Raw genomic sequence first — 72,089 nt, 5'->3', positions numbered from 1 at the left:
CACCATTTTCTACATTAGAAAATGCCTGTACCAAGTCAGGAATATGACAGTTGTTATCCATTCGTTTGATGTGTTTGGACTTTTGATTTTGCCTTTTGATTTTGGACATTCCGTTTTGAATTTCCCTCGGAGTTCAGTATTTTTGTGTTTTTACTTTTTATGAGATTTCAAATATTAAATAGGAATTTCTCGGTCTTAAATGTCCTTCTGTTAACTATTTTTTTGTCCCAAGGTTGTTTTGAAATATGCAAGGAACACATCTGTTAAAGTTTTAAAAACTCATATTGACGCGAAATATCCATTATGATGAAGACTTTTAACGCTAAAATACCCGAAAAGAAATAAGGGTCTTTAACAACAGCTGTCATTTATAAAGCATGTCAACAAGTATTCCACTACAAGCCATAGACATATCCCTTTGGATAAATAAATATGGAAGATAAAATTACTTACACTCAATTTCTTAAACGACAAGGTATGGGAATATGTAGTTGGTCTAGGCTAGCTGTTTAAATTGCAATAAATAGTATACTCATTGGAGTTTCATGCTTTATGCGTTTTGATACCTAAAAATTCTGTATTGTCAATTAGAGAGATCAGACTGAAATTACTAAATAATGCAATATTTCTAAATGAATTTTTGTAATAAACTTTCCTGTATATTATAATATAAAAGTGTTCTAGAAATTGTATATACCAACCTATGAGAAAGCATATCACAAACAACATTGCCATCACGATCCCAAACATTATAAAATATTGTTTTCCTACAACATAAAAAATAATGGAAAAAGGATTTTGGGTAAATGCTAACGAAACAACATCCACATATGATACGAAGATTCACACAAAAAAGGTCAATGTTTAGCTTTTGATCTACCAAAACTGATCGCTTCTCATTAAAGTTGATCTATATTGAAATATTGTTTTATAAAAGTCATTATTATTTGTTTCTGATATATACAAACAAATCTTGTTTAGGGCAATAGCTCCACCCAATTCAGAGGTAAGGTCAAAGTATATGTTCTTCAGAATATTTACATATATCTACATAAAGCGGAATGTTAGCATTCATATCGGTAATTGAAGAGAAAGTATGAAATTATCTTCTCATAGGTTTGATGTTTTTTTTTCTCCATTATTTAGGAAACTATATGTTTGTAAAGTGCAATTTTGGATGTTGCATCCGATTAATTTTATACGAGGAATACCACAGACCACACTAAAGTATCTGCATTGCGACACATAGGAATCATAAGAGACGGATTTGAAGGACCTATATCAAAGATATGTTTTCAAATATTATATAAATGAACTTTTGTTTTGTGTCCAGCCACAATATTGATATGTTCATAAAGAGCTTGTTGATATATCATTCAAGGCATCCAACCTTGTCTATTATTAGAGTTTCACACATGTACGAAGTCATGCATAACGATTTGAGAATTTAATTACATCGTCAGTTCGTAACATCAAATCCTTTTGTCTCAAAAGATCAAAAAGAAAAAAAATATATCCTTGGCCTATATCACAACTGCCATAGATAAAGGTATGAGATAATTTAACTGGCTGTGAGATGTCACATAATGACCTTGTTTGTTCAATGCAAGGCATTTACAAGATATATAGTGCTTGACATTGCCTAACATAAGTTTTATTTTAGCAAACCTGTACAGTTTTGTTCATCTATTCCACTAATGTAGGGTAACAGGAAAACAACAGAACACAACAACAAAATTATCATTGACTTTGCACGATCTGAAATGAAAATTAAGTAAGTAAAATGAATAAAACTAAAGCTTATACAAAATGCGATGATTACTTTCCATTTCTATGTAGTAACATTCCAGCAGCGCCTGCATACCGGGTATATATCTCCCAATTGATACGATATTCCCGAGCTTGTATTTCCTATCATGATCTCCTTGATAGAGGGTTGCTGCTCACAAGGAAGCTATTTCCAAATTGTGAAGTTGAAATCATTCCTTCGTAAATTTTACGGACGACATCACGAGTTGGTTGACCGTAATGTAATAATCGTTTCACAGATGATATCGGATATGTTCCGTATTTCGTAACTAAAATCCTGTTCCCTTTTCACAAATGTGACCTACCGAATTGGACTAATTACCGGAATTGTAATAACATGAGCTATACGACGGGTGCCACATGTGGAGCAGGATCTGCGTACCCTTCCGGAGCATCTGACATCACCACCAGTTTGTGGTGGGGTTCGTGTTGCTTAGTCTTTAGTTTTCTATGTTGTGTCTTATGTACTATTATTTGTCTGCTTGTGTTTTTCTTTTTCAGCCATGGCGTTGTCAGTTTATTTTCTATCTATGAGTTTGAATGTCACTCTTGTATCTTTCGCCCCTCTTTTACTACCATTTGATCGTGATATCACCATGTTTTCCCTTTTCATACTGATACACTAATTCTATCAAAGTATATCATCCAGTTACATTGGGAATTTCTAATGTGTTTGCCTCACTTTGGTGTGGATGTTTTAACTGCATCTATTAGATTTGAACATCAGTGAACTACAATTGCCTCTTCTTTATATTGGTTTATACTTATAATGATACATCGATATCTTAGAATTATCTTTCAAAAAATTGCCATAATAATACCCACTCTTTAAATAAACATTCGGTTTTCAAAAAAGGCTTATACATGTTAATTAATTTGTGCAACAATTGGTGGCTATTTTGTCTCTGAGTGTATATTCCCCTCAGGAGTCAGTACCTCTCTATTAACGTACATATTATTGATTTTGAAATTTCTAGCAAGTGCATATTCATAAAAAAAAACTGTTGGAAAACTAAGATATGTACTTGCTTTATATGATTTTACATACTATGACATACTATTTGCAATAATTATCTTTTTTAAATGTCTTTAACATAAAATATAGTTTTGTATTTCCTTTGTAATTTTGATAGTTGAAAATGTGCATCTGATATACCCCATGAGGTGTTCAGTACCATCATTAATATTAATATGATTTACTACATACAACGACTACCTCACATATGATAGCATACCATATGAGTATTTATATTTAATCGTTATAGATTTTCTTTTAACTATCTTTTCTCTACAGGAACGTTCAGCACCTAAAATGTTAAAAGTAGTTGATATTACGGCAGAAATGATAAAACTGTACTTGACATATTATTATCATTAAGTAGTGTATCATGAAAATCGATGAGGCTCTTGATTATTTAAATTATTTTAAGTAAACAGTGTAATTATCTTAAACCATTATGTTTTATATTTTTTTTTGGTTTAAATGTCCTTCATAGTATTGTCATCATTCACTGTTTTATTTATTTACTTCTTTCGTTTGTGTGCTTGTTTTTTTCTCTCTTTACAAATAGATTTATATAATAACCAGAACTCATAATCTATTTGAAGTCAAATTAAAATATTTAGGAAATACGAAATTCTCCTAACCTCTATTCTGTTTTTTCGCTCTTTCACTACTCATTTCGTTCAAACTGTCTGTATATATGTCTGTATGTATGTATGTATGTGTGTGTGTGTGTGTGTGTGTGTATGTATGTATGTATGTATGTGTGTGTGTATATGTGTGTGTAGGTATGTAGGTAGGTAGGTAGGTAGGTAGGTAGGTAGGTAGGTAGGTAGGTAGGTAGGTAGGTAGGTAGGTAGGTAGGTAGGTAGGTAGGTAGGTAGGTAAGTAGGTAGGTAGGTAGGTAGGTAGGTAGGTATATGTAGGTATGAATGTATACAGGAGTATATGCATATATATATTTATTGTTGTAGAAGGGTCTAACACAGCACAAACAACATTTTCCAAAAGACCAAAAAAGTGAAAAAGTATATTTAAACAAAACGCATTTGACTAACAGGTCGAACAACTGATGTTCTTTAACCCTGCTGACTGCCATTGGCGATTGCCAAATAAAATTGATCACAAGATGTAACAAAATGGATCTTAATATAAATTTAATACTAAACAGAAAAAATTTAACATGTGGCCACGATGTTATGCCACAAACATACGGTGTCAATATTTTTTTATTACAGATCCGGATTTCGACAATAAATGTCTCTTCAGTGATGTTGGGGATCAAAACGGTATTTGAAAGGCCATATAAAAAGTACCCTCATTTTTAGAACGACTCTTGAATTTTAAGAGTCAATATAGGATGAACGGATCATATAAACCGGAGGGAAAATATGATACAAGCCCAAACGAAAAAATATAAACGAGTCTAAATTGAAAACTACGTTCAAACCTATGTTTGCGTTGGATAAAAATTGTATATACAAATATATGTAAGCACATACATTTATTCCAGATATAAAGGATAACACAGAATATGAATATGCAAGATGCACCAATTGCTGTCCATTCTAAAAATTCATCTGAACAGTTATCTGAAATATGAGAAAGTAATTATGAAACATCAAATGAATTCAAATGTATGATTATAACTTCACATTAGATCATTTTTCCTGGTAAAAAAACTATTTTTTTGCAAACTGACTAACACCTGAGTAAAACTGGTCAAAATACATGTTTTTTTCTATTTTTACGTATTTATATTGTCGTTATTGTTCTTTTGTTTATTTAAGCTGATAGTATGCTTGATTTTCTCTAAGATTTTCAACGCACCGTTTGAACGTTGTTCACTACCGAACTTTCACAGATTTATATTTAATATTGTCTAAACCAAATGAGGAATAAGTTGTCCAATTAACTACAATATAGCACACTACCATGGTAGGTATAATGTCTGGCTGAGATCGTGTTTTTTCCGGCTGAATTGGGACTCTTTTTTCGAGTGTAGATCAGGTTTTGTCGAATGATATTACATGAGATTAGATTGATTTACTGCTATTTCGCGAGTATAATAGTTTTTGTCGTGACGGTTTATCTTATTCTGAATGCTATACATGTTTTGAACACTAACGACGCACAATTATTTTAGAGTTCATTAACAATTCAGTGTTTTATAGGTTGCATTTCTGTAAATATTGACAATGCAATTTCCCATAGGAACTCCTTTTACGGCTAAAACTTTACCACTTTTACTATGACGTTTTGAAAAAAATCTTATCCTAGAATTGAAAGTTCATATGCACCACAATTTTTTCAAAGGTCAAAATATAGAGCTGTGCGGCATATTTTCAACGTTTATATGCCCTGAACTTTTCAGAGTGTAAACTTACACTAATTTTCTTAACTACCCCTACCTCGAATGAAAGGTTACCACAGATTTCAATGTAAACAATATGCACGTGTTTATTTACTGGTAACATTCCCAAGTTCTGTCTCTGCGATATGGAACACAGAGAGCATAACTGGGAACCAGTATGTAAACAAAATTAATTTTCTATGAATATTCAATTACTTCCCAAAAGAGGCGTGTTTTGAGAAACAGCTGTATTTACAAAGTGCAACCTATAGTGTTTTTCGAGAGCAACATTTAAAACTACGGGGTTTTTCAACAAATGGTCCGTGCTTATTGAAAAAAATATGAATAAGAAAGCAGTAAACAGTTTATAAAGGTTTGTTGTAAATCATGTCAGTTACGAATTACTGACTACTGAGTTGATGATAAACGCGGGACTTGTCCAATACAATTAATAAACAACGAAATAAATAATCTGTAAGCTTAATACGATTCTTTAGAAATAATTAAAAAAACCCGAAATGTGTATTTAATATGTGTACACCTTACATATATACGTTTTCAGTTTTTATTCTTTTAATTTCTGATGAACATTAAGCTATGATGGTGCTTTATTTCTATGTGACCAAGCAAACCATATGCTTGATCAGACTCCTATTCACATTTGAACATTGTTCTGTATTTCAATTTCTAGAACGATAAGACATTTAACCATCAAGAAAAATAGTAAATGGATTATTTAGAATATATTTTCTGTTAAAAAAACACATGTACCCGTTTACACACTATGTGTACGTAAGTCGCAATCAAACATTTCATAGCTCACATAGAGATTGTTAACATCGCAATATTTACTGTATGAAATCAATATCGGTACACTAGCATGACGAATTTTGAAAACATATGAAAGATGCCTTTTTTGTGAAATGTACGTGCTAATACAGCATTATCTAACTGGTTTAATTCATGCTTAAAAAAAAACTTGTTTTGAACCGTTTTATTGTTTTTTTAAACGTTAATGCACCGATATATTATATTCAAAGTCGTAATAGTTTTGTTCTTTTTCACTCGATAAAACAAGGACGGACTCGAAAAAAAAGGACTGCTCTCGAAAAAAATGAGTACATATAAAACTGAATTTACTTTTAAAATGTTATTTACAATGCAAAAACAAGAATGTTTGTAAAGAGTCTGTATATCCAAGTATATACAGATTGCATTGGTATGTGTATAAAAATGGCTTTTATCTATATTTTTACCAAAAGCATTGTAAGGCTAAATTAAACTTTTTTTAAACAAAATAATGTAGGGTTCATACTAGCTATTTCATCACAAATATCAGTTTACCTTCTATGATCTTGTTAATTATGTTCGAACATCTGTTATTTACGTCTTACCAGAAAGGAAAGATGTTTGTTTACATTTTTAACATACATGTATACACCCAATAAAACATGGTAACACTCGAAAAAAACACGATCCTAGCCGGGTACTATACTCACTGTAATTACTACAATTTATTCAATTAACGTCGAAGTTAACATAAAGAACATTTCCAATGCATCGCAATCAATTATTTTCTTAGAACACTTTATAATTTCCAATAATCAAACGTTCGACTGAAAATATAGTTCGAAATTAGAGGTTTAACTAATCGAGTGTATCCGAGAAAGGATGTTTCACTGTTTATTTCCGATGTAATGACCCTATGAGTGAATCAATATAACTACCAAAACATGCAATCCTTAATGACCTGAAAACAGGATCGTAACCATATCCTTTCCGAATAAGTCTGTTTAAAGGTTTGGTTAGCTTTTAGGTGAATGCTGTCATTTTTGTGCTTTGTAAAGAATATTACCATAAAATATTTCATGTAAAATACCTGAACGTATAAGATGTCTGATTGTTGATTTATATTTACGAATGATGTCCTTGTACCGATGATAAGATTTAGTAAATTTTATGACTAGTTTGTGATATGGAAAACCCTGGTGTAATATTTTTTTAGTAATACAGAGATTGCTTTTGAAATGTATATATTTTACAATAACAGAAGGCAAAACGTACCGAATTTGAGTATCTCCTTTTGTGACACTACAAAAAAGAAATAATATTCAAATTTTCTATATGCATAACGTGTTTTCATATCTGACACAAAATCTGAAAGGCCAGATTTTTATACATTATAAAGTTTAATCGTGAATATTATGAAAGATTCAACTCAAAAGTAATTGCACTTTAAAAAAAAAAACACGATTCAATTTCTACCATATTATTCATCTGTTATATTAAATTACGGCAAATTCATGTCAGAACAACATTGTGTTTTCAATTTGTAATTTGACAATCATACCATAGTCACGGAGCTTCGTTTATTAATTATTTAAGTCATCAATTGGCACGATTTACCTTGTTTTAATACGGTTATATTGACGATTGCCTCATCTCTCTTTGTTCCATGAAGACATTTCCATTGTCCATTTAGACTGTCATCAATATGCCTTTGAAGGATAAGAAATGTAGTATTTGTCCTGAGATCTTGCATCATTGTGTTATTGTGCATTGGATGACATGACGTCGTAGGAATTGGCATCGAGCAATAGCCTTCTTCATCCTGTGTCGGATTGTAGAATTCCACATTCCAAGACAAGTGATTCACTTTACATTGGAAGGTTATGTTTTCTCTTTCAATGTTCCAAGTCAAGCATATATTTATGTTACATGAACCAGTAACTGAGAGAAAAATTAAATTAAAAAAATAAGATAATAATATGTCATTAGGAGTTTAACCATGAAAACAAGAACCTTTTGTAAATTGTTTTCAGATGAAACCAATTCAATGTTTCCTGTTCAGTCGGTACTGGGAGTATTTTAAGTAGCAAAAGTATATGTCTTTGTGAATAAGATTTAAAAACATAAAAGCTATATTGATATGCATGTGGAAATTTTGTGTATAAAATATAGAATGAATACAAAAATGAAAAAAAATACTTCTTTTCTATCTTGAGAAATGAGGTGCGGATTCAAAACGAAACGATGTATTTCTTGCTGTTTGAAGATAACCCCTGATTGTATACTCACTGTAGCAAAACGCAAATCACAAGGAGCTAAGAGAAAAATCTGAATGTGATAAGATTTAATGGTAATATGAATATTACTGTAAATACAGTGCACACTAACATTGCTTTAATTTTTTGAATTGGTTGCAAGGAAAATTTACTACTGTAACTTTGATTTATTTTATTCCTTTATAAATCAACAAATTTTGATATACATGTAGTACTAACCTGATAAATGCTTTATGATAATAATAATCACAATAGCCTGTGTAAAAACACCGAAAACTGCCATTTTGTTCGGTCGTTGGAGTAAAATTGATCATTACAATGATCATTTTATTAGATAATAAAAACTGATAAAAAGATAAATCTTACATTGAATAAATATATGCTAAGTTTATCTACACCATATGTAAATAATAACAATCGAACTGGCGTGTTTGCGTTATAATCATTTTTTTTTCTACAATGAAAGAGTTACTTTATATATCAATCTTCATACAAGAGGTAAGACAAGTTTCTGAAGTATGTTATATATCGTTTATCTTAAATGTGCTTCCAACTAAAATTTAACATATTCTATGTCTTCGAAACAATAGAGGGATATATACAACGTAAATGTTACTGTCTTAAAATTGAGTGAGTAATTGTATGTCTGGCTTTGACAACATATGGTCTTTATAGGGAAATGGACTGATTTTTGACCGTGTAGAAATGGTTCAACCCTACAGCAATATGTGCTCATACAAAATATGACTATCTGGGCTATGTGTTGTTCGTTGATTGTGTGTCTGTTTTCACCTACGTCTTGTCAGTTGAGTCGGATATATATAGTTATGATATACTGTCTACTGATTTTGGTAATTTATGTCATCATTTCGAAATATTCAAAACAAAAACAGGTAACGAAAATGATCATCGAATTGATTTGACATATAAAAAAACCCACATCCGATCAGGCAACTATAATAATTAGGTAAGGATTGAATTGAGCATCACCACGTGTTGCCAATGCGATACGGTTATTCTAATATGTGATGTGTATTTTGTTTTAAATCTCTGTCCACCACGTGGGACAAATTTTCTTTGAAATTCTAAGTTGCAATATTGACCTGAGTTTGAACATAATCAATATATTTTATTAACGGATTTGAATATCAATTGACTTGTAAACACGTCTACAAGTAGACGGTACATGCACATATTGTCATAAGATAATTTGCCGTTTTGGTCTATAAAAATAACAAGATGTGGTATGTGTGCGAATAAGACAACTTGCCAACAGAGAACAAATGATGTAGAAGTAAGCGAATATATGGTCTTCAACAATGAGCAAATCACATACCGCAAAACGATCTTTAAAATGACAAAGGTTAAACAAGAAACTAACGGCCTTATGTACAAAACAATAGATGAATCACAAAAATGATATACAGTAACACCCGATAACCACTGGAATACAGAATATAGCGGAATTAAACATTTAAACAACAACAAAAACACAAAAGACAAAAAGAACAGGCCTGAGAGTTCTCGCAGGTATCGTTCAACGCGGAAAGCACCATATTTTCTTAAAGCGCACATACAACATATCAACATGATAAATATATATATTATCATGATTATGAGGTTTTCAGTTTACTTGTACTCTTTTTCCACTTCAATTCCATGACTACATTTTGATAGTAGAAAAGTTCTTTTTACACTTTATCAATCAATATAAATTTTGAAAAAGCACCAAAACTGTTTTTATTTTACCAACATTTTTTTTTAAACTTTTGCAATATAATTTGTTTAAACAGATTGTGTTAGCAAATAGAACTAATTTGAAATGTGATAATTTCGGAAGATAAAACAAATATCAACACACATGCTATCAGTTCCATAACAAGTGTATAATAGATAATGTTGTGTACCTATGATAGATAAAATAACAGTTGGCGACAGATATGAAATAACTGTCCTTTTAACATATTATAAGTTTTTAAGAACACTAGGTCGATACCAATGTTAGTGGACATTTCGTGTCCGAGGGAAGCATACGTTAAGTAGTTAGCACTTTTGTGTTGACATATCATTGACATTTACATACATGTTGAACTTGGTGGATTAACATTTAAGCAGACAGTCGGTATTCAAATGGGTACCAATTGTGTACAACTACAGATCGAATTATTTTTATACTCGTATAAAGCATAATTCAAACAGAACCTTCTAACGGGTAAAGACAGGCATCTTGCAAAACTTCACTTTCAGATATATTGATGACGTTCTGTCATTCAATAAACCACATTTTAATACGTGCTTGCATCTCATATATCCTAGTTAACTTAATATCAAGACAAAAAAATGTCTGCTCCATATTTTGATATTTTGATCGATATTGACAAAGATGGACGACGTCAAATAAAGTTATATGAGAATTTCAACATTCAATTTCAATTATAAACGTCCTATTTACAAGCAGTAACATACCTTCTGCTCTATTGAATGACGTTTACATATCTCAGTAAATACATTACGCTCGTATTTGCACACTGTAATGACTCCTTAACAAGTTTGTGCTTTTTACACAAAAACTGTTCCAACAAAGTAATGAAAAAAAAAACGACTGAAATCGACACTTCATAAGTTTTACGGTCACGATCACGATTAGTTGAACGAAACAAAGGTGTCTGCGTCTCAACTAACCAGTGAAATGATTTGGTGGTCTTAAATCATGAGATACCGATTGTTACATTACATATTGACTGATTATGAATTCACTTGGCTTGTGATGTTTGCATTGTAGGAGACGCTATCGAAGCATCCGGCCTAGTTCTTTGTTAAAAAGTCTTCAACATTTTGCAAATTCCTAGTCCTATCTTTCATGGAAAGATATATCAAACTTAAAAAAATAGCTCAGACCAACAATCAGGAAAGACAAGATAAGTCATAAGAATATGTCAAATGTTAAGAGTCAGTTTTTTTTTTCAAATACAACTTTCAAAGTGCCAATTTTAACCATTTTTCACAGCTTCAAAAGTTTGATAGTTTAAAGAAATTTAGTCTGATTGCCTGCTTTAATGAATTTGTATGGTGTATTTCCTTTAGAACACAACCAAAGTTATTTCTTTATATGAAGATGTTTTTGGACCAGATACAAATCCTTACAAAAAAACTCATGGTGGCTCTTGCATGTGGCAATTGTCGTTTGAAGAAAGATCTATTGAAATTTAGCCAAAAAGTTTTTTTGATAAGAGTGCACAATTATGAAATCATAATGACATCATTAGTGTTCTTATGCGTAAGAATCTGTTGATTGTTTTTTTGTCTGGTAGTTTTATGTATTTTGTAATGTTAACCCTTCGTAAATATACTCCTTTAACTGTTACCAAGAGCTAACAAGTCAATTTTTATTAGCGTTTTACCTGCAATTCCAACAAATATATCCTGATTTAAAAAAATAAATACGTATAATTTGGAGACATTTTTGGCGAAGTATACAGGATATCAAACAAATTTCCAATTTTCCCAACTAAGGAGGCTCGAGGGTATAACATTGAAATTACAGTTTATCCTTATAATTTGTTGATTGAAATTTCTTTATATATCGATTAAAAAACGTGCAATAGGAATAAGGGGTCACCGACCATCTAAGCAAGTTACTGACTGCTAAAAAATTGGGTTTTCCTCATAATTCGTACACTTTTTACAAAGACTAATAGGGAAAATTGAGCCTGCGTTACTTTTATACTAAACAATTAAGAGAACAAAATGACAGATTTCCATTAAACATTTTGTTCGAGGAAAATTATACGCGAAGTTCAGAAAAAATTAAAAACATAGTTGGGGTTCGACCTTTTGAGAGAGATAAATCACTAAAAGTGTGAACCAAAGTTTACAGATTTACTTTTACATTATGTAAAACAAGTGGTGGATTGAGGTGGATCTTATTGATAACATATATCATTTGTCAAAGTTGTTAAAATAGTGAAACTTGGATTGCAGGGAACATTCTAGATCATATGAACACAGAATACAAAATATTTAGAGGGAACAGTACCAAAATTTAACTTTTATAGATTATGACCCACTCGTTAAAATGCTTCTAAATATACCTAATGTCAATAAGGACCAGTTATTAAAAGATGTACTAGTCTACTACATATAGATGATTAGATAGTTAAAAAAATGACCCCCCCCCCCCCCACTTCTCCTTTAAGTCTAATATGAGAAACCTCAAACATTAACTCCAAAGAAAAATAAAAAAGGTGCATAAGGGCTTTTGGAATTATGATTCCCCGATGACTTCATGACTATTGTCACACTTTCTTGATGTTTGTTCAATAGTTAAAGATTTAGATTAATAAGTAGTCTGTGCCTGTCCAGATTCAGGAGCCTTTAATTCAGTGGTCGTCGTTTGTTGCGTATAAAATGAATATATGAGATAGTTGAACATGAAACACTAGCCATTTAAAAACACTATTCACAACAACACCACTACTGTGGCTTTCAACAATGGAAGCACCCAAACCATGCATGTAGTAAACATCATTTGTACACATCATTCTGTCAATTTATTCATTTTATGTTTTTGAAATAACATAAGGCTCAATGGTGTTTTAGATTTGTATTTAACAAGAAAATGTGTTTTTAATACACAGGATGCCCGCCGTTAAATGTATGTCACACGTTTAATGTTTAATCCTTTGGACATTAATGTGGACCAATTTGAAAACCGTGCCCAAAATCAAAAAACTATATTTGATGAAATCAAACAACTATATTTGATGAAATCAAACAAAGTTTAATTTTGGAACCTTTGGATCTCAATGTGAACCAATTTAAAAACGGGGCTCCAAATCCAAGGTACACGGTTAAATTCAAGACTGAATTAAACCCCATTGAAATTGTTCAAGAAATAAGTAATTTATACAAAGATCTAAAAATTCTGCTGTCATATAAATACAAGTAGCATGGTTAGATTTGCATCAAGCCAACTTTACAGGCTTATTCCATTCATATAACCCTATAACTTTTTATAGTACACCAATGTTTTTTACCCTGTTCTGCATATATCCCCCCTCCTTTTACACAGTTTTTAACATTATACTCATAATTAATGTTTATCAAAAACAATAATTTAAAAATACAATTTATTTTGTTAAATACAACTAGTTAGACAGTAGGAAAAGTGTATTTGTCCTAGCTGCCTACTTTATTTGCCTAAGAAACATAATTGGAAACGAATGGATCATTCTTACACCCACCAGAAATAGTGGTACTTTTTTGCAATGCATCTGGTTAAAATTGATTTGAAAAAAAAAAGAACCAGCAGATACAATGTCCAATATTTTCCAATGGGTTGCTATGTTAGCTTTGACCTTCACTAATGGTAAAAAGCTTGTATTTTGTACAAGTTTCAGTAATTTTGAGAATTTAAAGGACAACAGCTTTAATTTGACTCAATCAAACAATTATATTTCTCATCAAATCTTTTCACTGCATTCAATACTGTCGATACAGATGTCTGTTAATTTTGGGTGAAATTAGGGAAAGAGTTTTAAGGCCAACATGTTCTTTTTTTTTATTTTGTGAAAAACAAAGTCTGCATTAGCATACATGTATATTATACTTATTGTATCATGATAAATATGTGTTATTCCCTAAATCACCCAAAATGATTTTCAATCATACATGGCCCAAGAACAATTTTATACTCATGTGGTATGATCAGGGTTTCCGCTGGCGGTCGCCATTTTCGACATTTGCAAACAAATAATAATTGTGGCGATAAAAATTTGTCATTTGCGAAAGAATTTGACGAAAGAAATATATATAGCGATTTATTTTCCTCCATCTTGTTTATTTACTTTTTTTTTCGAATTCTCGGACTTTACCCGATCAGACAATACTCGGAATTCACCTTGACCTCATTAAGATTTGGACAGAAAATCAATAATCGGCTGATTGCGTTTATAGCTATCGACAACACAGGACTAATTAATAAAGGTGTTGATTGAATTGTTTGACAAAATGATAAGGTTAAATGGCTTCCGCTAAATGTCATACAGAATTTATTCACCACTTTGCGACGCACGTGTTTGAAGCAAACTTTTGACGTCTCTTTTCTTTTTAAAGATAGCTGCTGTTGTGACGAAAAATGTTCAAGAGCAAGAAAAATCTCCGATTTAAAACTTTAATTATCCTTTGAATTTAATATAGGTAAGTTATTAAGGAGACTACTTTAAAGTCGTTTGAGTGACACACGTCTTTCAAGCATAGTTTTACGTCTCAACTTTTTCATTTACGATGGCCAAGAAAAGAAAACTGTCGTTATGAAGAAATCTATCCAAAAGCTTGGGAACAACCCCACGAATGAGAGTAACTCAAAGTGGCACCTCAGTATTTTTCTTTTAAAGAAACTTTCCCTACGAACTATACTGGTATTATATGATCAAAACATGTCCATTAATTTTGTTATATTCCAGGACTAATATCTCTATATTATTAAAAGTATAGTGGTCCCCTCATTTAGAAAAGTTGTTTAAAGTACAATGAATATTTTTCCCTTCTAAGTTAAAATATTTTTTTTGGTTTTAAAGTGATTAGTGTTTACTCATTAAAATGGAGACTCTAAAATAAGTTTGAGAGAATAATCATAGACACAACGGGACAAAATCATCTTATTTAAGGGAGGAGGGGGGTGGGGGGGGGTAGAAAAAAGGTAAATTTTAAACGAAAAATATATATTTATGTTACTTGGCGAAAAAAATAATTGACGCAGAGGAAACCCTGGGTATGATACTTATAATTTTGTTTTCCATTTAAAGTACATTAAATGTATGTGGAAGAATTATTCAAACTGAAAAACCTTAAAAAAATTAATTGGTAGGAAATTTTACATTTAAATGTAAAGCCACCTTCATTTGAAAACCTCTTATATCATAATAAAACTTGAATGATTGTTTAAATACATGCTACATTATATATAAGGGCATGTAAATATAGAAAATGGTTGCAATGTTTAATTGTTTTTATCCCATATCTTGATAGTTGAAATTATTAGATTTATGTCAAAATTAATAATGCATAGTGCATTTCTTTTAGACAATAAATGAAAAAAATCACAATTTTAATTTGATTTTAACAGTATAGTGTAGTGTACTCTATGTACTTTAAGAAAACGACTTTATCAAAATTTTAGAATTGTCTACCAGCTCTTATCTCAAAATATTGACAATATGATGTTAAGGGGGTTTATAATTCAATTAAAAATTTCCATACATACTAAATTTTGCTTTTTTCTAACTGGACCAAAATCACTACTTTATCTCAAAATATGACCCAAATTGTTTTACATATTATTTGATCCCTCTAATTATTATGATTTAAACCAGGGTTCTCACTAATGCGAGTCCATGAGTCATGGTTTCATAAACATTTGCCTCGACTAATTATGTTAAAGATGCATCAAGATTGTAAATTAAATGTCACAAATACATGTACATATATATTATCATTTTATACCACAATAAAGATAACACAATCTAAATTTGATGTCATTTCCTTGATCTATTTGATCATATGAACTCAAATTTTATAGTAATTAAATTTCATCTTTCTACTGTTGGACTTTTGGTTTTAAATATAAGTACCCTGTTGAAACACCAATCTATCAAAATAGAAAGTTATGTGGTAAACAATACTGCTTGCATTTGATTTATGAGTTACACAAGGACCCTATATCATTATTATGCAGAATCATTGTATAATGGCATTTAAAATGTAGAAATAGGGAAAGATCACAAACTTTTACTACCCATATGTTTGTACATGTATGTACAAATTTATTTTAAACATGTTTATGAAATCTGTATAATGGCCTGGTTTATTGACTGGTTCACTACATATTCTCTTTGTTGTTTCATGTTCAAATTGGCTGTTTTTAATGTTCAATTATAGTATAGTAATTTAAATGTATATGCATATATATTAAAAATGTAAAAAGTAAAATAACAAAAATACCGAACTCCAAGGAAAATTCAAATCGTAAAGTCCCTTATAAAATAGCAAAATCAAAAGCTCAAACAATGATCCGAGCACATATGATATCATTGTACAACATCAAATTTAAACCCGCGAGCCCCCTTAAAGCCCGAGTGTTTCCATTTGTATGTGCACACTCTTCCGACTCTATTATTCATGAACAAGACAGCAGTTAACAAAACTAAATATATGTCAATGATAGTTTTAAATGGGAATATTAATACTCTATGTGTATTTATTCTGATGTTGTTTAACTAAGACATGGAGTACCAGAGTTTGTGGTACCTGCTTTACTGAACTTGCTTTAACACACCTGTTGTCTTGTCTACAAATGCTACGTCACTCGAAGTTGAACTTTACACAGATATGGGAAGTGTACGGAGAAAACTAAAACAAGGCGTTTCAGCAGATCCCTGTAGCACACCAATCAACACCAATAATTGAAACTTACTGCAAAGGATGATAACAACCATAATATCACCTTGACATATGATATAACCATATTTATGCCATGTAAGGACCTGTTGTCTACTAGTTAAGCAACTTGCGCTGCTGAGCTGAATCTGGACAGTTTCAAGTTTGTTATTTACGAGTTTCAGACTCCAAATATGTAAACCTACTTTAGTTGCTTGAATAAGAGTCTGTCAAACATGTCATTAGCATTTGGGCATCGAACGCCTATAATCCTACATTTAGCTGGAGCCATTGAATAATATGGCAGAGCCTATAAGAGACAATCGGAACACAGCTAAGTGGATATAAGTCATAGCTAACGATGATAGAAACCGGTCTCTTGCCTAGTCTGAATTCTTTAGTATGTTTACCGAAAATGAAGAATCGAAAAACTACGCTCAGACTTTTCAGATGATGTTAAGATCAAAATGACCGTTCTAGACTAAAAGGTGTTTACAAGTGCTCGGACAACTGAAAAATTTAATAGCCAAAAATATGAAATCGGGTTTGATGATACTGGAAGAAACACCCAATTGATTCCTATTTAAATCAATACAAAGAAATCTAATATCCTGCTATCGAAGCCGGAACAATTTCTCGTCTCAAAACGGTAAAGAGCTTTCGATGACGAAAATTAACTCGTTTGTCTAGGTAACGACCGAGAAAACATTCAAATTGTCAATGTTGCAACCACGCCTGCAATACCACAGTGTAACGGTATCGGAACTGATAGATTGATATGGAGAGTTTTTCAAATGCCGAAAATTTTATTCTATTCGGGGGAATACACAATCTGAAGTCTACTTGAACAAAAAATTGTATTCGCAGATTGTAACCTATTCCTAAGCAAAATCCGATAGTCAACTTCAAACAGTTTTGGAAAAGCAAGGACTACTCCGAGTAGAAGTCCGTATCGTAAAATTTGACTTGGGTCCTAATGAAAAAGAATCGGGGATCTTTTCTGGACGGCATCATATAGCAACAAAGTAAGTAAGATATTATCATGAAAAGATAAAACATCAAGGTAACACCTTCAAAGAGAAAGCAAATAGATTCGTATGATGTTTACAACGAAACGCAAATTTCGTCTGGTTTTACCGCAAACTCAAAAAAAATACCTATCACTAAATCTCGTTTAATTAATCAGAAGATCATCTTGGAATGTCATATCTGTTTTATCAACGTTGGAGGACGTATATCCTGCAGTCATTATAACAGTGCTGGAAATGAACCAAGGAGTACATGATTGTGCTAAATAACAAGAAGCCGTGTTGTTCCCAATGTCCATTTTTGATTCATCGCGAATTAATATAAGATGAACATGAATCATGTACACATTTTAGAGTGTAAAGTGAGACTATGGATCAACATAGCGATTTATAAACCGTATATCGCTTTTTTTCGAGTAGGCCTTTTTTTCGCGATTTGATGACAAAGAAAAGGGCGGGTTGAATTTTCAGTGTATCAATTTTGCTGAATGGGAAAATACACGGGAAAAATAACTGTATCGGATTGTTAAAGATGTAAACAACATAAACTTGATTGACTGACAGGAATACGATTACAAATAAATAGGAGTACGGCAAATTAGAACACATATAACTAGGAGATCTTTCAATGAACATAATTTATGTACAATGCGGCTTGCTAAAATTAATCTGATTAAAAATCATACCTATATTATCTCTCGTGCTCGTACATATAATGGTGATAACGAAATAATCTTAATAAGATTTGCTAATATTCCAAGGCTTTATCATTTGTGTAATGATATAACAAATCTAAATATCCTTGTAAATATGATTTATTTTATTTCATTTTTACATTATGCAAAATATCCGGGTTATGACACCAATCAATAGATTGTCGCTTAATATCATTTGTTTATGTGTCACTGATTGCTGTGTTGTCAAAATGTGTCACTTATATTACAAGCTTATTTCATTATTATGAAAACAGAGATCTTAATTAAGTATGCTCATTCCTACGATCTGTGCAAAAGACTGATTTTATATATAACATTGTATAATGTTATTTCACCTTTAGGGTGAAGAGATTTCAAATCAATTTTGTGTATACTCGATAATAAATAGTATAATGTATGAACATTTGAGGCAGTGATTAATCTATGAATATGCAGGAAAATTTACGTGGAGTAAAATTTTTGCGTTTTTTTAGCTGCCGTGAAAAAAGCGAAGAGTAAATACACGCAAAAAAACCTCCGATATACAGTATTTTATATTAACATGTAATTTATCAGATAGTTCTCCATATATATTGGTTGGTTTGATTGTTGACAGGTAGGTTAATTTATTGGCTGAAAGTTTGCATAATATTATATTTGACAAATTTCGCATTTATTAATCGATTGAATGGTTTTGGTTCGTTTGCTAGATTTTTTGGATTTATCGATAATTTAATCACGTAAATAGACGAACATTTCATATGCATTATTTGATTCAATGAGTGGAACTGTCACGTTCATTGACAAATGTTTATTGTCCATTCTTTACTCATGGAATGCACACTCCTCCAAAAAAAGGCAGGCCGAGGACAAGTTCTTCGATTAACAAAATACACGGGATTAGGTTTCTAGGAACTAGAAAAAAAAGGTAGGGCCAGGATCCCTTAAATACAGATTTTCGGGTCATTACAACATATTGATCTAACTAATGGTATTTCTAGGAATATGCACGGATTTAATACTACTTTTCCTTTCCCTTTCAAAAATATATCGTTGCATTGTCTTTCATAAATTTCAACGGGAACATGTAAAGATTAAAAACCCTCCTAAAAGTACCATTGAATATTCTTTTTGGCCAAGGATTCTCGAATTTAATGTTTTATCTATTTGCTGTGTGTGCAATATTTTATATTGTATTTTGATTTGGAATTGATTCTAAACTTTTGATTTTGTTGTTTGACTTGTCAAAATCACTCGTATTTTCTTTTTTCGGATGTTCTAAGTGAATTGTTCCTGTGCATTTAGTCGAGGAAGTGATCCTTATCATGTTTCTCTTTTTAAAAAGGGAGGCAGTTAACCTGCTTCCTTGAGTAAATAATATTCGATAAATGTCTGTCACTTGAATTCACACAAACATTTAATCAATTTGATAGTCAATATCGAATATGCGTCCTTCACGTAATGCAAACTGTCTATAAATCAACCAATAAATCATTCGATTAATTAATAAAAAAACATTCCATCAATTAATTAACCAAGCAACCAATCCACCAATACATCAATCAACCAACAGGCCCATCGATACGAAGAACTTGGCACTTGATATTACGAAAGCATTTTTTCAACCAACTAGCCAAAACATCATGTTTAACCTAGAATTATTGAATGGCTTTCATTAACAATTGCTTGTTAAAACAGCTATTTGCTAATTTATTTATATTTATTGGCAGAAATCAGGTTTAAAGGCTATTTGTTTACCGAGTAAAATGAAATGTATACTTTTGAAATGATTCCTTATTTAGAATGTATCAACTTTAGACTCTCGACTCTTAATTGTCGATTATAAATATTTCTGACATGTCTAATTTGTTTCAGAAATTCGTGACTAACCCTAGCGTGAGTAATATTTGATATATCTTAGTTCATGCTTTTACCATTGTTACAACTTATATTCACTATGCAGTTTATCAATACGTTTAACGACCGTGTTTTTTTTTTTAATTTTTACTGACCATGCAGCAACATTCATTTTGTAACGTTGCATTCGATGCTTTCATCCTGCCTTTGATATATGTGAAGTGTCTAACAATGTTTAGTGTGACTTTGTAAATTTAAGGAGATGTGATATGAATGCCAATGAGACACTTTTCCACCAAGGTTCAAATGAAGTGGATGTAAGAAATTATAGGTACTCCTTAACACTTAACTTTTGTATATTGGTTAAGTCATGATCAATTGTTATATTTCGGACTGCACCATTGCTCTATCACAGATGACTTGTTTAAGTTAATATTATTTGACATGTTGTAAAATTGTATTTGAATGAATTCTACAGGTTTTCACGATATTAATTGGTAATAAAAAAAAGTCAGCTCCTGATTGTTTTATTTTGAAGAAAACCCAATCACTTGTTTGAACTTTCTGGTCGACACAGCCTACATAAGTTTATTGATAAAAGTTTCGCATGAATAATTTTAAAGTTCCTTTATCATTATGTCTATGGAAGCACTGAATTAACAGAACACATTATTTGTGTTGAAAAATAAACTGTGCGTTAACGACGCTTGATGATAATTCAGTCCAATAAATGGAGAAAATGAGTGTGTCTGCTAATACAGGATATTCAAGATAGACAACTGAACAGCAAACCCCATATTGGAAGCAACACATGAATACTATATGCATAAAAAGTGTTAACAAACTGAATTCGGCCTTAAGACCAGGAAATAATGTTCTTACACAGGTCATTATTATTTTGAAAATTGGTACCGTTAAGAATATTTTCTTCGAAACTGAGGCAAAAGGTAACCATAGGGATATTCAAACTTATAAGTCGAAAATAAACTGACAACACCATGGCTAAGAAAGAAAATGACCAACAGACAGACACAATAATTCACAAAACACAACACAGAAAACTAAAGACTGAGCAACACGAACCCCACCAAAACTGGTGGTGATCTGAGGTGCTCCGGAATGGTAAGCAGATCCTGCTCAACATGTGACACCCGTCGTGATGCTCATGTTAGTTCAAACCCAGTAATAAGTCTAATTCGGTAGGTCATATTCTGGAAAAGGGGACGGGATTGTAGTTACGACATTAGGAACATATCCGCTATCATCTATGAAACGGATATTACATAACGGTCAACCAAACTGGTGATGGCGTCCGTAAAACATGAAAAGGGATGCTTTTAACTTCACCACTTGGAACAATTGGTTTTATAGCTTCCTTGTGAGCAGCAATCCTCTACAAATGAAATTATGATAAGAAAATACAAGCCCGCAAATATTATATCAACTGGTAAATATATATTCCGTATGCTGGCGCTGCTTGAATGTTGCTTCATAGAAATGGAAAGTTCACAATTTGATAGTTAAAATCATCTTTTTGTCGTAAAGTTTTGTTTTCAACGAACCCTCATTGTCAATTTCTAAATGTAAGTCAAGATATGAGGCAGACTTAATTGCATCTGTTGTATCCTTTATCTCTAGTTCGATGGAAAAGATGAGTTCAACACAGTCACTAAATTTTGAATTAAATAGTGAGAGAATAACATCTATATAGCGGAAAGTAGAGTTAAAGGACACTTCCTTAAAAGTTCCTGTATGAAGTCGGCCTCATATGAATGCAGAACTTGTCGACAAGAAGACGGCCCAGTTTGTTTCCATCGGAAGGCCAATTGTTTGTTGAAAAACACATCCTATAAACGAAACAAATATGTTGTCGATCAAGAAATCAGGCATCTTGTTAATGTCAGTTTCAAAGAATGTTTTGTTTGAATCAGAGTGAATTTTTACAAAGTAGTATTTATCGCTCCCTAAGACAAGATACATCTTTTTAATTAAACAAATAAGTACCAACTCTTTCAATTTGTCTTTTAATTTGGAATGGGGAATATTTGTGTAAAGTGTAGAAAGTCAAATGTTTTAATACTTTTGCAAGATGAAAGAGTTTCAGATTATATGTAAAGATCTTTGAAATTTTTTAGTATCCACATCTGATTCACGCCACCTCTGAGAATAGGTAGTTTCACAATAACTTTGAAGCCTGGCTTTGAATGCCGATAAAATGTATGTTAATAATTTAAAAAAGAGGTTTCGTGGAGGACTTGGAAGACCCTGCAGTATATCATTGTCTGTAAGTACACTTATGTAGTTTCGGTATCCAATACAGTGATAGAAGATCCAGTTTGTCATCCTTGGTTAAAATTCCAAAAGAAACATAGAACAGATCTATGATAATTTGGGATTTCCTCTTTAGTAAGTGTCGTGTCAAACGATAGAGCTATCGTGCAGAAAGGAAATAAACCTATAAAGGTATGATGCCTAGCATATTACAAGAACAAAGAGGTTTACCAATGATCGCATTACCTTTTTTAAATTCATCAATAGTAATTAAATTGAAACGGTTTCATTTCAAATAAAACATTCAAGTTTTACTTATTATATCATGTATATTTTTTCCTTCTTCAGATCAACATATTTCGCTTGCACACAAAGATTTTCCTTATGATTGTTTGTTTATTGGAGTGTAGTGGTGAGTGAAAATTTATAATATCTTTTCTTAAACAGAATTACAACTACAAATGTTCATGTTTTTGAATAAAAATCTGACATTTTATACTCAAAATATATTAAAATGTTTGAATTAGTTATCTGTAAATATTCTTCTACAGTTATCATATATCATTTGTACTATCTTCTCGGCCATGCGCATTTTTGGTTGTGAATATTTCAAAATACAATTAATGCACTATTGATTTCGCATACATGTATATTTAATCCGGTTTATTAAGCCAATGAATTGAGACTTAAATGGGGATTTTTGTTTATTCTATGGTTTATTTTTACAGTTACTTTATTCACGCGGTAACTACAGTGATACTTAGACAATTTTGCACTAGTATTAAATCTGCTGTCAATACGACATGTACAAAGCAGTTGCTTGCTGAATAAGTTTGCAGTAGTTATATGTATACCTTGCCTTCAGCATTGCGTAGCGTTTTTATCCTTTATTGAGTATCTACATTCAGTGTAGTCTTGGATAACATATAAGGGGGAAAAATTGAAAACATATTGTTAAATCTTTTGAAAATGTTGAAAGTGCAGAAAATGTAAAAGCAACTTACAGCACACTGTTTTAGTCCACTTCTCAACATTCATTTCTTTTCAACTGACTTTATAGTGTACAATGATGGTATTGCATCGTCCGTCCTTTATATAACGACATGCCACATCCACATGTATGGTAGCATGCGTTTTTATAATTTTAGGGTCCATACCCGATATAGATTTTCAAGGAACTAAATATATTAACAATGGTGCTGTGATTTTCCAATTCAAATGCACATCAAACATCGGTTTCAAGGGTTGTACCGTTGAAGGAATTCTTGACAACAAAACTCACGACAATATAAGATATGTTGACAATGAATGCTTCCATAAATACGGGAAGTGCAATTTAGAATGGTGTGAATGTTCCAGTGACTGTAAAGTTTTTACATGGAACGTCACAATTCAAGAAAATACAGTAAACAATACTTTTGGCTGTCAATCCAGAATTCAGGCAGACGGTATCACATACAAGGCAATGGTATTTGTAAGACATAACTCCAATGGTTAGTATTATATATGCTAATACAAGTAAATTAATTCCAGTCTAAAACGGTTATTTTGATCTGAACATCATCTGAAAATCTGAACAATGAACTTTTCAATCCTGTTCGTATTTTTAGTCAATTTTCAGACTGATTCACTTAATAAATTAGGTACTATACAGAAAATTAGTTTGAGGTGAATTGAGTACTGTTCAGAATCTTTTCAGACAATTCAGTGTGAAATTGATTTGTACAAGTATTAAACAACTACTTAACAGTATAAACATAGCTTTAACATATCTTAATTGACTGCGAGTCAATTGTTTGAAGAGTGCTGATTCTACCCCAGTGGATAAGTATGACAATTGACTGAACGACTGAAAGACCTTACATAGTATTTAAGACTTGTGATAGCTGTTCTAACAAAAATTCGATTCCTAGTGTTAATACGTTTGATGCATTACATATTGAGGTAATTATATTGTCTTTTTTATAATTTTGAGATATGATTTTGATTAGAGATAAGATCTTTGAAAAAATCATGACTGAACAAGGTTGCAGTTGTATTTTCCTTATCGATAAAATCGAGGTTAGAAAGTTGGTAGTGTTGCTGACAACGTCAATATGTAAAAAATAGCATTGTTTAATTTATTGCCAAAGATGTTTCAAATTCTAGACCAAAGCCCGATGAAATCATATTAAAACATATAGAAATATTGTTTCATCGGAAAACCTTTTATAATTTGCTGACCATTATTATAACATTTTACAATTAAATTAACGGTACCAATTTTCTTGCACCAGATGCGCATTTCGACAATACATGTCTCTTCAGTGATGCTCGTGGCCAAAATATTTGAAATCCAAAGCTTATATACAGTGTCTTAATCATTTTACACTGTTTTACTAATATTATTGGTTTGGTGGACTTCAATGGTGTCTTTAACATCGATGAAGAGAAAAGTAAAAAATAAAATGACGTTCTCATAAAGAGAACACTCAGGTTAAAACGGGATAATTGACTATCAAGTCGCCTTAGCAATTATCTTACATTTAACCGAATCTCTTAATCTGTAACACAAAATAACATGTGTTTCTAATCACACTTTGTCAAGGTGCTTGTTGATATTTCTATATGTTTGTTAAGATTGTGAATTTTGGTGTACAATTTTTATTTTCATTTTAACTCTATGTTGACTGTCCGTCTTTGCTTTACCGAATATTATGTTCATTCATTAGGTTAAACCAATATGTTAACTGTTAAGAACAAACTACAGTGATGTCGTTTTCGGTAAGGAAAACAGATATGCCGAATTGAGTTTTCAGTAGGCACATTTTTACATACTTACCTAATTTCACTTATTTTATTTTCAGTAAACGCATAACATATGAGAGATAAAAATTGCAATCATGATGTGAATAAATACATGTTAACAATTTATTATTCTGGATTCAGTTCATTTACGTGCAATACCGCCGTTTGTCGCTGTCATCTATATATAAAATGACTGAATAATAGCAAACGATAAATCTAACGGGGTGATGGATCATAAAATTATGATACAGTACACTACAAAATATAATATATAACAAGTCTAAAAGAGTACAACATCACCAAAAAATAATAAAATCATCAACAATTTTTTAGAAATTTCGGATAACTAATATCCTTCATCAGTAAGATGTAAATTGAATCTTATCTTGGAATGTGGTGGTCAGTTTATATATATATATATATATATTTCTAATTGTTGTGTTTAAAGATAGATGTGTATAATTGAGCTTTATACATTATTTGAAGGTTTTTTAATGTTGAACAAAACCATGGTTCCCATTACTGGTAAGGGATACCAACCGAAAATAACAAACAGACCAACAATATCAGACGTACCCTCTGGAAATAAAGGTATCATAAATAAATGTTGAAGGGCTTATCGGAGTGTTGAAGATATGTTTCAAATTCCGATAATGCATATGGACAAAATTAGACCACATGCGTACATGTGTAAACATACAATACTCGAAAAAAAAAAATAAACATATATACATGAAAAGAAAAAAAAAAAGAATATTGTTTCATAATCAAAAAAATGAACACACCTTATTGCATGAAACTCTTTAAATTACTTGCTTGTCATTATAACATATTGAACGTTGAACTTAACTCAATTTTTCTTATTATTTTTTTTCCTGTTTTTTCCCATATTTTACATATTTTACTGCTGGAATGTTGACATTTAGCTTCATTGGTCCTACTAAATTAATTCGTACGGGCTGAAGATGAATAAGATGAGTCATATAGTAACGTGTATGTCTTTTTCGAAGAAAAAAATCTTGATTCCCACTCTTCCAATATCTGTGTAGTGTTTTGTTATTGACATTTTTTACCTCGTCGTCTTTTTTGTTTGACAAATCGTTGTTTAATTTTATGCAGTTTATGACGTATTTGCCTGTAGATATCTTTAATTCCTACTTTTAGTATAACGATTGCATCGTTTCGCGTCAAGAAATATTATGTTTGAAAAATTAAAAGTTCATAGTGCTAATCATGCAATTTGTATAAACGGTTTAAACGCATTTCACAAATTATCAAGATAGGTCACTTTGTTTTAGTTATTTCATTATCAACTGTTCAATATTATAGTAGGGTTTCAAAGTAAAGACTAACTGATTGTTTTCCAATAAACTAAATTCAGAAAAAAGAGAAAATATCATTTTTTTGCAAATTTATAAATTAAAACCGATTACATACGCATTCACTTGAGAATATATTCAAAGTGTTCAATTTTGAATGTATTTAAGAAATAATTCATGGAAGCCATGTGTAAATTTCCAACAAATCGATGGCTTCCATTTCGATTCTAATAGGAAAGATACGGTAATTAAAAAACTTAAGCGAGGGTGGGTATGCTGTGTGTGAGACTGTTCTATTTTACCCCCTGTTAGATAAAGCTAAAAATTTCCAATAAATCTATCATAAAAATAGTCTATAGCTTGTATGAACTATTTCTTAATAAACCGTTAGAAAAAATGTGTTTAATTCTTTTAAATTTTCAACCCTAACATTTGCAAGTTTAATTTACTTTTTTTCTCGTAAGCTACCGTAAAATACACAGTTGACTAAGGAGCCGCCATGGTAATTGATGAAATCAGTAAATGTGCGGATAATGCAATAGAATAGTAAATAAAACAAAACTTACCTCAAAACTCCATTTCAAAGCAATATTATCAGAATTTAGAGGGATCACGTAACGGAAAAACTTTCAGCTTTAGCACTTTCATTCGTATGACGTAATGTTTTGAAATGACTTTAATGAGCCAAAAGAATTAATGGAATTTCGCGGAATTCTATTGTATTTTGATATTGTACATTTGACTGAGCTCCAATCCATTTTTTGTTGTTGTTATGCATCAGAAAAAGAATAAAGGTTTCGTTTTATTTTCAACTGCAATTTTAAACACAGCGAAATCGACACAGCGTTTGCACATAGGTTTACGATACATGTGGATTAACGTTGAAGGTATTTTGTAACAACCGTTATTAAATACATCTCTGAGTCTGCGCTAAGTATAGATGTACCGCTAATTTTATCACGGTGTTGTTTACGAAGTGAAATGAACGAATTAAAAAGTCAACACAATATTTCAATGTATTTTGCAGGATGGAAAATATCGACCCTTATCACATCACCTCTTTTACTTGTTGTGTCTTTTATATTAGTTATATTAGTTATCCAGCGATGTCGATTGTCGATGAGGAAACAAAGGAAAACCGGTAAGATTACATATTTGTTCGAATTATTTTCAGTTGCAGAACGGAATAGTTTTATTGACAATGTGTACTACGGAAACACTTATGTCGTTCACGCAAATTACAATATTATGAAAGCACTTTTATTCATGGGGTACACATTTTCGTCGTTTTCGAAGATGGCTTTTTCCATGAATTTTAGTGTCCGACAAAATGTAACAACTGTTGTGAAAATCAAGTCGGGGAAAGATTCCCATCATGTTTGACTACATGGATACGGGCATATAATCTAGAGAATACGAACGCAAAGATGAACTATATTATACAATTTCGGGGTGGATTTTACCCATTTAATCTTTAAAAAATCTAAACTCTACGACTTTTAACCTTTTGAATCTCATAAAATTAGTTTCACAAAAAATAATTTCATATTTGACTGGCCTTTTAAAGAATTAATTGTACAATTCAAAGTACATTTATAGAATTTGTTAATGGAACCGTTTTCTTTAAGCGACATGTTTATGGCCCAATCAACAATTTTGATCATATTGATTGTTTAATAAATAATTCCTTCATGTCATGCTCTATGCTCATTTTAACATGGGTAGGCATTATATTTGTCGATATTTTACACTGAGCGTTAGCGAGGTGTAAAATGTGGTCAAATATAATGCCTACCCATGTTAAAATGAGCATAGAGCATGACATGAAGGAATTATTTCGATTATAATAGGACAAATATAGTATTGTTATAGGTCGAAGCGTACGAAATTACGGTAAAAATGTTTGGCTGTTCCCGTTTCCTCCTGTGCATTGCATTCATATTTGATAAGTTTAAAAACTACGAGCAGGGTAAATATATGTTGTTTCATAAAAATATATAATAAAAGTTTATGTTAGTTGCCTAAATGTATATATTTTAAAGGATAACGATGGAAAATAACGTTAATGTAAACAGTAAGTTTGTGCGCATGTGTCAAACATATTTTGTGCTCATTAGAACACGGCTTTGTTTACAAAGCGTAATAAGGACGTCATATTAGAATGTTTATTTGTTGATCTTTGGTTAATTGGTGTCATCACTTCTGAGTGCAATTAAAATGTTTACTTTGCAATTTCCTTCAATCGATTCAATTTGTAAGCACAGATGAATCATCTTGAAAGGAATTATTTTATTACAAATTTGTTGAATGTTGTCAGTAATGAAAGACAGGCAAAATGAATGATTTATTTTGCAATGACCACAAATCATTATAAAACAATATATGATTATTTTAAAGCAAAACTTATACCCACGAAGAAAAGTCCTTTCACATTAATCATTTACTCTCTCTTTTGCTCACTATTGCATCAATTAAACTGACAGTTGCACAGGTTAAATTCGACAAGTAACTAGTCTGGCATCGCCCGATCGGTATAGCCGATAGCCCCAACACGCGTCGATGTATAATACATGGAACGGTGATTTAAATTAACCATGTAATATTCTATTTCGTTTTAAAAGACTTTTTTTGCGCTTCCAGATTTCACTTTATTTCCAGATAATAGTCTCATCTGGTCTTCTCAAACTTTTAACAAATACTAATACTATATGTATTTCTTGTATGCGAATGTTTTTATTGTACCTTAATATCATAAAATTATAGAGATCGTTTTGAAAAAGAAATCAAACAATTGGGTCATAAAAACTCGAAAGATGATAAGTAAAAAAAAATACTACCCATCATGTCATCAACAATATATCAATTAGATATGATCATTGTGTGTGTTTTCTAAATTATCAAAGTAAAGCAAACAAAATAGAGAGAAAAAAGAAAAACAATTTACATTTACTTTCCTAGCATGAGGAAGATATGACGATTTGTTCAAATAAGAAATATGACTTTTCGACGGTGAACAAATCTTCATTTCGCCCTAAGCAAAGAAAGATTTATGTTTTATTATACTGCCTTTACTTTTTATACTTATGAACATAGACTAATATTGTCCATACAATTTTTTATATCTGCTTTTTATGACTATTCACAACATAAACATTAATAAACAATACCATTCAAAAATTTATACTATGACAGTTTCATTTTTTTCTCTATTTTGTTATTACGTCTGAAGAAGTTTTGAACACAATGATAACTATACTATCGCTGCTTTAAAAAAACAACTTCAAAATGTGTTGTACATTTATTCCGCCTAACGTCACACGGGATTGTGACGACATTAAAGAGGGGAATATGCTATTCAGAGGGGAATATGAAGTTTTGTTCAAATTTACGTTGGATAGTCTCAACCAATCAAATATTAATTTCGCTAATGATATTTACATACAGTAGAATAATATTTTTATAGCATCAGGACTCAGGATAAGGTTGAACGACTATAAAACAGCAGCTTACAGTTAAGTAGACCCATTATGGTCGAAATCGACAGTTACTTCGTTAACACTCACGTTCAGTTGCCTATTAAGAAAACATGAGAATTGGTTAACTATTTTATGACTCTTTTTTTAAATGTATATGGCGAAAACTTTCTTATCATTAAGATGAATTAAGAAATTACAATCTGAAACCACTTAAAATATAATTCATGAGTTTTTGCTAATTGTTTTTTTACTGTTCAATGCTCTGATCAAACGTCTAATTTATAAGTTAAAAAACTGTGTGAATGGTCGAACAAAGTCCGTTTTTATAGTTGTGAAATGTCTATCATCTCTTCACGATAAATAGGTTGTTGTTCCTGCGGACAAAGCTTTAAATACTATTTTTTTTGTATGTTAATCGTACTACTACGAGTGTCACCACTAAGTTATTCCCACATAAAAAAATATATCATTTGACAATAATTAGATTTTGGCGAATCATAAGTCCTTCATGGTTATTTTCGCGGAGTGTAAAGTTTCGCTTATTTCCGCGGATAGAACAAAATCGCCAAAATAAATTCCGCTAAATTGAAAGTGTTCATGCAAAGGTATTGATAAAAGTTTTGGATACGCCAAAATAATAACCGCAAAAATATTTCGTATACCTTATTCAAAGAAAATCGCGAAATTTTACACCCGCGAAAATAACCCGCTATACGGTTCATTGCCAGTCATTTGTTCTACAAAGGAATTGTCCATCAGATTGACAAAAAATTCTGTCCGCAGTAAATGTGGGTCTTCAGAAATACTTTGAAACTATTTACTCATGTAGTGTTATTAATCATAAGTGGATTCTAAAAAACTCTTAAGAACTTCTGGAAAATTTTGAATATCGATCTTTCTCTAATTCTTTCAAAACTTTTGATTTTTCAATCCTGTATACCAGCACTCCCCATGTGAAATTGAAAAATCGTCTAAAAGAAATAATCCACAATGATTTTCAATATAAAAATGGTAGCATACGATTTCAATTTATTTTGGGATACCATACGGCATATTTTGTTAATAGTGAACAAAAAGGTTAAACATGCTGCAAAAGGAACAAGTGATCTGTATGCTGGAGTGTCTCATTGACAACATATTTTTGAATTGGGAGGTAGACTTTTCCAACAAATTGTCGGTATTCCTATTGGAACGAACTATGCACCTCTCTGTTCCGACCTCTCTAGTCGGAGTTCCTTCAGACACTTGTCAAAAACAGGAAGATCAATGAAGCCAGATCATTTAATTTCATATTCAGATATATTGATGATGCTCTTTCCATTAACAACCCAAAATCTTCTGACTAGGTTCCATGACCATCCCCTCCGGAACTAGAAATTAAAGAAACAACAGACACGGCTTCCTCCGCCTCGTTTTTAGACATATACCTCGAATTTGACATAAGCGGTCATCTAAGTACCTGAATCCATGACAAACAAGACGATTTGAATTTCGAAATTATCAATTTCTCCCACCTTATTGGCAACATAGCAACGTCACCTCCATATGGGACATACATTTGCCAACTAATTCGGCATTCCAGAGCTCATGTTATATTTGTTATTCTCGTGGTGTTTTGTCTGATGCTTGGTCCGTTTCTGTGTGTGTTACGTTTCGGTGTTATGTCGTTGTTCTCCTCTTATATTTAATGCGTTTCCCTCGGTTTTAGTTTGTTACCCTGATTTTGTTTTTTGTCCCTGGATTTATGAGTTTTGAACAGCGGTATACTACTGTTGCCTTTATTTGTAGCTGCTTTTCAGACTTTATAAAACGTCAATAGTGTATGAGCAGAAATCTGATGAACCAGAACTTCCTTTTTCTTAAAATATCATCGGATGATATCAAGTCCTTGTTGATAAATATTCCGTTTAACTTCAAAAATAATACCTGATTGTCTTGAATTATAGTTTTTAGGTACCGTGCTTATCTTCTTAATTACGCGTTATAGGTGTAATACCACCATTGATTTTCCCCTATTAGTCTTTGTTAAATTTGCACTTTTCAAAATAATCTGTAGAATGTATCTTTGTTTCAAATAAAGAAATACTTTGCATGAGTAAAGTTTTATCCTGTCCAGCACTATCATTGCATATAAGAAAATAGCCATCACGGGAAAAGAGGGACGAAAGATACCAAAGGGACAGTCAAACTCATAAATCTAAAACAAACTGACAACGCCATGGCTAAAAATGAAAAAGACAAACAAACAACAGCACACACGACACAACATAGAAAACTAAAGAATAAACAACACGAATCCTACCAAAAAACTAGGGGTGATCTCAGGTGCTCCGGAAGGGTAAGCAGATCCTGCTCAACATGCAGCACCCGTCGTGTTGCTTATGTGATAACAAATCCGGTAAATAGTCTAATTCGGTAGGTCACATTCAGGAAAGGGAAGGGGATTGTTGTTACGACGTAAGGAACATATCCGATATCATTTGTGATACGGTTATTCCATAACGGTCAACCAACTCGTGATGGCGTCCGTAAAATTTACGAAGGGATGATTTCAACTTCACCATTTGGAACTCTTGGTTTAATAGCTTCCTTGTGAGCAGCAACCCTCTATCAAGAAAATCATGATAGGAAATGCAAGCACGGGAATATCGTATCAATTGGGAGATATATACCCCGTATGCAGGTGCTGCTGGAATTTTGCTACTTAGAAATGGAAAGTTCACAATTGGAAAGCTGAAATCATCTCTTTTGTCGTAAAGTTTTTTTTTCAACCGACCCTCATTGTCAATTTCTAGATGTAAGTCAAGATATGAGGCTGACTTAACTGTATCTGTAGTATCCTTTATCTCTAGCTCGATTGGATGGATGCGTTCCACATAGTCACCAAATTTTGAATTATTTAGTGAAAGAACATCACCTTTATAGCGAAAAGTAGAGTTAAAGGATAGTGCTAACTTCTTATCTTTCTTCCTAAGAAGTTCCTGCATGAAGTCAGCCTCATAATAATAAAGAAACAAGTCGGCAAGTAGAGGGGCACATTTCGTTCCCATTGGAATGCCGACAGTCTGTTGAAAAACACGTCCTCCGAACGTAACAAATATGTTGTCAATCAAAAAATCAAGCATCTTGATAATATCAGTTTCAGAGAATTTTTTGTTCGAATCAGAGTGATCCTTTACAAAGTAGGATTTATCCATCCCTAAGACAAGATACTCGTATCTACGTTGGCCATTCTTTTTTACGAAGCAAAGCAATACCAACTCTTTCAATTTGTCTTTTAGTTGGGAATGTGGAATACTAGTGTACAGAGTAGAAAAGTCAAATGTTTTAATACTGTTACAAGATGAAAGAGAGTTAGATTGTATGTACTCTAAAAGATCTTTGGAATTTTGAAGTATCCACATCTGATTCACGCCCCCTCTAGAATAGGCAGTTTCACAATAACTTTGAAGCCCGTCTTTGATTGCTGATAAAATAGATGTTAATAATTTAGAAAGAGGTTTCGTGGAGCACTTGGAAGACCCAGCAATATACCGTTGTTTGTAAGGACACTTATGTAGTTTAGGTATCCAATACAGTGATGGCAGATCCAGTTCTTCATCTTTGGTTGAAAGTTAACCAATCAAATTTCTCCCCTTATTTTATCTGTGTACAAGGTTTAGTCACCATGTAACCTCAAGATTACAAAATATTCTATAGAAATCCCAAATAAAAAAATAATGGTGCTTTGAAATACCCAAGACATATGTTTATGATACATAAATCTTTTACTGCAATAAAACGTAGGATTAATTACCTACATCTGTCAAATTCAAGGGGATATTTTTTTTCGACCTATTTTCGTATACAACCGGATGTGACGTACCATGTTTGGTGGTATTCCACCTATAGTATTCTTTTATTTGTCTTTGTAAATTATTAACCTTTACTGTTTAGTCCATTTTTGGTAATATCCTGTTAGCATGGCTCGGTACTTATACATCCCGTCATTGTGTTATTGTGCTATGTTCATTTCTTGTATTCTTGTTTTTCATTTTTGCTTGTGTGAATTGTCTATATGCGATTTTATTTTTTTTGTTGTTGATATATTTGTTTGTTTTTATAGTGATTAAGATTATAACATAATGTTGACTGCTGTATCCCTATTTTTGACATTTTTACATATTATGTCTTTTGGTTTTCTTCACAAACTGTTTTCAATACAATATAACTGTCGTACAAGTTGGAAGTTTAGCTAGCTATAAAGCTAGGTTCAATCCACACTTTTCTACATAAGGAAATGTTTGTACCAAGTTAGGAGTACGCCAGTTGTTTGCCATTCGTTTGATGTATTGTGCTTTTGATTTTGCCATTTGACAAGGGACTTTCCGATTTGAATTTTCCTTGCAGTTTGGTATTTTTGTTATTTTACTTTTTTATATATCTTAGATGTTATTGAGTTTTAGGCAGAAACAACACTTTTCTCCACATATAACATTGAAATACTTGTCCCAGAAAACGTCGTTAACGCACAATTTCAACCTTCGAAACAAATGATGTAAAGTTCTGTTAACTTATCGTTACAATAATCAGATAATGTGATTGTATTTGAGAAAAAAAAAATAATAACACAAAAATGTACATTACACTTTTAAAATAAGTAAAATTTAAATTGGTTTATGTGTAAGATAATTGAAAAACAAAAGTATACAATCTTGTTTCACATTGTATTAGAAATCGTACTAAATGTATGACCTTTAAGAGTTACTTCTTATATACATGTACATTATGTTTGTATACGCTTATCGAGTCAAATGGTAATATTTTATTTCTATATGTACCTTTTTAACTATGAAATGATCAATTTTTATATTTTCTTTATTGACGACGGGAACGTCAATTAATTTTTGGGAAAAAAGGGGACAACACATTTCTACCATTATTCTTAATTTTTAAAGAAAAATATCGTATTGCCAGATAAAGGACACTATTAAGGTAGCACAATACAAAGATTTTTTAACCCCCAATCAGACAACTTTAAACTGATGTAATTCATTTAATCCTTCTTTATATTTTATAAATGAGGTACCAAAAGAGAGAAGAAAGATTAATCTTTCAAATTGTGATAATTTCGTTATGACATAATTATTACATAATTAATTGTAATGTTATCAGTTGCCATATTGCGATGTCCACACTTGAATGAATTTAGCGTCTTTGTTCTTCATAGTATCCCAAACTATTTTATAGATTCTTGTTCAACACAGCTTGACCTCTAAAACCGTGTCTCAGATTTCCAAAAACATCAATAGAACAAATGTAATACCCAATTGAATGTAGTGTCTCTTATGAATTGATGTTGCAAACTTCATTGAAGATTTATGAGAGAATGAAATACAATAGGGAAAATCTGAGACACAGTTTTGGAAGTCAAACTGTGTTGTGCAAGAATCTATCAAATATTTTAGGATGCTATGAATAACAAAGAAGCTAAATTCATTCAAGTATGGACATCACAATGTGGCAACTAATTACATAACAATTAATTATGTCATAATTTTTTCATAATAAAATTATCACAATTTGAAAAATTAATCCTTCTTCTTTCTTTTGGTACCTCATTTATAGAGTTTAAAGAAAGATGAGTGGAATTACACCAGTTTCAAGATGTCTTAATATGAATAATTATAAACATAAGAAGATGTGGCTTGATTACCAATGAGACAACTCTCCTCCAAAGACCAAATGTTAACAAATATAATAAAAACAAAAGTATATGGGGTATCCATTCAAGTCACAAAATCAGTATGTGCACATCAAAAAACGCAAAAACAATTGCACAGCTGTATTGCTGTTTTAGCTCCGCTTAAGCGAAATTAATTGCGAACTGACAATCACACCACAACCGTAGAACAAAGCCATGGAGTAATATCAAATAATTTTACAAAGAAATCAAGGTAAAAAGAACATACCTGAAAGTATCACATGTTTAAATCAAAATAGTTCCGACGCATTAGTGTAAATATCAAACTATGTAGAATATATTTTGGTAATTTAGTTATTAAACGACAGTTGAATGACTTGGTGATCCTTGTAGAACATATTTTGACTGATAATCTTGAATAATACAAAAATATATGAATCAATTAGCTCAAGGTATATTTTTTTTCCTTAGCATCCCTTCTGGGCAATTTGGAAAAAAAACTTTTAAATATATCTTAAATAGTATCATTCAATATACAACAGTAACATTTAGACTTGAAATTTAACGATTACACTATAAAAAACTTAAGTATCGTAAAGTGTATTAAAATTTTTCAGAACAAAATCCGTCAAGGGCAGACATGATATGATATTGAATTTGATAGGACAATTTGTGTTATTTTTTTAAAATTATTTTGAAGAAATAAGGCACCTATTTCTATTTGACGTTTCGGAAGTGTTTACGAAGAGCAATTATCTCACTGAATGTCAACAAGTTCTTGCGTTTAACGTTTCCTCAATAAAGAAAAAATGAATTTTTCATGTATAACCCATATAAATTTACTGTGATTTTGTTAATTAAAATGTATTTTAACGAAAACATTTGACCACCAGTTTGCATGTTGAAATCTGGAAGTATTAGAACATTTACCACACATTCTTTTACAGAAATTTAAGAAAACTATATGTCGAACATTCAGACACCCAATCTAACTTAATATAAAAATCAGGAGATGTGGTATGATTGCCAATGAGACAACTATCCACCAAAATTCAAATAAAGTGGATGTAAGCAATAATAGGCAACAGTACTGCCTTCTACAATTAGAAAACCCCATACCGTATAGTAGGCATTAAAAGGCACCGGCATGAAAAATATGAAACAATTAAATTGAGAATACTTACGGCCTAATTTATAACTAAACAATTTACTAAAAACAAATATGACAAACGTGTCTAATCTAGTTTAGTAGTAAACTCATTTAGGGATATAGTATAGAACATAGTATAAATGTATTTGTTTTACAAAACGTATATAAAGCAATTGTATGATAACGGATTAATGTTGTAAAAGGGATACATCGCCTGAAAATAAAAAATTTGATCTTTTATTGTGTCAAATAATGAGAGGAAAAGAAAATTATGTTTCGATAAAAATTTACATGTACATTAAATTACCTATTAATCTATTGAACAAAAATTAATAAGTTCAATATAAATATATTTTTTAAAATGATTACCTATATCGGTTTGAAAATGAATTGTAAGATTTCTTTCGACAACTTTACTCTTGAATGATTTTAGAAAAAAAGTAACGTGCTTGGTAACAGAAAAGGGGAGAGAGTCGAGTTCACCGCGATTTTACACACGAGTGATTTTATAATAATTGTTTTGGAAAGCCTTGCTAAAGAATTTACATTTCTCATCTTTTTGTGTAAGCCACTGCAGTGAACTAAGGCGTAGATGCCAAGTCTTACAGACTACCAGAGACATGAAGTTTAGGGCATGGTGCAAGGAGGCATTTCAAGTCGTGAAATTGCACGCAAAATGCAGTGTTCGGCCTCAACAATTACAAGACTCATCCAAAGATTCAACCACACTGGGTTTGAAAGATAAGCCAGCAGTGGATTTAGGGCACGGTGGCCTTTCTGTGGTAGCATGCTTACAGCAGTACGACGCCAAAATCGCCTTAGATAGACACACCAGCGTCAGAGATGATCACACAGGCAATGGACAACTGTCTTATGGACAGACGAATCAAGATTCCATCTTCGCCGTAGTAATGGACGAACTTGTGTGTGGAGAATAAGAGGAGATCGCTATGTATCCAAAAGACAGATCGTTGGGCTGGTGGTAGTGTCATGGTATGGGGAGGAATATCGTTCAACCAAAAAACTCCACTCATCACTATCAATGGCAATTTAAACGTAAAACGCTACATTGATGAAGTTTTACGGCTAACCGCTATACCGTTTATGGCTAGGCATCAAGATGTTAATCTTTTTCAACACGATAACGCTCGTGTACACTCCACACGACTCACAACTGCGTTCATTAATAACAACTACAGATGGGTGCAGTCCTAACCTGTACAGCAATTTAACTTGATAACCAGTCATTTAGACTGGTCAAAGTTAACCTGTGACCGGATTTATGACTGCTCTGACCAGTCCTAGGACCAAAATCTAGTTAACTTGAAAAGCAGACTTGGTTCTAGGACTGTTTTGATGTCTGTCAAAAAGTTTACTTGGAAACAGGACCGCTATTGATATAAGTTAACTTCGAACCAGTCCTGTCAGAAGTTAACAGAAGTTAACTTCGAAACCAGTCCTGCCACAAAGTTAACATAAGTTAACTTTTGCTTTGACAGATCCAATTTAAACCAGACCTGTTCCCAAGTTAACTTTTGACTGGTCTGCTCAACACTAAGTTAACTTGTAACCCGGACCGCTCTACATCGATTCGTAAAAAAATAATTTTGTAATATCGTTGTTTCGTAGTATAAACATCGAAAATAAGGTATAATTAATACTTCCGTTATATAAACAGGATTTAATACAAATTTTGAAAATAAAGTACGCATAAAACGTTGTTTGTTACACAAATTTAGCTGTGATCTGCCAATCTTTAAATTCATATTTTGCACTTTATTATGTATTACTATGAAAGGCCGTATATTAGATGTTAGTTATACGTCCTTGTTAGTTATACCTCCAATTGATCTATGTAGCCACAATCAGTAATATTTTAATTTCATCATAGTATTTATTATACAAAATAAAAGCATCATGGAAAGACATGACTACAAAATTTTGTCTGCACACATGTCCCAGCATGTCCTCCTTTTATTCAAAATATTGATACGTAACAAAATTTAAGAAGTTGTGATACCTCCTGCTGACTTGTACAACAAAATTATTTGACCATGTCCACCAAAACTGACCATATGTGCACTTTTATTTGTAAATCAATATACCCGTATATTAAATCAGCTATATTTTTTTATGTCACGATTCAATGCATAATACAATAGACAGCAATATTAATATTGCAATACAATAACAACACATTCTTGTTTGCATAAATTAAGGGTGTCAGAATGTCCTCCTTTCATCAAAATATTGATACCTAACAAAATGTCAGTAGTTTAAATAACTCATGCTGACTTGTACAACAAAATTATTTGACCACGTCCACCAAAACTTACCATATGTGCACTTTAATTTGTAAATCAATATACCCGCATAGTAAATCAGCCATATTGTTTCTGTAAAGATTCAATGTTTAATACAATAGACAGCAATATTGCTATACAATAACAACAAATGTTTGTTTGCATAAATTAAGGGTGCTAGCATGTCCTCCTTTTATTCAAAATATTGATACGTAACAAAATTTCAGTAGTTTTGATACCTTATGCTGACTTGTACTAAAAACAAATATAACCGCTTCAACCAAAACTGACCATATGTGCACTTTTATTTGTAAATCTATATACCCGCATAGTAAATCAGCCATATTTTTTATGTCAGGATTCAATGTATAATACAATGAACAGCAATATTGCAATACAATAACAACAAATTCAGTAGTTTTGATACCTCCTGCTGACTTGTACTAAAAAACCAAAACTGACCATATGTGCACTTTAATTTGTAAATTTTCTACCCGCATAGTAAATCAGCCATATTTTTTTATGTCAGGATTCATCTATAATACAATGGACAGCAATATTGCAATACAATAACAACAAACTTTTGTTCGCATGAATTAAGGCTGCCCGCATGTCCTCCTTTTATTCAAAATATTGATACGTAACAAAATTTCATTAGTTTTGGTACCTCCTGCTGACTTGTACAACCAAAATTATTTGAACACATCCACCAAAACTGACCATATGTGCACTTTAATTTGTAAATCAATATACCCGTATAGTAAATCAGCCATATTTTTTATGTCACGATTCAATGTTATTACAATGGACAGCAATATTGCAATTCAATAACAACAAATTTTTGTTTGCATGATTTTTGGGTGCAAGAATGTCCTCTTTTATTCAAAATATTGATACGTAACAAAATATCAGTAGTTTGAATAACTCATGCTGACTTGTACAACAAACTTATTTGACCGCATCGACCAAAACTGACCATATGTAAACTTTAATTTGTAAATCTATATACCAGCATAGTAAATCAGCTATATTTTTTATGTCAGGATTCAATTTATAATACAATGGAGAGCAATATTTCTTTACAATAACAACAAATGTTTGTTCGCATGAATATAGGGTGCCAGAATGTCCTCCTTTTATTCAAAATATAGATACGTAAATGGCGCCTTTATGTCTTCTCCTGGTGTCATGTGCATATTTTGGAAGGACTGCAAATGTAATCAATAATAATTGAAAACAATTATTGCAATTTTTTTTTCTTGCATCAATTTAGAGTGTCAGCATTTCATCTCTGTATTCATAATATTGAACAGTCACTAGAGATAGTAGTTCAGGATGGTGTGTAAAACAAAACTATAAGGTCGCATCATCCAAATACCAACACTGACATGTCTAAATTCATTTGTACTTTTTAACATGTTTAATAAAAAAGTATACGAGGTTCTCTTCTGGGAATAGTATACTGTAAATCTATTATGTCGGTTGATTGATTTTTTTTGTAGTTAAAAGTCAAGTGGCAACTATTTCATTCAAGTGCACATGTACATTGAGTATAATTTTGCGACGTCCCATACATCAATTTATCGGAAAAGACAAATCTCTGAACAAATCTGGCGAATTTGACGAGATTGTTGTTAGTTTTACAACACCGTATGTATCCGGACACTGTACGTATCAATATAAGTAAAAACGTCTCCGGATTCATTACTTTCCGGATAACATTGTGTGTGTTGTAAATAATAAAATTCAAGTATATTCATAATTAGTAATCAGTTCAAGTATCCTCGATCTCTGTTCATCGGTTACATTTTGAAGTTTGTCTCTTTTCTTTTTATTGGTACAACTACTTTATAGAAGAGATAGAAGAAGAACAAAAATATAATTGAGGTGTCCATGGTGGTCTGTGGAGTTCAAAAAGTAGGGTGTTATAGACTCTCCTTTTCTGTTTTCTGTAGATGGGGGGACTCTTAATCTTCTGATTTGTTGAAATAATAACTTAAATACAATTTTAGTTCACATTTATAACGATAAAAACAACATAATACTTTTGGATTGTTCGGTTGTGTACGGCGTTGTGCGGTGGTATTCGGTGGTGAAAAGACCAACCGATGTATAAATGCATAAAGGAAAAGGGTTGCACTAATGACAGGACGATTGCCCGGATAGTGACAGGAATGTTGACCGGACGAGATATAAATAGTCATAACTTTTTTGTTATTCGGTTGATTTGTTTAATATTTGTAGACCTTAAAGATATTAAGATATATTTTATGATAATCAAACAAAAAAAGTGAAAAAAAAATTGTTTTAGCAAATAAAGTTGACCGGACGGTATTCACACTTACCGTTATACGCTAAACATATATTCAACTGGTCGAAAACAAGTGTTAATATCTCTTTTGTTTTACAATATTTGTCCAAGAAAGTCAGGAATCTGTGAAATTTATAAATAAATTATACGAAAAGATAAATTTATAGTAAAACAAAAATGTTTTTCTGCTAAAAAAGTTGACTGGACGGTATTCACATTCGCCGATTAATGCTTTAAATATATTGAAATGATCAACACAAGTGTAAATATCTCTTTTGTTTTACAATATTTGTCCATGAAATTCAGGAATCTATGAGATTAATAAATATATTATACGAAAATATAAACTTCATGATAAACACAATTGTTTTTATGCCAAAATAATTGACCGGACAGTGTTCACATTCGCTGACGTACACGTTGATTAGACATGTGTGTTAATATTTTTTTCAAGGATTAACAATATTTTAGTCATGAAACTGAGAAATCTGCGACATCAATAAATATATATGATATGAAAATATAAACTTTTTCGATACAAGTGTTGATATCAAGAAATTTGTCAAGTTTTACTTTCTTTACGGAAGGTAGACTGTCAGTAAGAAGTATCTAATGATCTTGACTGTCATCAATATCAGCGTACCTCAATCTTAGTAGATTTCGGTGTTGATACAGCCTTCTGTTTTGAAGGTGCTTTTAACTTGGCTGGTGTTTTCAACTTGACTGATGTCTTTAACTTGACTTGTGTTTTGGGTGTTTTTGAAGACTGAGGTTCCAGGGGACACTCAAATAATTATACCTTCTAAGAGTCCGGGAAACGCTCAGGATGTACAATTTTGCGTAATTGTAAAGACAAAGGTGAATTTTTTATGACTGAATTTAAATATCCATACTGGACGAAAAAAAACAACTGTCCATACCAGTAACAGTCATTGTACGACTATTTTAGTCTGTGGAAGACTGAAGAAGACTGTCAAATCAACCTTTTTTCGTTATTACAGTTAAATTATGTCTGTCCTAACACTTTTATGGGTTGTGAAAAACATTAAATGCTATCAACAGTCATTTTAGTACTGTTGCAGTGCTTTACGGCGTTGTCACAGCCAAATACTATTCATAACAGTCTTTCTAAAAGTTGTGGCAGTTCTATAATGTTTGTCCCAACCTTTTTATAGTTGTGACAGTTGAAATTTGTTTGTGTCAACTTTTCAGACGTTGAAGCAGTCAAAAAATGTTTGTTACAATGTTTTAAGAGTTGTAACAGTCGTAAAATGTTTGTCTCACGTGCACCTTCTCAAAGTGTCACGTATTGATGATACAGTTGTAAAATTACCCATAATTTATATGATCCCTCATCTTCCTACTGTTGTTGTTTTTTATTTAATTATTTTGCGATCGTTCTATGTCTTTTGTCGTATTCCGTTTATGGCATTTTTTATTATCTATTGTTCATTTGTGGCGGACTTGTGCGTTTGACTGTCCATCTTTATTTTTTATTCAGTCTATTCAAGAGTCTTTTATAATTTGTTTGATACCAAAAGCCTTCGTTTAAAAATAGAGTTTTAAATAATATTATTGCAGAAGATTGCTTTAATTGTCTTAATTGTGAAGACTATGAATTCATTGAAATTTATATTTCAAATTGCTTTTATAAATTATCATGTAGACGTCGGTGTACCTGAAGTAAATTTAAAAGAATATGACTAGGTTACATATATTATACAGAATAATAAAGCTGATTCATTTTAATTATTATCCATTAGGGATATTACCCGACAATAATAAATCAAATCTGTCAAGTTTTATTAAAAACGGAAATCATATTCTTCACCCGTAAACGATTTGACGTTATTGTACCCTTGTCGGCAGAAATAGCGGGCCTGCAAACTAGGTTTACAAAATATCGTAGACATGCATGGTATCTAGAGAAAAAACTACATACAATATAACGGATGAGCTGGAAAATTCAATCGGTGAGTAGAAATGAACAATATTTTAAAGCATGTCTATCAGAATAATCATGGATCCACGATTTTGAAGGGAAAATGGGTCCGAGAAAATGTGCACATTTCGTGCCTACCCTCATGTTTCAGGTATGCACCAGGTATGAATCGACGTTCTATATCACCTCACTCTTGCATATTACACATCTTTCTATATATATATATATATATAGGATGTTCCAAGACAAAGTAAGAATTTGGGCTTGTAAAAAAATTGTTCCCGGGATTGTAACCCCCCCCCCCCCCCTTTTAGAAGATCAATTGCATACATTTAGTTAGAACTCCCCTTTATCCTGGGTTGGGACCCTCTTTTTTTATAAATGGCTGGATCCACCCGTGTTCATCGTCTTACTGTGTTACACCCTACATGATGATGTGGGGCATTCACAATGGTTTGTTTTTGTGGGATGGTCTACTACAAAACCTATATTTATATTGTATATAAAAAAGATGCGGTATGATTGCCAATGAGACAACTGTCCACAAAAGACCAAAATGACACAGACATTAACAACTACAGGTCACCGTACGGCCTTCAACAATGAGCAAAGTCCATACCGCATAGTCAGCTATTAAAGGCCCCGACAATGTAAAACAATTCAAAAGAGAAAACTAACGGCCTTATTTATATAAAAAAAATTAACGAAAAACAAATAAACAAACGACAACCACTGAATAACAGGCTCCTGTCCTGACTTGTATGTTAATGTATTGAACACATCATGACTCATCCTAAATTTGCTTGAAATATTTCTTACTGCATTTTTTTTAAATTGAGAAAATTCAAGTTGAATATTATGACAAAGTAAATATTATCATTGATATATATTCCACATCTCCTTTCATCATGCTTGTTCACATCTGATTTCAGATACATGTATTTTGCCTTTTCCAAATTATTAAAATATTTTATTTATATTTATTTTTATATGTTTAACATTCAGTAGGTGGGGGGTGATACAAAACATCTATCTGTAAGGCAAGCATATTATATTATGTAAACATGGCCTATACTTAAACATTTTATGAATTTTATAGATATTTTAAATTTGTATTACAAAAAAAAAAAAAACTTAATTAACTACATGGTATGTCTCAGATCAATTTGGTTTAAAAGATTTAATTTAACTTCAAAATAAATAATTTTAAAAATATATTTACTGAGTGTAAGTTCATGACCATGTAAATGTGATATTAGAAAAGGTAATAATCAGGATGTTAACACTGAAAAGTTAATTATCAGGACTTCTTATATACATGTTATATGTAATAAACAGATTAAGACACAACAGTTTCATGAGTGTATTGCCTTGAGAGCGATGACAATTAAAATGTCATGGGTATTGAAGATGATTTTATAATGATATTAATAAATTTAAAATGTCCTTTTCAAATTGTGGATACATTTATAATTGAAAGTAATTTTAAAATTATGAAAAATATGAAACATTAGGATATAATCTTTTATTTTGGATATTATCATGATTATATTAAAAGTTTATCTAACATGTCTAATTCATGCAGCCAAGTATTGATTTATCAACATAAAAATGGGTAAATAACTGATATAAAATAAAGAAAATGTGTTGTCTGGTTAAAAAAAACCACAATTTTGAAAGCATTATTTAATACAAGCTGTAATAAGTAAAAAGTATACCGGGTAAAATTTAAGATGTCAAATTAAACTCATCTAATTACTACTAATCATAAGAAGGAAATACTAGCTTTTTTTAGGTTGCTAAAAATGTTTAAATTAAAGAAAGAGTTTTAACTTTGAACAAAGATTCTACATTTCATGATTTACTTTAAAAAAAGGTTTATTCATTCATGACACAAAATGACAGTCAACAATGCATTTTTTTTTTGGTTATCTTTGTAGTATTTATTTCCTATTAAAATGATCTAAAGACATCACCTGTTAAGTTTTAGAGAGAAATAACTTTGTCTGGCTTTAAATAATTGATTAAAACAATCTTGTATAGTGCTAGCCTCAATTAGACAGTAACCCGTCAATGAAGTGACACACTTAAGAAAACATTAATGTAGAAAGAGCTAACATATTTTTTAAAATAGAACCCCAAAAAAAGGGTAACTTTTATTCTTCTTTTCACACATATCAATTTAATTGTATAAGTCTCATAAATTCATTTGTGTTGCCAAGAAATTATGTTCACTAGTATTTATACATGAATATATCTTCTATATAACATGTATAAATTTAAAGAAGTATTAAGTAATTATAATCATGATAATTATACAATATTAGATAAGTTTCAATACTTTATTCTTAATTTATGTTTTTTTGTTTGTAGAATTCTCATTGGTTTGAGCATGATTACCAGCCAGATTATGAAGCCAGCTTAAAAAGGAAATACATATAGCATGTATAGGTGACACTACGTATCTCGCATACCTGTAAATTGTGAAACAGTGGATTAATTCATAATTTGGTGTTACTGACTTTAGTGTTTTTGGAAATAACAAATAGGGCTTACAGCAATATGCCATGATGTTGATGGGATTTCATAATAAATTGGACAAGAAGAAAATTGTGCATTGTATAAATAGCAAACTTGCAATTTGAAAAAAAAGACTTCATTACTTGATGACAGTGAATACCTTTGATAATTAATTCATTTGAAATTGAAATAATAATTTGGAACTAAGAGGATTCAAAGTTTTCTGGGAATATTATTATCATAGTGCATCATATTTGAATTCTATGAAATACCTTGGATAGTTATTCAAGAATAGCAAATTGGATTAATAAAAAAATCATAGTTTCAGTGAATATCAATAGCGCATCATATCTGAATTAATGAATACATGTACCTTGGATAATAAATTTATATAAATTTGGAAGTTGACAATATCTGATTTGTGTGAAATTTATAGTACATCACATCTGAAGTTAATGCTTGCATTCATATTGTTAGCTATATGTACCCCCAGGGGGTGTTAACTTTAACAACCTTGATTACCCATGAGGGTCTGTCCTGGTGGGTCACTATTGGTAAGTGTCATTATGACGGAAGTTTTTAATGACCTTGACTGCCTTTACAGCCCTTGCATGGACATTGGTTGATGTCAAATGACTGCTTGCTGTACTTATATAAGAGTCTGAATGTACATACAGTATATTAATATAATCATCTAAATTAATGTTCATTCTGAAACTGTCTTTTTATACTAGTCAAAAACATTAAACAATACATATACATTTTGTACTTCAAAGTATCATTTTACATTTATTGTCTTGCCTTCCACAAAAGTCATTTAAAGTTGATTGTATGCAGGACATAGGTATTGCAATCTTGGGCTGATGACGTAAACTTTTTTATAAAGCTTTACATTTTAAAAGCTGAAAGAGCTGGATGCTTCTTATCTTCTTATCATTTGTTTGTATTCAGATAGCTAATATGTTATGAAGTTTCAGTCTATCATTATATGTCCATTGCACCTAGCTGACCTCATTTTCATGGTTTAGTGACTGCATGTAAAAAATACTGTTTTTCTAACAGTGAGATGCTCTCTTATACGAGTACATTTTGTAATTGGATACATTTTTTGTATATACATGTACATTTGTACATGTATATGATATAAAAAAAAGATGTGGTTACACTGGTATGATTGTCAATGAGCATGATGAGACAACTCTCCACACAAGAGACCAAAATGACACAGAAATTAACAACTATACATGTAGGTCACTGTACAGCCTTCAACAATGAGCAAAGTATATACTGCATACGCTAGTCGGCTATAAAAGGCCACATGTAAAATAGTAAGTAAGTAAGTAAGTAATGACTTTATTTAAAGAGGGTGACCCAATTAGCTTTCGCTAGTCTACCTTGAGGCCCTCATAAAGAACAAACAGTACAAATATTACAAAGCTTACAGTTTCTAACATATTATTAATGACAATGTAAAACAATTCATATGAGAAATATGAGTATCTAAATTCTTGCAAGGTATACTTGTCTATCAGGTTGAGCTGACCTGACCTGCTGACATTGACTTCATTTCATGGATAAATGGATAGGTGATTAAGGTTAATTTCAGTGAGTTTAAGCCAAAATAAATAATTGTGTTTCCTATTTCAATCTCCAAAAAATTAAGAAGGGTAGATAGGAAAAACATTTTATTCTATTAACATGATTAAAAAAATTTGTTTTTAAATTTCTATACTTTTTTCTGTTAATGTACTGTGATAACATTTCCCATATTTCACAGCTAATACACTGCAGTCTTAGTCCTTTCAAACATTGGTTTCTGATATGTTTTACTGATGAGTTTTATTTGTAATTATCATTCACACAAGTTATCTGATGTGGAAAGACATCAAATGATGAATATATATATGACATGTACATACATGATGAATACATTGTTTAGGGTGGCCTAGAAACGGAGGTATGGTGAGGGAAACCAGAAACATGCAATAAAATTATTTTGGCCTTAATACAGTATTCCAGTAGATCAACTTCATGTATATTTAATGTACATGTATAGACAGAATGGAAAATTTGAGTATATGTCATGTATGTCTGACTGGTAGGGTTCATCAAACATTGAGCTAAATGTCATAGGTTCATTGGGCAATGTTGAGTTTTTGTGGTTTTGTCTATTTTTTAATGTTTCTCAGATGCGATAAGCTGCATTGTACATGTATAGGATTACTATTTTTTTTGCATATGACATGAATGTTAGGTGTTCATGTTTGATTGGCCGGTTTTATTTAACAATGACCACATTTTCATGGTTTTCATTAATTTGAATAAGGAGATGTGGTATGCATTTCCACGAGACAACCATCAACCATAGACCATGTAGACCAAGTGATGTGCTTGTAAGCTATATAATAGGTTACTCCACACCCTTCAACAATGACAAAAACTAATACTTCATAATGAGCACCCTATATAAAGGGTTCAGCCTTGCACGCAATATATCTCTGTCATGTCTGTGCACATGGTACATTAACCTAGCTCACTTGTACATGTAGGTTTATATATGTGATAAACAGGTTGAGAAAAACCCGGCGAAATATAAACTCGATGGTTAATATTTTTCTGTCCATGTGGAGAGCTATTAATTAAGACATTTGAACCTCAAATAAGACACCACTCGATACAATACAGTACAAAGTTGAGTAAATCTGACTAGACTATTAAAAAAAAACAGTAAAATAATATAAATTGAATTTAGATACAAGACATTAACGAATATTTTAGTGTTTTCCATAGCTACATGTAAAAAATGCGTTGAAAGTTCAGCATAACTTAGATTTTTTTTAATTTGTAAATCAAAATGATTAGAAGCTAGTACAGTAACTTTTATAATATTCAAATAGTCACAAGAGCTTAAAAACAAACAAATTAATTCTAAAAGTGTCCATATCGTATGAACTAAGCCCTCGGCAGTTTTCTATGGGGATAAGTTTGACAAGTGTGTATATTCCCGCTGGGTTTATAGTATATTGACCGTTATTATGAAATTATGAAGTAATGTGATTTGTAAATCTACGGATATTGGAGGTAAAATCTTGCATGCATGAATGATTTCACAACTAGGTTATAAAAATTAAAACGTTGTCATTATGATAATTTCGAAAAGTGTCTTATGTTATAGTTAAAGATACATTTTTTTACAAATAAATTGAGACACCTTGTTCAATTTATCTAACAAGTGCATGTATCTATATGTGTTCAAGCATTAAATGCGCATAAACCAGTCCCATGTGAAATTGCAGGTATCTAACGGTGGTCTGATTTTGTTCGAAGAGATGCGAGACAAGGGAGTGTCAATTGAGTTATTAATTTACAACATTTACAAGATAAGCGGGGAATACCAAAATTTCCAGCGGCAGATATTTCAATATGTTTTCTGTTTTTACTATCAGTTTCTATTTATACTAATGCATTAAATGGGTTTGGCAGTTGTGTACTTTTTTTATAACAACCTTTTTAAAAAATTGCATACGATGTGATTGTATTTAAAACAATTTAACCTATCCCGGACTGTCAGATAGATATTTGGTATCCGTCATGTCGATGACTTTTAAGTCTATAAAATGACTACCAATATTTGAAAGTTGCGACACTTAAAAATCAATGGTTGTAGCAATCATATTTTAACTGTAACAACCTTTTGGACGTTTAAACAGTTTATTTACAACTGTTTCAACGTTTTGCGTGTTGGGGCAGTTATTAAATAACTGTAACAACTTTCAAAAGGTTGCATTAGTCGTATTATAACTGTGACAACATGTTTGTGACAGCTATTTCTAGTGTTGTTGCAGTCGATTTATGTTGGAGACAAACACTTTAAAAGTTAGGACGGTCACAAAATAACTGAAACAGTAAAATTTTACAACTGTTACAACTTTAACAAACACTTACAGTCTTAGAACGACTGTTACTGGTATGGACAGTTGTTATTTCGTCCAGTAGTGATAGTGACAGTGCAGTATTATTCTAATTTAATTTTGTATTCGATGCCTGTGCAAGTTTACTACAAGTTCCTTTATTTTCTATTATAAAGGGTCTGAACACGACCTAATGCAAGTTTACTCCTTTAATGTTAAAGGTCAAATTGCAGTACATTGTTGTTGTTTTCTCAAATGATTTTCTACAGACAGATTGGTGGTCTCACTTTTATGTAATCCTTGCTATTTAGTTTTATCTACAAAAAAAGAAAGAGCCAGTTTTGTATTCTTTGATAAAAAGTTTAATTCACTGTAATCTTTGATTGGATTCTAATTGCCAACTGATTATATAAGGTAATTCAATTCAATGTACTAGATGTTTCAGGTGTGAAAACTTAAATGACATGATTCTTGGCTTGATAGGTGATTACGACAGGTGTCAAAATTATATAGTAATCTCATTAAATATCAGGTCTTCTAGTGTGCTGGTGAACTTACACAAGTCAACATTTTGGGCTCAAAGTTTTTATTATAAAGTATATATTTTTGTATAATATATGTATTGATCTCACAGATTCCTTAATTCTTTGACAGATTTTGTTAAATAAAAGAGATAATTCACATGTGTCGATCAGTTCGATATATAAAGCATATATCGGCAAATGTGAATTCCGTCCGGTCAACTTATTTTGAGGAAAAACATTTTTTTTTACTATAAAGTTTATATTTTCGTAGAACATTTTTAATAAATCTCCAAGATTCCTTAATTTCATGGACAAATATTGTAAAATAAAAGAGATATTAACATTTGTGTCGATCATTTCAATATATTTAAAGCATACATATATATAGGCAAATGTGAATTCCGTCCGATCAACTTTTTTTTAAAAGAAAAACATTTTTATTTACTATAAAGTTTATATTTTCATATGAAGTATTTATTGATCTCGTAGATTTCTTAGTTTCATGTAAAACTGTTGAAAAAATATTAACACATTTTTGATCAGCTCAATTTAATTAACGCGTACATCGGCGAATGTGAACACCGTCCGGTCAACTTTTTTGGGAGAAAAACATTTTTTTACTATAAAGTTTATATTTTTGTTTCCAATATTTATTATTCTCACAGATTCCTGAACTTATTGAACAAATATTGTAAAACAAAAGATATTAACACGTGTTGTCGAGGAGTTGAATATATATGTATATCGTATATCGGCGAGTGTGAATACCGTCCGGTCAACTTTATTTGCTCAAAAATTTTTGTTTTTCACTTTTTTGTTTGCTTTTCATAAAATATATTTTAATATCTTTAAGGTCTACAAATATTAAACAAATCTACAAAATAACAAAAAAGTTATGACTATTTATATCCCGTCCGGTCAACCGTCCTGTCACCATCCGGGCAATCGTCCTGTCATTAGTGCTAATAGGAAGAGACAGGTAAAAATCGGCAACGTCGAAAATGATGTTGATATCCCATGATTATAAGAATATTCTTTCGATGCGTTGGATAACCTTTCTATCCGCTTTCTAATAAAAAAACCCTCTCATTTCCTTTATGATACCTCTATGTGATTGTATAGTTATTGTTTTATGTGTATAAGAATATATCAAATAAAAAAAAAGGAATTTTGTTGATATGTATAATATCTAGTAGAGTCTAGCGAGTACAGAAATTTGCTATCTTGGGAAAAGCATTGCGAATGTTGTTGACATATTTTAATAAAAGCTCAAGTCTGATATGAAAACTCTTAAATACGATAATATGTCATAATCAGACCTGTCATCAGGTCTGGTCAATAGCAGACTTGTCCACAGGTCTGGACAGAAGCCGAACTGTCCACAGGTCTGGTCAATAGCATACTTGTCCACAGGTCTGGTCTGAAGCCGACCTGTCCACAGGTACGGTCAAGAGCTGACATGTCCACAGATCTGGTCTGGGGCAGACCTGTCATCAGGACTGGTCAAAAGCAGACTTGTCCACAGGTCTGGTCTGCGGGAGACCTGTCCTCAGGACTGGTCAAAAGCAGACTTGTCCACAGGTCTGGTCTGGAGCAGACCTATCGATAGGTCTGCAGCAGTCCTAAAAATGCAGACCGTAGGTCTGGACCACCAACGACGAAGTTAACTTGCTTGTCTGCTTTAAAATTTATCATGCAAACTTAGAAAGCAGTCAACAAGTCTGCTCTAAGCTAACTTTTAGGCTAGGACCGCACCCATCTGTATATTCAGACATTACAATGGCCAGCCTTTTCACCGGAATTGAGTCCAATTGAACACTTATGGGATCAAATTGGACAAGCCGTAAGACGACGACAGCCACCACCAGTTACGCTGCGACAACTTGAAATTGCATTGCGGGAAGAATGGACAAACATTCCACAACACCGTATCCGACGTCTGGTCAGGCCAATGCCACGTCGTTGTAGAGATTGCGTTGCAGCCCGCGGTGGACGTATTCGTTATTGAGACTGTGAGTTAGTGGTAATTGAACATTTTTGTTTGACTTTTATCTTTAGAAAACTGTCATTAACAATTACTGTAAAGAAAATATTATCTTGTATAAAAATGTTATTTTTCAAAAAACAAAGTGTTGCGATTTCATTGGCACTCGGTATATATACAATATATCCTTTACTTATGTCAGGTAACTATTAGTTGTTTACACTTGACAATTGCACTCACATTAACGCTTGTCTGTTATGAAACATGAAGCTTTCCCGTTCAAAGCACCAGAGATCACCCCCGATGTTTTGGTAAGTTTGTGTTGCCATGTGTTCAGTTGTCTATGCTGTTTTTCAAAGACTGTTCGTTGTCCGTTTTCCGTTGATAGTTTATCGTTTTTGATCAAGGTGTTGTCAGCTTGTCTTCGACGTATGAGTTTGAATATCCCTTTGGTATTTTCCACCTCTCTTTTGACACACGTTTTATTTGTTTAAATACTATGTATTATGAATACTGTATGATTGGAAACGCAAAGATCATTTCCAGAACCAAAAATACATATTTTTACTAATTTCGATTCGCATTTATATATGCATGTATTAAACTATGTAGCTTACTAGCAGTCATACCAAGTACGGTGACCTATAGTTGTTAATTTCTGAGTCGTTTGTTCTCTTGTGGAAAGTTGTCTCGTTATACCACATCTTCTTATTTTTATATATAAAGCAAGTTTTATCGTAAAGACATACTGTTCGTAAACCTTCACTATATTAGGGTTTGTGAAAGCTTAGGCAATAAGATAATTGTAACAGGTTTAGACTTATAAACTTACAGTTGATTCTTGTTGTATAAATCAACTCGTGGTGTCAAGATTGCCCAAAGAAAGACCTCCCTCCGGTCGGTCTTTCATTTGATCAATTCTGACACTCCTTGGTGTGTTATATGACAAAAAACACCTTAAAGTATGCATTATCTATAACTGTATTAGTGACTCATATTTTTAGCGTTGAGCGTTCATAATGAAGGTATATCTAGAAAATCGGTTCGGAAGCATAATATTGCATTTTGGGATATCTTAAATCATATGCATTTAATTTAGTTATAAAGTGATGACTTATGTTATCTTAGCTTTTTGTGGAACATAGATGTATGACCTATAAACGTTTCATGACTTAAATCCCGTCCTATTTTCATTGATTGTGACATCACCGAATGAGAATCATCACCGAATGTGTTCCTACCATGGGTAGCAAGATGTGTGTCACTAATGGAGTAGGATAAGTGCCTCTTTGGAACACTTCAGATAACTCTCATTTTGTGTGGAGTTCGTGTTGCTCAGTCTTTCATTTTCTATGTAGTGTTATGTGAACTTCTTTGTATTGTCGTCATTTTTCGTTTTTTGGTATTGCGTTTCATTTTCGCTCTACCTTAGAGTTTATAATGTCCCCTTTTAAAATATAGATTTGTTTTTCCAACACTTCTGAAGAAAACATAATGCATGTTGAATCTTTACATAATAAAACATAATTATAAAATGGTCTGTGTCTTCTGTTTGTTTAATTTCATTTTTTTTCTGTTTTCATTTAGTTGACAGCACCTTTAAACCTATTATGCATCTGTTTTTTCTTCAAAATGAAGTTTTCATATATCGTAATATATCTATCACTTTCCCTTTCTTTCCGTCGAAACCCTTTTTTTTTACATAAAAACCCATTCCGCAAAACAGCTTATAAAAGGCCCCGACACGACAAATCAAAAGCGATTCCAACGAGAAATACAACGCCCCAAATTACGTAGAATAAATTTAATTGTGAATCGCATATTACTGCATAAGTAAATATGTCTATTCAAAGTAGATAAAAAAAAAAAGAATTGTTATGTTTAAATTAAAAAAAATTATCGAAATATGCTATGCAGCTATATTCTTTAAACTCAATAGATCAATTTTATTTGCACCAAAAGCGAAAACAACACATACAGATATCTTGCGTCCGAAGCGTTTTTCTAAATTTACCTTCCTAAGGAACTATCAGGCCTAATCGATTGAAAGCCAGGAATGTATATATAGCAATTTCTTAACAAAGTCACTTGATTTCGGGTTTGAGATATTACCAGTATGATTGGTATTCATTAATGGGTAGATGACGCTAAGTTGAATGTAGTTTATAAGCATTTATTAAATTTACCTCAAGTCAGTTTGTAATTCAGTTATTTTCAATTTACAGATTATCGGCAGTCGAATGATATGTGTAGCTTAGTTCCCAGGTATAGAGACACATATACAAATGAACTAATGTACACCATTCAGGGAAATGAAACCTCGTTTGAAGACAGATTTAGTGAAATATCTACAAGCGGTTACCTTTCAAAAAACAATAAATCTTACAGACGTAACACGTACTAGAATAAGCAGAAATACACTGCATGATACTTGCCTTCATGTAATGTACATTACTTGATTAAAATTCGTCAGTTTCAACTTTTTTGATGTCTTAATGCTTGGGGCAGTGATTAGATTTCTTTCTTTCTTAATATTAAACTTAGTAATGTTCCCTTTTTAGCAATCCTTGAATCTCTTTCGTCGACTCTTTAACCCCCCTCCCCCCCCCCCCCAAAAAAAAAAAACCCAACAAAAACAAAAACAAAGCAAAAATACACCTCACTACTAAATGAGTTCAAATGTTGTTGATACTGAAATTAATTATTGTGCAACATGTTTTGGTTGCTGATACTGTCGATGATGCTGAAACGACAGACAGTGAATAAAACTGGTCACCTACATATATATAACATCGAATAAAGACTCCATTGTGGAACTTACACAGACTAGTTGAATGGTTAAAAACTATCTTCATTATTAAATTTAATTTTGTACATTAAAATAAGGATAATATCAGATTGCAAGGCTAACTACCTGTGTCCTCTTTCTACACAAAAACACACAATAGAGGTTCCGATTTGCTACCGTACTAACCGTTATACAAACTAGGAGCCGTCATTGAATTTTTGAAAAATAATTGATGTTTACACATTATGTCAAGGTATGATTTATGAATCATAATCAAAAGTATTTAGAGGAATTTTAATCTGCAACTTTGTATAAATTCTTATAATTTTTTTTCGTATTTATAGCAAACAATATTGTGTGAACTCGATTATCATGATTATCCTTTTAAGCAACCGTTGCAGGTTATAGTTGCACGAACGGGTTACATTTTGATTTATTTCCCCTGAAATTGCAAAGGCAAAAATAAGATAAGATATAAAGCACATTTAGAACAGATTATTGCCTGTTATATTATTGATATAGAATGGATTGTTTGGAATTTTCGAGAGTAGGTTTGCAGAAAACATCATAAAATAAGAGTCACTTTTATATACAAAATTACTCTCATTAATAGTGTATTAATGATGAAGTAAATGTGCCCGTACCACACTCTGGTTAAACCTATGTGTACGTATCTAAAGATAGAAAAAATGTGCTCAAATCTCTAAGTGTCAATAATACAAACATGTATACATTATTTAAAAAAAATCCTTCATATCGTAGTTCACATTTTAGTTATGTATCATCTTTCAATTTATATGTTTTTCGGAATTCTAATAAATATCGTCTTGCATATGTATGAAAGATTTTACCAACAACAAAAGTAAGAAAACAGGAGTTTCAGTGCAATTACATGTAACTATAGTATAAGACAATTGTTCTCGTTTTTTACCAACAATTCCAGACATTGGTGGTCTTTTCTTCCTTGAAAAAGTCGTCATGTTTTTTAAGTTTACTCTTTTAGTTCTAGAAAAAAGTATAGTTGTTGATCAAAGAAAAAAAAAAAACACATTGTGCAGAATTAAAACTGGTCGTTACGAAAATATTGATATTGAAAATATCTTAACTGTACTAATGAAACTGAAGATGAAAAAAACATGTTTTGTTAAACTGTCTTATATATTCAGATCTATATTCTTAATGCTATTTTTGCTTGCACATGTTGCATTGTTGATGAGAATTTTTCACATATGTCTGATAATGAGAAATCAATATATCTTATTTACAAATGAAAATATGGTAATTTATGCTTACAAAATCTGAAATAAAATTTTACTAAAGCGAAAATTTACTTTATACTCATGATAGTTGACCTATATTTGTATTATATTTAAACTTTTCTTTTATAGTCTCTAATAACTCTTGGCTCATGTTGTTAACTTGTGTTTTACTATGCTGCATATCTAATTTTAAGTGGCGAGGCTTTAATAAAGTATTAGTCTTGTCTTGTCTTTGTTAATCGAGTTCGAATCAATACTGATTAATTATTGTCAGACAGATACCTAAATGAAACTGGAACTGCTTAAATTTAACCACGTGAGTGATTATCCTTATAACAATGACGAGATATGGTAGAATTGCAACTTAAACAAATGCAACAAAGTATCAAGACGAAGATGTAAACAGCTATTACGGCCTTCAAAAGTGGGCAACACACACACATATTATAAACAATCGCTAGGCGTGGAGCTACTGCCATGCAAACATGCTAATACACAATACAAGGACGGATAGATTAAATGTAAGCAACGTCTTTTATCTAACTTTTTATTCCACACATAATTGCCTCAGAAAAAAACATAACTTATCTTTTTTAAATATTAACAAGATGTGATATGACATAATTGCCAGCGGGACAACTATTCTAAACTTATTCAACAAAGTATAATGTGTACCCAGTTTGTTAATATTATTGATTTATTAAAAGTTATCTATTAACTTCCGACACTAAGGGAGACAACAACGTTTTTTCTGGTATTAGACTGGTTAACGACTTACGTCATTGTATATATCGCCTATATTACGATGTCACGGTAACAGTTTTGTTGTCGTCTGGTAACGGATAAACAATACTAGTTAGTCAATATATACGCTTTTTCCGTCATGGGTCGCATACGCAGGGGAGGACAGTTCATCAAATAGGATACATTAAAGTGCTCTTTGAGAATGAGTAATTTAAATAGCCTTTGTCGGGAAGACCACATTTATACTCTCACTAATAATTCGCAAGATGTAAGTTTTTGTGAGTTGGACGTTGGACAATCGGTGTCCGTTCACAGTGACCCTTCTTTTGACGAAACATGGAAAGAAGGTCGTCGGGTAGTCGAACTGTTCCACCTCGCACAGAATCTCTTCTGCAATATGTGTAACTGTCCCTTGCAGTTAATTGACACTGTCGGTAAATGGAAGTACGGCCTTGGTAGCATTTTTTTCATACCCTGTAGTAGCTACAGTGCTTGTAACAGTGTGGAAACGGGAAAAAGAAGTGAGACTGGTGCATTTGTAGTGAATTCAAAAGTTGCATTAGGTAAGAATTAACAAAATTCTCTCTAGATTTTGTATACTATTTTTTCTGGGTGGAGAAGGTGTATGGTTTCATGTCTTGTATAAATGAAACTGCCCCACACCTCTTTTTTTCTTTCTTGAATTCCCCTCTATTCTGGTCATGGGTTATGGGGTTTGGGATGAAAAAAGTGTAATTTTTAGGGGAAGTGCTGCCCAAATTTTCTTTGAATCTGGTCGACTTGATCATTTTTATGCATTTAATTTTCAATTTTTACCCCCTCCCCCTTCTAGTTCAAATTAGAGGAAATAATTCCCATTTGTTGGGTTAATTGCCTAACCGGTTTAAAAAGGTAGTCTTTTTACACATGCAGTTTATGGATATAACATATTTATGTACTTTGTATACTTTTATTTAGTGACCATTTTGGTGAACTTTATCATATCACACATTCAAAACTTTTGACTGCACAATTAAGGTGGATGCATAAAGAAAAATGACTTTAAGTACATGTTGGTTTATAATTTTCATTAGGGTATACAGTATTAATAGTGAATCATTAGTCATTTTAAGAAATTTATATGAGTCTTTGATCTATAAGTATAAATGTAATAGATATGGATTTACAATCATTGAGATAAATTATATATAAAAAAAAAATTATATTCCAAAGAAGTAAGAACTTGAAATATTTTATTGTAATATTTAGATTTAGTATTACATGTATCTAAATTACAAATATACAGACTGTTGTTTCACATCAAGCACAATATCAATGTTTTTAGATTGAAAATACTTGATTTTTTAGGAATGATACATGCAAGAATTGGGGCCACACATGTCAACAATTTTCTTGGTGCATTGAATGTTCCTCCTGTGAATTCTTCCACCATCAAGAAAAAGGAAAATGAAATTAGGAAAAAAATTGAAGTTGGAAGAGAATCATGTCAATCAAATCAAAAGAAGGAACAGTTAAAGAGTAATGGAAAGGTAATTTAATATTATTTAGGCAGATATTTTTTAAGCAATGTTTTAAAAATTTTACAAAGTATATATATGTATAGAGTATAATGAGGACTGTATATTTAATTTTGCCCTTGCCGTCTGAGAAAAATTAATTAGGTTTATACATGATTCAGATCTTGGTTATAATTTTAGGTTCAGGGTCAATATTTAAAATGAGATTGATTGCTTCGCTGATCACAGCTGTAAGCCTGTATACGACCGCAGAGATACAAGCCTGAATAGTTGGGGCAAAATTGGATACAATATTCAAACTTGATACAGGTCTGAATTGGGATATTTTTTTAGCACCCTCTTTTTTTACTTTTGTGCAAATTACGCTATGCTTTTGTGAATTGACCCTCCCAAATGTTTGACCCCCACCCCCTTTATTTAAAAAGATTTTGTTTTAATTTCTGAAATTAGAATCGATTAAAAATCCCCCCACCTTTTTTCACCTTCCCTTCCATTTTATTTGAACTTGGCTCTAAATAGGATGCATAGCCTTGCTTTCAATCTGGTTCTTAGCCATTTACAACTAACATTCATATTTCAAAACAATGTATGGTTATTCTATATTTATTATTACAAATAACAATGTTGACAGCCTAATTACATAGGCGGTTCCAGGGGGCGGGCCGCCCCCCCCCCTTTTCGTGGGAAAAATTTGGTTGATTATATAGGGAATCACTGAAGCGTGACTGGAGCCGCCCCCTTTACAAAACGTTCTGGATCCGCCACTGAATTATCCATTTAATTTTAATATTTACTATGTTTATAGCTACATACTAATTGAACACAGCATGTTCTTTCATTAATTCTATTTTTTGTCATTTAGGTTGAAGCCAGTTTTGATGCAGGGTGGCAAAAGCGGGGTACTGGTTGGAATTATGATAGTAATACAGGTAAATAAAAAAATTTAAGCTTTAACTTGATTAATAAAAAAAGATGTTCCCTATACATGTAATACATCACACACACATAAGAATAAAATGAAGATAAATTGCAATATAAACATATGTATAAAAAAAATAGCAGGATATGAAGTAAATGTACATGTACAGTACGCCCAGAGAGTTTGTAATCGCGAACTATAAACACCGATTTCGAGTGTAGCGGTGTGACACCGCGACTCGCAGATAATACTCCCAATTTCCTCCAAAGATTCTCTCCCAACACCGCGTGGCTGTTAATTGGTCTATTGCCCATCGGATGTATTGAAAATTAATGACGCGTGACAACATAATCGGATTAGCCAGATTTAATACCTTTGTACATTTAATCGATCTTGATTGCACCTGTGTGCTTTAAAATACGTTATTCATATGTCCTTTCTTAGTCAGATAAAAGTGTGACATTTCCATTTAGAATAAGATAATTATTCTTGTATGCATATGCCCATGTCATTGTCATATGAAATAAAACGTACAAACGTATGAATATACGAATAAAACACTTATTTAGTATTTTCATTATAGTCTGATCAGGTCATAATTTGTGTGTTTTCAACAAAGACAATTTTACCACAATTAGAACCTTTTATGACCTACTCAGTGAGCAATACCCAGTTCATGAATTGTTCAATATTATATAATTAATATCAACTTGCTTAAAACAAAATGATGTATTTTCCGATAATATGTCCAATCTAAACCCAAGAGTTAAGTTTTCGGATCAACAAGTGAACTCTGTTACTTTCAATTTATTTTGAAATGTAAACTATTATGTTTCAATACCTCGGTAGATTACCAACTTGAAATATTTGAATTTAAAAAAGAAACTGTAAAGTGACAAATCGTTTTGTAAGCAATGTGGCAGCCCTATATTCATAAATACTTAGAGTTTACTGTTACGTGATACTATTTCCCGCCAAATAAAAATCTCGTGGACAAAATTGATGTCACTATTTTTAGCATTTAATATTGGGAGCGAAGTCAAGTTCAAGTTCAAGTTCAACCAGGCACTGTTGATCACTGATGAATATTATGCAACGACCAGTTGATGCAGCTAAAGAAGTATTCCTGTTGTAGCCGAAATGTATTATTTATCCTAAAGTAATGCTAACAAATCGCGAAGAGAAAATGCCGTAGACTCATTAAGCATAACGAATTGTGAATAGTATTTTCTTTTTTACTTGCATATACAAGTTTTAAGACACGTAGTTACTAAAAGTACTATAAAAATACAGTATTAAAACATTAAAACATTTGACTTTTCTACTCTTTACACAAGTATTCCACATTCCAAACTAAAAGACAAATTGAAAGAGTTGGTATTACTTTGCTTCATAAAAAAAAATGGCCAACGTAGATATAAGTATCTTGTCTTAGGAAAGGATAAATCTTACTTTGTAAAGAATCACTCTGATTCAAACAAAAAATTCTCTGAAACCGATATTATCAAGATGCTTGAATTCTTGATTGACAACATATTTGTAACGTTCGGAGGACGTGTTTTTCAACAGACTGTCGGCATCCCAATGGGAACAAACTGTGCCCCTCTACTGGCCTACTTGTTTCTTTATTATTATGAGGCTGACTTCATGCAGGAACTTCTTAGGAAGAAAGATAAGAAGTTAGCAATATCATTTAACTCTACGTTCCGCTATATAGATGACGTTCTTTCACTAAACAATTCAAAATTTCGTGACGATGTGGAACGCATCTATCCCATCAAATTGGAGATAAAGGATACTACAGATACAGTTAAGTCGGCTTCATTTCTTGACTTACATCTGGAAATTGACAATGAGGGTCGGTTGAAAACAAAACTTTACGACAACAGAGATGATTTCAGCTTTCCAATTGTGAACTTTCGATTTCTAAGTAGCAACATTCCAGCAGCACCTGCATACGGGGTATATATCTCCCAATTGATACGATATTCCCGTGCTTGCATTTCCTATCATGATTTTCTTGATAGATGGTTACTGCTCACAAGGAAACTATTAAACCAAGAGTTCCAAATGGTGAAGTTGAAATCATTCCTTCGTAAATTTTACGGACGCCATCACGAGTTGGTTGACCGTTATGAAATAACCGTTTCACAAATGATATCGGATATGTTCCTTACGTCGTAAGTACAATCACCTTCCCTTTCATGAATGTGACCTACCGAATTAGACTATTTACCGGATTTGTTATCACATAAGCAACACGACGGGTGCCACATGTGAAGCAGGATCTGCTTACCCTTCCGGAGCACCTGAGATCACCCCTAGTTTTTGGTGGGGTTCGTATTGTTTATTCTTTAGTTTTCTATGTTGTGTCATGTGTACTATTGTTTTTTTGTTTGTCTTTTTCATTTTTAGCCATGGCGTTGTCAGTTTGTTTTAGATTTATGAGTTTGACTGTCCCTTTGGTATCTTTCGTCCCTCTTTTTTAGCTCACCTGGCCCGAAGGGCCAAGTGAGCTTTTCCCATCACTTTGCGTCCGGCGTCCGGCGTCCGTCGTCGTCCTGCGTCCGTCGTCGTCCTGCGTCCGTCGTCGTTAACTTTTACAAAAATCTTCTCCTCTGAAACTACTAAGCCAAATTTAATCAAACTTGGCCACAATCATCATTTGGGTATCTAGTTTGAAAAATGTGTCCGGTGACCCCGCCAACCAACCAAGATGGCCGCCATGGCTAAAAATAGAACATAGGGGTAAAATGCAGTTTTTGGCTTATAACTCAAAAACCAAAGCATTTAGAGCAAATCTGACATGGGGTAAAATTGTTTATCAGGTCAAGATCTATCTGCCCAGAAATTTTCAGATGAATCGGACAACCCGTTGATGGGTTGCTGCCCCTGAATTGGTAATTTTATGGAAATTTTGCTGTTTTTGGTTATTATCTTGAATATTATTATAGATAGAGATAAACTGTAAACAGCAATAATGTTCAGCAAAGTAAGATTTACAAATAAGTCAACATGATCGAAATGGTCAGTTGACCCCTTAAGGAGTTATTGCCCTTTATAGTCAATTTTTAACCATTTTTCGTAAATCTTAGTAATCTTTTACAAAAATCTTCTCCTCTGAAACTACTGGGCTAAATTAATCCAAACTTGGACACAATCATCTTTGGGGTATGTAGTTTAAAAAATGTGTCCGGTGACCCGGCCATCCAACCAAGATGGCTGCCACGGCTAAATATAGGACATAGGGGTAAAATGCAGTTTTTGGCTTATAACTCAAAAATCAAAGCATTTAGAGCAAATCTGACACGGGGTAAAATTGTTTATCAGGTCAAGATCTATCTGCCCAGAAATTTTCAGATGAATCGGACAACCCGTTGATGGGTTGCTGCCCCTGAATTGGTAATTTTATGGAAATTTTACTGTTTTTGATTATTATCTTGAATATTATTATAGATAGAGATAAACTGTAAACAGCAATAATGTTCAGCAAAGTAAGATTTACAAATAAGTCAACATGACTGAAATGGTCAGTTGACCCCTTAAGGAGTTATTGCCCTTTATAGTCAATTTTTAACCATTTTTCGTAAATCTTAGTAATCTTTTACAAAAATCTTCTCCTCTGAAACTACTGGGCTAAATTAATCCAAACTTGGCCACAATCATCTTTGGGGTATCTAGTTTAAAAAATGTGTCCGGTGACCCGGCCAACCATCCAAGATGGCCGCCACGGCTAAAAATAGAACATAGGGGTAAAATGCAGTTTTTGGCTTATAACTCAAAAACCAAAGCATTTAGAGCAAATCTGACATGGGGTAGAATTGTTAAACAGGTGAAGATCTATCTGCCATAACATTTTCAGATGAATCAGATAACCCGTTGTTGGGTTGCTGCCCCTGAATTAGTAATTTTAAGGAAATTTTGCTGTTTTTGGTTATTATCTTGAATATTATTATAGATAGAGATAAACAGTAAACAGCAATAATGTTCAGCAAAGTAAGATTTACAAATAAGTCAACATGACTGAAATGGTCAGTTGACCCCTTTAAGAGTTATTGCCCTTTATAGTCAATTTTTAACCATTTTTCGTAAATCTTAGTAATATTTTACAAAAATCTTCTCCTCTGAAACTACTTGGCCAAATTAATCCAAACTTGGCCACAATCATCTTTTGGGTTAGTATTTTGAAAAATGTGTCCGGTGACCCGGCCATCAAACCAAGATGGCCGCCATGGCTAAAAATAGAACATGGGGTAAAATGCAGTTTTTGGCTTATAACTCAAAACCCAAAGCATTTAGAACAAATCTGACATGGGGTAAAATTGTTTATCAGTTCAAGATCTATCTGCCCTGAAATTTTCAGATGAATCGGACAACCCGTTGTTGGGTTGCTGGCCCTGAATTAGTAATTTTAAGGAAATTTTTCTTTTTTTGGTTATTATCATGAATATTATTATAGACAGAGATAAACTGTAAACAGCAATAATGTTCACCAAAGTAAGATTTACAAATAAGTCAACATGACTGAAATGGTCAGTTGACCCCTTAAGGAGTTATTGCCCTTTATAGTCAATTTTTAACCATTTTTCGTAAATCTTAGTAATCTTTTACAAAAATCTTCTCCTCTGAAACTACTGGGCCAAATTAATCCAAACTTGGCCACAATCATCTTTTGGGTTAGTAGTTTGAAAAATGTGTCCGGTGACCCGGCCATCCAACCAAGATGGCCGCTATGGCTAAAAATAGAACATGGGGTAAAATGCAGTTTTTGGCTTATAACTCAAAACCCAAAGCATTTAGAGCAAATCTGACATGGGGTAAAATTGTTTATCAGGTCAACATTTATCTGCTCTGAAATTTTTAGATGAATCGGACAACCCGTTGTTGGGTTGCTGATCCTGAATTGTTAGTTTTAAGGAAATTTTGCTGTTTTTGGTCATTATCTTGAATATTATTATTGATAGAGATAAACTGTAAACAACAATAATGTTCAGCAAAGTAAGATTTACAAATTAGTCAACATGACCGAAATGGTCAATTGACCCCCTTAGGAGTTATTGTTCTTTATAGTCAATTTTTAATAATTTTCATAAAATTTCATAATATTTGTAAATTTTTACTAACATTTTCCACTGAAACTAATGGGCCAAGTTCATTATAGATAGAGATAATTTTAAGCAGCAAGAATGTTCAGTAAAGTAAGATGTACAAACACATCACCATCACCAAAACACAATTTTGTCATGAATCCATCTGCTTCCTTTAATATTCACATAGACCAAGGTGAGCGACACAGGCTCTTTAGAGCCTCTAGTTTGACATGAAATAACTGCCACTTTATTTAAACTTAAGATAAAGTAGCCATTAATGCTTGAAAATGCAGAATTTAACATAGAAAGCAATGGGACTATGAATGAGAGGTTTTATACTTCTATGTTACGAAAACAGGTATGTAGTCAATATAAGGTTAAAAAACACAAATCTGAAAAGTGCAACAGGAAATTCATGCAATTAGGAGAAAGTTTGTGAGCGAAACTTTGATATTTTAAAATGTATATGTTAAAGTTGTTTATATTGCATCATGTGTCGACTAAAGAAGTGATAGCTATTAAAAGCTAACCATTGGAAATGTTCTTTGTTCCTTAAAGTACGGTTTAATTTAACTTTCTTTGAAATCGTTAAACTAATATGAATAAGGTGTAACAACAATGTATATAATAACAGAAATCATATCACGGATGTTATTTTACAATGTTGACCTCAAAACTTTTCTTAGTCGATTTTTTGTTCAAGTTAATTAACGTACTTCAAAGCCCATTTTACGAAAATTGCACCGTACGATTTTTTGACGACAAGTCAAAATGTTAAGTTTAACCTTTGAACTACCAAATACTGTGATTTATAGCCGTATAGTCCGAATGACAATTAAACTCCTTAAATAAGCGACTTTTCCTTACTCGGTCACCGTACTATTACCGAAGTATTCAATTCTATCAAACTACGTGATTTTCTTGTAAATATATTGAGATATGTCGCATTTATATGTACTTACATTTTTTTTTTAGATTTGAAAATTCTAGCAATTCGAAATAACAATACTTATAATTGCAGAATAGTTAGCATATTAGTTCATTTACATATAAATGAACATTGATTCATTGTTGGTGTTTAACGCAATATTTAGAACTATTGGCTACTAACGTATTTTGCAGTGATCAGTCTTTATTGGTGGAGTTCCATGGAGTGCCTTAGGAACAAACCTTCGGCAAGTAAACTTGCAATTTCCGTCAACAATACATTATTAGTATTTATTGGTATCAAAGACGAAATTACTGTATAGGTTTCACAACAAAAAATATACCAATCAGCATCAATAGCCTTTTTGATAAGTAGGCAATCTCTTACCAAGTTAAGCAGCTTTGATATTAATGTTTACTTCAGCTACATGTTATAAATAAATTTGCTTAATATAGAAACTGAAGTTTTAATGCATTTGAACCACTGTCATTTCAAATTAAATGGGCAATGGTTTTGCATTAAAATATCAATGTAAATGTGCAACATTAAATTTTCATTTAAAGCATTCAGAAGCGCTATCTTAGTAGATCATCTGTCAAGCATTGATTGAACATTGGCATATTAAAGATAGAACACGTACCTTAAGAAAATATAGAGTTAAAATGTATTTTTGTTATTTTTAAATATCTTTACAATTGTGAGAAATAAAACTTGTGGTTAAATTGATCAAGTTTTTCAATCCTTTTTTATGTTATATTAACTCAAATTATTTTTGCTGATGTTTATTTTGCACTAATCCCTCTGCTGTTGCTCTGACAACGAGTTTTAGTGATTTTATCACTTTAATTTCATATTTTTTTGTGTGGGTATCGAATGGTGTGAAGATCTAACAATAATAATTAGTGATATTAGTTGACATGCAATAAAACGTACAAAATTGTATGTATAATGTACAATGTAACTACAAAATAAAAAAAAATAAGGGATGAACAATTAAAGTCACAGAATTGTACATCAGTGAAACGTATAGGGGGAAATTCAGTAGAAAATCTTCCATTGACTTTAATGCTAATCTATGTATGGAATTAAAAGTATACCTGATTTACCTTTAGAAATTAAAAACTTTCATAATTATATCATTCATGAAAGTACAAATGTAGCCCTATCTTTTGCAACAATAAACACATAGGGTCATGTGGCATTTTGGGGCATGCACATGGCCTTGTTTACAAACAATGTAGATTCGCATTGAATTCCTATACTGACCCCCAGTACTTTTCAACCCTGTATTTAACAAAAAAATTAGTACATTCAGCATTTATTTTTTTATTTTTTTCAACTCTAGTTTTAATCCATCTACCAAATAATATTGATAACAAACATTATCTACCAATCAGAAGAGCTCATGACTTCAGTGTTATACAGAAAGCTCTCCCCCAAATGGGCGTCCCTGATAACGTATAATTATTTACTAAATTTACCCCTATTAGGAAATTTGTTACTTTTGTTGCCACTTTTTTGTAATAATCATGTCATGTATCCAATATACAAGTTCCACTTTCAATACAACATTCATAAATGCTGAATTTGTAAAGATAGAGCAAAATTTATACTACAGCCAATACTGCGGCCAATGTATATCTAATATATAAGGTTACACATTGACTGTTTTTAAAAGAACGGTGTAAAATACTATGTTTAATAAATATGATTTTTTTTCTTTGTTTGCTTTGACCAGTATTGCAAGTACATCATTCTATAAACTAAAGTCTTGGTGTACTCTCAGTTAATGTTTTCTTTATATGGAAGTTTTTAATTGAATACCCTGAAAAGACCACAAAAAGACTTTTCCAAGGCTTTTTTTAAGCAGTTTCATACCACATAAAACAACAATTATGTTTCATTATACGAAATATGTGTTTTGATTACTTGTAAAGTTCACAAAATGTCATTGACAATCACTCATCAGAAAATCCTGTTACCAAAACATCAGGATGGGTTTTTCGCCAAAACTAGAAAGCCAGAACTGAAGTAGAAAAAAGTGCCAAATATAAAAAAATAAGGCTTTTATCAGATGACAATACTAATACTAAAATAAGGCGTGCGCATAGTTATATACTTTAATTCAGTGACGGACCCGCGATATACGGGTGTGTTCTAGTATTTTTAAATAAAGAACCACAATGCATTTCGAAAGTAGAAACTTTCATATATCATTTATGAAAGTACAAATGTAGCCCTATCTTTTGCAAAAATAAAATCATAGGGTCATGCGGCAGTTTTTGTGCATACACATGGCCTTGTTTACAAACAATGTAGATTCGCACTGAATTCCTATACTGACCCCCAGTACTTTTCATCCCTGTAGTAAACAAAAAAATAGTAAATTCAGCATTTGTGTTGATCCACCTACCAAACAGTATTGATGACAAACATTATTTACCAATCAGAAGAGATCATGACTTCAGTTTTAAACAGAAAGGTCTCCCCCAAATGGGCGGTCCCTGATGACGTATATTTATTTACTGAATTTCCACTTCTAACAATTATAGAAAAACAACAATAAGCTTGAACATATTTTCAAGTTAAGTTTTAACGTTACCTTCAATATGATTTATGAACAGATTCTTTATCCATTCTTTGCTTACAAGGATTGGACAGCGGTTGTTTTACATAATGATTTTATAATTAAATTTTAGTGAATACGCTGCAACATGTACACTATAAATATAATTTAATAATCTGCAATGTATGAAACATGGACAGTTACAATAGAAAATTACTTAACATAACGCTTACAAAGTAGTAAATAGAAACATACTAGATAATTAACAATTATTGGAGAAATCGATGACAATAAAACAACAATGGCTTTTTCTTAAATATATTAATACACCAGATAACCTAGTTTGTAAAAAAGTAATTCTAGCAGCCTTAAATCAATAAATCAATTATCATAGTCGAAAAAAGTTACTGCTAGAACATTTCAAATTTACCCGGCTTTCTTCATATGATCCGCCAAAGTAAGCGGCAAAATTAAGGGAGAGGAACAAAACTTAAACTTGATCTGTATCTCATCTTGATTAACTTGCAAACCAAAAATCTGCCCAATATCTGAAGGCGTTAAGAAAAAAACTCTGTGTAACTATGATTTTCAACAATTTATCAAAGTCCAAAGCCCGTAATGTCAGCAAAAATTAGCGGAGCGGAACGAAACTTAAACTTGATCTATAACTCATTTTGGTGAACTCACAAACCAAAAATCAGCTAAATATCTGAAGGCGTTTAGAACAAAACTCCGTATAATGGTTTGTTGCGGAATGAAGGAATGACGGAATGACGGAATATCGTAAATTCTATGATGGGGACACAGTTGATGAAAAGTATCATTAGTTATGCAATGCCGGTTGTTGACGATTATCACAATCGCAAATTTAATCTGTAACATATTAATTGACTTTTAACAACAGTGCTGATTGTCCAGTTGCACGTATTTCATGTTATTTAAAAGCGAACAGACAAATACTTTGAGTACAGTTGAATTTATCAATTACTAAGTGAACTATTTTGTACTAATAAAATCTAATGATACCTTTTATATTAATCCGAATATTGCACGGCGGACTTTTAGCAGAATCGACAGATCTGGAATTTTGAAAACTCTTTAAATCATAAACTGGTCATCATTTTTTAAGATACATTTTAGGTTTAGAGCATCACTCAATAAATACGAACAAGTGACATAACGTCCAGTGACAAATATTTCAAGCTCTATTATCATTCCGGGAAATTTTGATTGGGTGTCAATTTTTACGGTTATTTGGGATTACACTAGATTGGATTTTCATCTGCAAAAATTAAGAGCGAGTAAAGACCGATTTTTTATATGACTTCGATAAGAAACTTCTTCAATCTCCGTTATCTAATAGAGGCCGCTTAAAATAAATGTTGCAAAATAAAAAAAATGTTGCCTTCCAAAATACAACTGATGAAATGAAAAATGAAACGAAGGTTTTTATGCGTATATGATGAGACATCCATCTACTTGAAGTGTCTGATTTAATACCTACATTTTAAGTGAACAAGGCTGTTAACAATTTCATCCATTACCGAATAGATGCGCCTACTTTTATTAGGGTAATACTGCCTAAAGTAATTTCTTTTAATTTAATAGAATAAAAAAAATGAGTATACGTTTTTAATGAAAAAAAATAACATAATATGCTTGATATGGATACGTTTTCGGCGTATATACATATGACACGCTGTAGCGCTCTTTTAAACTTGTTTTGCAGTTCGGTGACGTTATGTTGACACGTTTTGGGGAATCGGACACGTTTGTGGGGGAGGACACGTTTCTGAGTGTTACATACATACTAGTCTCGGCTGATTTTTACTTTGGCGTTCTTCAATTGTCTGAAAAAAACGTAAATTTACTTTAAAACATATTATGAATTCAATATTGATCTCTAAATCACATTTTTTTGGTGTTTTATGGGTAAAGACAAACCGACATGTTAAAATTACCAGGCTTCTCACAAAAGAATTCAAAGTTACTCAATGTTATTACGGCACAATATATACACAAGACAAAACTCGACTATACCACTGACAGTCACATATAACATGTAAAATTAATGTTAAAGAGCAAATATAGCGTCTAGTCATTAGAAATGATAAATATATTCATCCAAAGAGCTCGAATAAACACATGAGCTAGCCACAGTATACACAAGCACATCTTATAAATAAGTACATAAAATACATTAAAATTCACAACTTACACAGTTGTATGCGGCGGGTGGGAGGGTAAATAATTTCAATGAAAAATTTCAAATGTACCGCGAATCCCGAAACAGAGAAATATATAAGAGCGTCCTGTATCCGGGTAACAAATTGACCAATCAAAATAAGGAATAATCGGAACAATTTCTTCCGAGTAAATGTAAACAGTGATTCACGTGGTAATTATCCATTTTTATAAAATCAAAAATTACACAATTACCAGGCTTCTCACAAAAGAATTCAAAGTTACTTAATTTTATTACGGCACAATATATACACAAGACAAACAGATATATTTCACAGCACAGGACAAACACTCGACTATACCACTGACAGTCACATAAAACATGTAAAGTTAATGTTAAAGAGCAAATATAGCGTCTAGCCATTAGAAATGATAAATATGTTCATCCAAAGAGCTCGAAAAAACACATGAGCTAGCCGCCAAGCCAACGGCCGCCAAAAAATAAACAAACAACTGTGTTGAACAAAGAATTAAGCAGATTAATTTTAACTATCATATAAACAATACACATTTTAAGCTTGTTAATCTAGCATGCAAGAAATAATATCAAGCAAAAACTAAATAATTAAAGCAAGCAAGGAAGAAACAATAACAACCCTGAACATAAACTTTTCTCCATACAAGAAACAATATCTCATATGAAAAGAAACAGCACCCAACAGTGTGAACAATACTCACTGAAAAGAGTCCTTTACCTGCAATATAAAATAAAAATATTAGTACATATTAATATAAATAAACATAACTACATCTTAACCAAACAATCTTAAATAATACCAATACATATTAAGGAAAATAAAATAAAAATCATCCAAAGTTTAGTATGGAAGAAATAATATCAACCATAAACTAAAAAAAAAAACCCAAAGGAAGTATGGTAGAAACATGAAATTCAACCATATCAAATCCTTTAACTCCACTTGAGAAATTCATCTCAAATGACAAGTTAACCTATCTAAATTAAATGAGCAACCCTTCTTTTAAAATATAAACCTAACTGCCTTGTACCTTCACAATTGAGATGTAAACCACCATCTTTATAAGCAAATAGCTCCACCTTTGGCTTTCCACATTTCAATAAATATCTATACGAATGAATGAATTCGACTTCATAACTCAAACATAAATTCAACAAAGCCATATTAACATCTTTAATCTTCTGACCCGTTTCCTCAATATCAACAGGACGAGGGGGAATACCAGACAAAGCATTAACCATAGAAGGAAACAACAACTTGGCGGTAGAAATCAAATTACAATAGGCAGACTTAAACTGATCAATAGATAAAATATGAATATCATTGGTACCACAATGAATAACTAAACATTTATAACCTTCATAAATACTCCCCTTGATCTTGTTAAGCTGATAGGTTATTTCTCCAATGGAAGCCCCCCGAAACGCATAAACATCCGCATTCTCAAGCTTCACATATTTTGCGATTGAGTCTGACACTATCAGAAAAGTTCCTGGTTCTACAAAGAAACGATTTAAATTAGTAACCTAACAAGGAAACACTCTTCGACATCATTTGCGAAACTTTCAGTTTCTGTTCCAAGGTAAATTCTAAATACTTTTTATAAGCATCACTATGCCAATCTCCATG

The sequence above is a fragment of the Mytilus edulis genome, chromosome 14 (genome assembly GCF_963676685.1).
Source record: "Mytilus edulis chromosome 14, xbMytEdul2.2, whole genome shotgun sequence".
Taxonomy (NCBI): domain Eukaryota; kingdom Metazoa; phylum Mollusca; class Bivalvia; order Mytilida; family Mytilidae; genus Mytilus; species Mytilus edulis.
This window is presented reverse-complemented; position numbering follows the sequence as displayed.